The following is a 72089-nucleotide window of genomic DNA, read 5'->3' as shown; positions in this document are numbered from 1 at the left end:
TAATGTCAGCTCAAAAAGAGAAAAAAAATGTAATAAAAGCTGGGAAAAATTCGGAAATGAAGGAGTGCCACTCGGGAATCATGGCACCCTATTATTTGGACCCCAAAACTTGGTAAAAACCTGAGTACTTTGGTATGGTTAGGAGGTATACCTTAATGTCCAGTGTGAAGGGCATTGTTCCTAGAGTTCAGTAACCTGATGGTTAGTGGAAAGAAGCTGTTTCTGAATCTCATGGTTTTGCAGCGTATGTATTAAAAGTGTCTTCCTGATGTTAAATGTGAGAACAGCTTGTAAGCAGGATGAGTGCTATCCCTGGTTATTTTTCTTGCCCTGCTGAGACTTCTGGACATGTGCAGGTCTAGTGAAGATGGGAGGGAGTTCCTAATAATCCTCTCAGCCACTTTCACTACCCTCTGGAGGGACTGGTGCTCAGAAGCAGAGCAGCTTCATTACCATACTGTAAAGCTGTTTCTCAGTATAGAAACAGTACGAGTGGCACTTCAAAACCAAACTAATAAATCCAATAAGAAGAATGCCAAGGACCAACGAATCTTAAAATCCACAAAAGTTTATTCCAAAAAGCCAGGTGCTGCACGAACAAATAAACGCTTTTCTTCACCAAATTACACTAGACGCGTTTTCGTCCTATAACCAAGGACTTCATCAGACAAAATAGAATCAATTTCCCCAAATTTAAATACCATTTCCAAGGTAAATCAATTATCTTAGATCTAATGAAAACACTGCTAAAAAATTTAAATTAACAAATTGCATTACACAGCTAATAAATATTAATGCCTATCTCCTAAAGTGCTTGAGTGCTTTACATTGCAGTTACCCTTATGATTCACTTATTTGATATATAAAAACAAATAAATAAATAAATAGGTGTTTAAAAAATCTATCCTAAAATTCATGCCTAAAATCTTAGATTTGAAATTATATTGTCTACTAATTGTGTTTAGGAAACCAACAAGAATATATGTTTATGTGTATATTACTAATATCCTGTATACAACTATGATAAATAAGGATGTAGTGTATAAACCCCCTCTAGTGTCCAAAATTTTAATTACATTAAATTTTATTAGCTCTCAGTTTGAGCAGTGGAGAGATGGTTAAAAGTTCATTCATTCCTGGTTTAGTACTTGCATCAAGGTTCACCTGCCACCAAAGTTCTTTACTTTCCAAGATTTCTTCCCACAGGCCACCTCTTATGTCAGGTCTTATTTGATCCAACACAAAAAATTCATATTTAAACCCTGTACAACTAATCGAATGCTTGAAAAGTGCATTGGTGTGTTTCCCTCTCGAAATGTCATATGTGTGCTCATATATTCTTCTCTTTAAATACCTTTCGGTTTTGCCCACATAAAAAGCCTGACATTTCTGACAAATAACCAGGTATACCACCCCTTTACTTTCACAGTTATAAAAACCACTACTTCTTAACCATCTTTTTCTACTCTCCACATATATTTCACCTTTATTAATAATGTATGGACATTGCTGGCATCTACCACATTTATATGTTCCCAATTTGTTCCTGTCACTTTTATATTTAATACACATATTCCTTTTCAGTATATTCCTTAAATTTTGAGAATTCTTATATACTATTCTTGGTTGTATATTAGTTATTTCTTCCATATCAGTGAAGGAAGAAAATTTTTTCCATTCTTTATTCAAGATATCCTTCAATTTATGATTGGAAGTATTATATTCCACCACTAAGCTCCTTGTAAATGACTCCTGGTTATTATTATTCATGTTCTTATCAGGTTTTAAAATACTATTATTGACGTGATTTCCCCTACCTATAATGGGTCTGAACCTGTCGTTTCTACCTCTTTCTACTTCTTCCCTGATATTTTTTACAAATACTGTGGGGTATCCACGATCCAAAAACATTTTCTCCAATATCTTACATTCATTATAAAAGTTAATATCACAACAAGTCATTCTCGAACCCCTTACGAATAGTCCCTTGACAATATTTCTTTTGCTATGTGAGGGGTGAGCACTATTATAATGTAAAAAATAATTAACATAAGTTTCTTTTCTGAATACTTTATTTTCAAATTTCCCATTACTTTTATATAATTCTATATCTAAGTATCTGAGAGTTTCAGTACTTATCGTATATGTAAACGTCAGAAAACTTGTGGTTTGACCAATATATTCGATAGAATCCAAAAATCTCGCGTGTCCCCCTACCCAAAAAATAACAATGTCGTCCAAGAACCTATTGTATAATAGCCAATATTTGTTAAACCCAGAATTGATAATAAATTTCTCTTCCCATTTTGACAACATTATATTGGCGTATGTAGGGGCACAAGCTGCCCCCATGGAGACCCCAGATTTTTGTTGGTAATATTCACCTTCAAACATAATGAAATTATACTTTAATACTGTGTCCATAAATGCAACACTAGCTATTTTATCCACTTGACTTAATACTCTGTCTCCAAACACACTCTCCTCAAACATATCCATCCCTTCTGAATGAGGGATACAACTAAATAAATCAATGATGTCGATGGTAATGAAGAGTACATCTTCTTTATACATTTCTGGTTTCAATTTACTCAAAAAATCCCAAGAATCCTTAAGAATAACTTGGTTGTTAACCCATATATGCTTGGTTTTGTAATCTACAAATTTGGCCAAAGGGACAGTTTTAGAACCTTCTGCCGACACTATGGGTCTAAAGGGGGGGGGGGGTCACACATATTTTTATGGATTTTTGGTATTCCAAATATTGTTGCTATTCTAGGTTTACTTACTTTCAAAAATTTTAATATTTTGTTGTCAATTACTTCCTCAACCAAAAAGTCCTGGAGTAAATTATCAATTTGTTTGTAGGCTACATTAACCTCATTTAAAGAGACTACAGAATATGTACTGTCGTCCCTCAAGATGGAATTCATTTTGCCATCATATATTATTTTATCCATTATGACTATTCCACCTCCTTTGTCCGGTTTCATAATTCTAACTAAATGGTTGTTACTCAAGTCACATAGCACTTCTTCCTCTTCCATACTCAAATTGTGATTACACCAGACCTTATCAAGCTTTTTCCTAACTTCATCTACCAACACATTTTCAAAGTTTCTAAGCTGTGGTAGTAAAGGAGGGTTGTATGTCGATTTTCTAGTTAAACCAGGCTCCATACCCATTTCTCTCTTCAGGCCCGCCCTTAAGGCTAATATTTCTAGGTTAATTTTCCTTACAAACAACTTCACATCAAGAATAGTTCGTGTAAAATCCCCCTTAGTCATGGGTATATATTTCAACCCTTTACTGAGGAGGGAGAAGTTTTTCAGTAGTTAAGGTTAAGTTGCTAAAGTTATAAATACTAAAATCCAAATAGGTATATTTCACATTATCAACACCTTTGATGTCATTATTGGAAACATTTATATCAGGTAAGGGGGTATTGACCACTAATATCTCCCCCTTCCTCTCCCCCCCCTCCTCTGAAAATTTCCCCTGTAAGATTGAGCTTCGAAATACATAGGTTTCATACCCTCAAGTGGTGGAAAATCCGTATCATATAATTCCTCTTCCCATTTGTCTTCCTTCCTATTACCATACATCCTTTTATTTTCATGATAATTATTATTCCATTTCCTTTTAAAACCATTTGAGTTATTACCTTGATATACAGGTTTCGGGTAACTCGTATTACTCTCATACTCATTAATGTCCCTATTTAACTTTCCTATCTTATGCTGTATTATTTCCTCACATTTGCCATCTATTTCTCTACTTATTTTGAAGTATTTGTCCCTTTCTTCTTTAATACCAAAATTAAATCAGATTTAATACATTTATCTAGTTCATCAATCTCCCTTCCCAGCTCAAGCTGCTTACTTTCATTTTCTTCAATAATTAATTTCATAACATCCAGACCACAATTATTGAACACTTTAACCAAACATTCGTGTAAATGTGAGCCAATTTGCACATTATTAGGGTATTTATAAACCCTCAAACCCTTAGGGACTATTTCCCTTCTTAAACATTCATTCAGATAGGCATTTTCAATAGTGTATATTCTATATTTCATCATAATATTATTCAATTTATCAAGTTTGACCAAATATGAGTCGCCATCCACATGGCCATTATTGCATTTGTTACTGTTGTTAATATTGTTAAATACAAAGTCTCTCTTAAGCCATTCATCCATAGTTTTGGTATATTCATTATTAGAAACAGTACCTTTCTGTATAACCCCTGAATATTTAGCTCTGGGTTTTGCGCCCATTTCGTAAAAATTATTGTCCCTCCTCGCCTCAGCGTCGCTGGGTCCTGCTTCCAGGATTCTAGGTGTATCCATGGGGTTGAAATCAGTCCTTGAAGGTTCGTCTGGGTCGCCGGTTCCATTACGGTCACCAATAAGCTCCCTTTTTCTTTTCCCTTTAGGTCTGTCAACCTCTTCCATTCCTTCACTCCCTTCAGATGTTCACTTACTTCCTGAGGCGAGGTTTAAACAAAGGGGCATGAGCAAGTCTATTAACTCAGTGAGCTGTCCTATCAGCCTCCTGGTCTGACCGGCTTCCTCTTGCCCGTCGGCGCTCATGCTGAGTCAAACTATATCACCAAAGGAATGGAAAGATTCGACTGGTCCGTCTCCTCACCACAAAACTAGAAACAGTACGAGTGGCAGTTCAAAACCAAACTAATAAATCCAATAAGAAGAATGCCAAAGACCAACGGATCTTAAAATCCACAAAAGTTTATTCCAACAAGCCAGGTGCTGCACAAACAAATAAACGCTTTTTCTCAGTATACTTTCAATGCTGCTCCTGTAGAAAGTTGTAAGAGCCGTTGATGATAGGTCTGCTCTCCTCAACCTTCACAAGAAGAGAAGCCATTGGTGTGCCTTCTAATGATGGCATTTGTGTTGGCTGACCACATCAAGTTTTCTGCAATGTGCACCCCCAGATATTTTGTGCTTTTTTTACTGTTTCTTCATTGATTACGAGTGGACAGTGATCTCTGTTGCGCTTCCTGTATTCCAAAATTATTTCTTTGGTCTTGTTGACATTTAGTGCATGATTATTGTTGTAACACCAACTTCTGAACTGATTCACCTCCTCTCTATAGGCTGTCTCTTCATTCCTAATGAGGCCCACAACTGTCATATCATCTGCAAATTTGATGATATGCTTTGAGCTGTTCTTGGCAGTACAGTCATGGGTTAGCATGGTGAAAATCAGGGAGCTTAGGATACATCCCTGTGGGACTCCAGTGTTCAGGGTGATACGTTCTGATGTATTCTTGCCTATGCACACCTTCTGGGTTCTATCTTTAAGAAAGTCCAGAATCCAGTTGCATAGTGGAGTGCTGATGCCCAGTTGAACCAGCTTTCTGATCAGATTTTGTGGGATGACTGTACTGAAAGCTGAACTGAAAAGTAGCTTCAGATAGCTATTCTTGTTCTATAGGTGTCCCAGCAATAAGTACAGTGCCAAAGAAATAGCATCTTCTGTGGAGTGATTGGGTCTGTATGCAAACTGGAGTGGATCGAAATCTGCAGCTAGTTTGGATGTTATTACATCTCTCAAAGCATTTCATCACAGTGGATGTGAGAGCTATGGGACAATAGTCATTTAGGCTAGCAGGTGGTGACTTCTTTGGCATTGGTATAATGTTTGTGTACTTGAAACATTTGGGCACAATGGCTTGACTCAGTGAGTTGTTGAAGATGTCTGTGAGTACATTTGTTAGTTGGTCTGCATAGCCTCTGAGCACTCTTCCAAGAATGCTATCAGGTCCTGCTGCTTTCCTGAGGTTAACTACTCGTAGGATCCTTCTGACATCAGCAGGGTTGAGGCTCAGCTCTTCCTTGCTCTGGTTGTTGGTGATTTTCTCTGCTGCTGTCTTGTTCCATTCCTCAAACCTACTGAAGTAGATGTTGAGCTTGTTTATGAATTCCATATCATCATCACACTGTGAAGACGGGGACCTGTAATCTGTTATTTACTGGATGCCCTGCCACAGACGCTTGGAGTCCTTTTGTTCGGAGAAGTGGCTCAGGATCTTTTGACCATATTTTTGTTTGGCCTCCCTCACCCCTTTGTTTAATTGAGATCTTGCCAATATGAGAGCCTCTTTATCATCAGACATGAATGTTACATTCCTTGCTTTCAGGAGCTAGTACACTTCACGTGTTAGCCAGGGTTTCTGGTTGGCTCTTGTGATGATGGTTTTGGTGACTGTCACATCGTCAACACATTTTGAGATGTAACCCATCACTGATTCAGTGTACTCCTCCAGCTTGATGTGTTGGTTTACTGTGGCCACCTCCTCGAGGATGTTCCAGACCATACTCTCGAAACAGTCTTGTAATGCTGAGACCGCTCCCTCAGGCCATACTCTCACTTGCTTCACTGATGATTTCCCCCTAATCAGCCATGGTCTGTACAATGGTAGCAATATAATGGCAAGGTGATCTGAATTACCCAAGTGGGGGTGGGGTACTGCCTTAAATGCTAGCTTAATATTTGTGTAGACCTTGTCCAGTGTATTCTCTCCTCTGGTTGCAAAGTCTACATACTGGACGTATTGAGGTAAGACTGTTTTCAGGTTTGCCTGATTGAAGTCACCTGCTATTATATGTATTCTGTCAGGTATTTGACCTGTACATCATTTATAGACTGCTACAGTTTAGCTAATGATTTGTTTGTGTTGGCACTGGGAGGTATGTATACTGCTGTGATATTGACACTGTTAAATTCCCTTGGTAGGTAGAAAGGTCTGCATTCCAGTGACATAAACTCTAACTCCTCAGAATAGTGTGCTTTTACTACCTCACAGCTAGTGTACCAATTGTTATTGATGTAGATGCAGACACCCCCCCCCTTTGCTTTCCCACAGAGAGACTGTATTCTATCTGCACAAAATAATGATAGTCCCTCCACATGAACTGCACTGTCATTTATGCTAGAGCTCAGCCAAGTCTCAGTGAAGATAAATACACAAGAGTTTCTCACCTTGCTCTGGTTAGTTAGTTCTAGCCTTATGTAGTCCATTTTGTTTTCCATGGAGCGAACATTAGCCAGTAGAATGGATGGTAATGCAGGCCTGAAGGGGTTAACGTTTAATTTGTGATGATTCCAGCCCTGGATCCTCATTTATGAGATTTTTCACAACTCTTACTTTAGCTTCTCCTTCCCTGAGCAATAAACACTGATTGCACCTTATCTGAGCAGTTTGGATTGTGCTTCAGTATAATTCCTAGCTCCAGTAACTCATGGAGTGTATTAGGCCTTGCAGGCCCTGCAGCCAGTAGTCCATCAAAATTATTGCACATCGAGCTTTGTAGACAAATTTTCTGAAGTCTCTCCTTGCTGTATGTTAGCTTATCATATGTTTTTGTCCCTGATTTGGTTTTATTTGATTTAGTTGCAGAATTACACAAATAATGCATATTTCTCTAATGATCCAAAGCAGCTGCTGCCACACAGGGTACCTCCATTTTTTTTTAAATGAAGAGTGCGCAGAAATGACACACTGCAAATCAGAATCTCATCATGCAAGTTAGCTGGACTGGCCTGCTACTGTTGAAATCTTTATACTTGTACAGACTTTAAGCTATCTAGATATGTATACACAGTGGATATAAAAAGTTTACACATCCCTAGTAAAATGCCATGTTTTGTGATATAAAAAAATGAGACCACAATAAATCATTTCAAAACTTTTCCCACCTTTAATGTAACCTATAACCTGTACAATTCAATTGAAAAACAAATCTGTTAGGGGAAAAAAATAGAAAAAAATAGAAAAATGTGCAATAAGCTGGTTGCATAAGTGTGCACACCCTTAAACTAATACTTTATTGAAGCAGCTTTTGATTTAATTACAGCATCCAGTCTTCTTGGGTAGGAGTCTGTCAGCATGGCACATCTTGACCTGCCAATATTTGCCCACTCTTCCTTGCAAAAGTGCTCCAAATCTGTCAGATTGCGAGGACATCTCTTGTGCACAGCCCTCTTCAGGTCCCCCCCAACAGATTTTCTTTTGGATTTAGGTCTGGGCTCTGGGCCATTCTAAAACTTTAATTTTCTTCTGGTGAAGCCATAATTTTGTTGATTTGGATGTATGCTTGGGGTCATTGTTGTGTTGAAAGGTGAAATTCCTCTTCATCTTCAGCTTTCTAGCAGATGCCTGAAGGTTTTGGGCCAAAAGTGACTGGTATTTGGAACTGTTCATAATTCCCTCCACCTTGACTAAAGCTCCAGTTCCAGCTAAAGAAAAACAATCCCAAAGCATGATACTGCCACCACCATGTTTCACTATGGGGATGGTGTTATTTTGGTGATGCAAAGTGCTATTTTTGCACCAAAGGAACCTTTTGGAATTGTGTCCAAAAAGTTCAACCTTGGTCTCATCAGACCATAACACATTTTCACACATGCTTTTAGGAGACTTGATGGATTGTTTTGCAAATTTTAGCTGGGCCTGGATGTTTTTCTGTGTAACAAAAGGCTTCTGTCTTGCAACCCTACCCCATAGCCCAGACGTGGAGAATACAGGAGATTGTTGTCACATGCAGTACACAACCAGTACTTCCCAGAAATTCCTGCAGCACCTTCAGTGTTGCTGTAGGTCTCTTTGCAGCCTCTGTGACCAGTTTTCATCTTGTCTTTTCATCAATTTTGGAGGGACGCACAGTTCTTTGCAATGTCACTGTTGTCCCATATTTTCTCCACTTTTTGATGACTGTCTTCACTGTGTTCCATGGTATTTCCAATGTTGTGGAAATTTTTTTGTACCCTTTTCCTGACTGATACCTTTCAAAAATGATATCCCATTGATGCTTTGTAAGCTCTTGAAATATGGCTTTTGCTATAGCGGACAACTGCGTAAATGTCAGGAAAATCCTACTAGGACAGCTGAACTTTATTTGAGGTTAATCGGAGTCTCTTTAATTGATGGCAGGTGTGTACCTAAGAAGACTGAATGCTGTAATTAAATCAAAAGGTGCTTCAACATAGTATTAATTTAAGAGTGTGCACACTTATGCAATCAATGTAGTGTATGTTTTTTATTTTTATATATTTTTCCCCTAACAGATTTGTTTTTCAGTTGAATTGTACAGGTTATAGGTCACATTAAAGGTGGGAAAAGTTTTGAAATGACTTATTGTATTCTCATTTTTTATATCACAAAAACCCTGGCATTTTAACAGGGGTGTGTGAACATTTTATATACACTGTAGAGTTTTAAAAAATTATTATGTAGTTGGAATCCTGAACTGTGTCAAGCACTGTATTATGCCTCCCCATTTGTAAAAAGACAAAGGAAAGATTATGCCGTTAAATAATAGCAATACCATTTTCCCATTTGTTAACTAGATAAGATCACTGAATTGCCCCTTTTATGGGGTGACCTGAGAGCACTGTCTGGTTAAGTGACTTGTTGAAAGTCACACAATATGCAAACCAAGGGAATGGGAATCAGATTGTGTACTTTGGGTACAGCAAGTAGCCCATTAACAGCTTAGAACCTTAGTCCTCTGTGCCGACAACCAGGGTTACCTTCATACAGCAGTAAATAGAAGATTAAACAGGACACACAGCCAAACCACTTATTAAAAAAATTACACGAAAATCCCAGCCAAGCTAGAGTTTTCACTTTGTGATTCCTTAAAATGTCTTGTAAAAGAGGATAATGGGATATATGCAAATGATCCCTTAAGGACCTCAGGTGTTTCAGCTATATGGCAGTTATGAATGCCCATGCCTTTTTTCTTTTTAAGTCTGTTAATGGACAAATTCAGGCCAATAAAGCCAAACCCCATTAGCTGTGGACATGCATGTTTCAGTCTTATTATGACCTCATCAGCACAGCATAAATATGGGTATAATGAACGCATCCTTTCAAAATGTAAAGACTAATGACTGGATCAGGAAAATCTACATAGGAGAAATATGATGTTCTGAAGCTGACTGGTTTATTTTTAAAAGTCTTTTTAAACAATGACTCAATTTATTGTGACTCAGTGTCATAACAAACAATGATGTGGTCATGCAGAAGTATATCAGAGGTATGATAAGATTTCCGTATGTATAGGTGCTGAGTAGTGGATGCAAAAGGTAAGGCTTCCAGGACTGCCTTTCGAAGCCTAATCTTCCCTTATATTTCAACAGCAGTAGTGCATCTGGCTAATTATATGGTCAAGTAGGATGTAAGCAAGTAGGGAATGACTTCCTGAGTTATATATTAATATAACTGGTACACATCTTCTCATATGAAGTTCATTATAGTGAGTCCCCACCTTAAAATCGAGAAACCACACAGAAATGGCTTATGTTATATTTTGACATGTTTTCTGTCTGGTAGTGTAATCAGCTATGCACGCTGATTGGTCATCCCAACCAGAGTACCCACTGTAAATTGAGCATATACCAATAGAAAAAAAAGTCTAGTTACTGAAGTACCAATAAGCGGCTGGATTTATATACATACTACAGATACATATTTTTCAACTGTCCAGTTTTTCACAGAATGCCCAGATTTTTGCCTCATATTTTGGTCTCTTCTTCATAAAATTTGCAGTTTTCCAACAAATCGTTAAGGAGTGAAGTCACTAAATAATGACAAACATTTCAGTTTCAGACTTCATATGGTTCAGCCAATGCATGATAACACTAATCCTGTTATTCAAGCAGCTTTTTTTAAGTTTATAAGAGCAACATTTACAACCAGGCCTTATTTTGGGGCCTTTGTACCCCATTATTTAAGGCTTTGTCCACATATCTTGAGCTAAGAGGTTCAGAATTACATATGGAGGGCATAACAAATACAAAGAAAATGAGTTACATTCTGCAAAACTAAAGAAATGTAACTGATTTTCCTTGTATTTCTCTACTGTCTGTCTCTTACCTCTAAACTGTCTGGATTTCATAGTTAAAAAAAAAAAAAAAATAGAGACATTCCTTTCTCGCCGTCATGATCAAATCAAGCCAACCTTGGGTACATCCTTAATATACAAAGAGAAAAAACAGCTTCACAGCACCAAGTATTAAAAGTGTAGAAGGTTTTAATATGAATATTCCAATTTTCCAAAACAAAGCTTTCGAACAAAGTCCTTCATCAGTGTTTGTCCAAAAGCTTTGTTTTGGAAAATTGGAATATTCATATTAAAACCTTCTACACTTTTAATACTTGGTGCTGTGAAGCTGCTTTTTCTCTTTGGACATTCTGTTGTTTTACAAGCTTCGCTTTATCTCAGTGCTGTTTATTTTACTATTCTGTTACATCCTTAATATAAAACAAAATTAGAGAAGAAACCACACAGTAGCACAAACCGAAATGATTAAGCGCTTTTCGTTTATTCCAATAAACAAACTTCTTCAGATCAAGTAAAACAAGGAGTCACAGTTTAAATACTTTCTGGGCTGGTACTTACAAAGTCAATTAACTACTTAAAGTGAAAGCTCACTTACAAAACACGCCCTGCTAAAGAACACAACTAGACTAAACACTGCTTTTGAAGCGAAAACTAGAAATCCAAATAGTCAGACTAAAAATACAACTAGCGTTATCTATCATTTATTACCAACTATGTTTTTCACACCAGATGTGCCATAACACACACAGTTTAGTATACCAATATAGGTATTAGTATAAATTTAGTTGTACAAATACCAGTGGAGTGTATTATGCATTTGCTATTATCATTTTTTGCCTCGCTAGTATAGTAGTAGGCTAGATATTTTTTTATAGATAACGCTAGTTGTATTTTTAGTCTGTACTCTGTTAAAGGCTTTTGGCCGAGGCGCTAGAGATTTCTAAGCTGGTGTTCTAAATAAATTCCTACTACGGAGTTGCTGGATTGCTGTTTGTGGTTTTTACTAATAATTTCATCTCAATTGATGTGAAACAACTATATACTTATCATCCCTCATCAACAAGGCATTGAATGGGTACTTGAAAATATACGCAATAAAAATGCACAGAAAGATGAGATAGCTCTTGTAGGAGAATTGCTTGATATAATTCTGTCATATAATTTCATTTTATTTGACAAGCAACTCTATAAACAAACAAAAGGAGTAGCGATGGGATCCCCATGTGGATCAAGTTTTCCGAATCTAGTTATGTCCTATTGGGAGAAGAATTTCATCTTTAATAATATGGCATTGAAGGATAAAATAATCTTCTACGCTAGATTCATAGATGATATTTTAATTATTTTTCAAGGAAATGAAAATCAGGCAACAGATATGATAAACTTCTTCAATATGAGTACCAGTTTTTTGCGATTTGCTCACACATTCAATGAAGAATTTATAGCGTATTTGGATGTGAGATTAAGCAAGAACATACTTAATGATAGTTATGAAGCGAAGATCTTTAGGAAATCAACTTACTCCAACAAATTTTTACATTTCTCTAGCCAACATCCCATACACCAGAAAAAATCAGTAGTAAAAGGACAACTTGTTAGGGCAGCACGTATGATCACAACTGATATAGAATTTGACAAAGAATGTTTACTGTTAAAACAGATGTTTACTAACAGACATTATCCTCCCAGCTTAAAAGACAGTTGGGTTACTTCACTCCAATATTAAAATGGAAAGATGCCATCATATTAGATGCAGGAGGTGAAAATATCGTTGAAGTGTATACAACACCAAGAGAAGCACCCAACAAGGAAAATTATAATGCATCATGTATCCTAAGATTTTCCATGGACTTTAACAGCATTAAAGAAATAATAACAAAAAACTGGAATATGTTTAAAGATGACCATGTCTTAATGGTCAAATTAGGATCGATGCCTAAAATTATATGCAGGAAAGGATCCAATTTGAAAAATATTCTGCAAAAAGATCACAACAATAGATCAATAATAATGAATAGAGGGATGGGACAATGTGGAAATTGCCCTTATTGTTGTTACATGTCTTCAGGTATTTCATCAGTTATTAATGGTTACAAAATCTTTATAAAGGGGAAATTTAATTGTAACTCTAAAGGAATAGTGTATCTGGCTTCTTGTCAATGCTGTCCCTGTTTCTATATTGGTAAGACGGAGCGGAGGTTAAGAGACAGGGTGTACGAGCATACAAGAAGTATTAATCTACAAAAAGAAGACAATGCATTGTCAAGGCATGTAATGGAATATCCCAATCATAAATTTTGCTTCAAAGTCATATTTCAACAGAAGCAAGATATGAGAGGAGGTCCATTTAACTTACTGTTAGAGAAAAGTGAATTGTTATGGCAAATCAAATTGAACGCATTCACTTACCCTGGTTTAAATGAAAATGTTCAATAAGCAGTTTGTTAAAATTAAGAAGTTTGGAAAGATAGTTAAATGTATAAGTATAAGCATATTCAGCATTTGTGTATATATGCAGAAAATGCCCAATAGCAACCAGAATACCTTTGCAAACACAGTAAAGGCAAACAAAAATCCAGAAAAAATACTGAGGTTAGGCTCCAGTGTACAAGTGTGACAATAAAGAAGACTTCTTATACTTTTATTCTTCGATTCAAGTCTGCTTTTTTACCTTTATTGAAGACTGAAGACTGCTTTTTTACTTTGATTTGGACACTGGAGCCTAACCTCAGCATTTTTTCTGGATTTGTGTATATATGTTTAACATTTCTTATACACGTTTAACAAATTTCATAAAAAACAAATAAAAATAAAAATAAAAATTAAAACTAAAAATAAAAATCGAATTGATTACAACAATTCCCCATATATTTTCCTTCATCTATTTCCTTCATCTATTTACCTAATTACTTAGTTAATTATCCATGGATATAAACATTAATTATATTATATATTTTTTAATAAAATTTTAATATTATTATTTAATGGATGAAGTAATAAAGTGCCGAAAAGCAGCAAAGTGCCGAGTTTCAGGTTGCTGTGTGCATAAGCGGATCTTTCGGATTTCAACAGTTTGGAGTTTTATTTATTCGTGTTGGTCTGTACTACAGAAACTAAAGCTCACAACCTTAACTTCTATGCCAACTACCAGGCAAACATCTAATGAGTAAGGGTACTTGTCCCAAAATGTACACAAAGGGATCTAGTAATCATTGCTAAATGAGATTAAATGTTACCATTTACAGTCAGACTGAGTGGTTACTGCCAACTATAAAAGGATGAAAATAGCATCAGTATATACACTGGGATCTATTAACCAGACGTAATGGAACTGAATGGTGATCACTTGTGAAATCTTCAGACATGATAGAGGAACCACTAAAAGCAGAATAATCTAGTAGGATCACAGCAAAATTATGAACAGCAAACAGTTATCTCAGAGTCTGTCACAGCTGCTCACCAGCCTGAAGGTACTGAAATCTGATTGTCATTTATATATCAGTGTCATTATCTGATTGTCATTTATATATCAGTGTTATTATCTACTATTAGTTTGTTTGACTTAGATGTTAATCTGCTGGAGGACCAGATTTTGTCTTAAAATCCTCTTACTACCAAGTACTAAGACACTGATGAAACTATTTAGACATAGTATTACACAGAACACATGTTCTCTGAAATGGTCTGTATATTTGTTTCTGTGCATCTGTGTATGTAAATATTTTACTCATACTTATTAGTGGAACATAGTCATGTTGAGTATTGTGAATAACTGCTCTGATCTTTTGAACTGTCTTAAGTTTTTTTTTTATATATTGCTCAGAAGGGCATAATTCAAGATGACCTTGGTAAATGAAACCTTCATGCCATAATCCTTTATAACTCTGACAGAGATTTAAAAATTTAGGAGGTTACATTGTTAACTTTCAGAGGATATTCCACACCTCACTACAGAATTATGCTGCAGGTTATATAGTGCTGCTTGTAGGGTTACCTCTCATACAGCTGGGATCCTGTGTCTTGTCACTGTGAGAATAAAGTAGTCCCATGCAACACTATGCTAAATAGATACCAGATATAGCTGTTCATGGGCATGCTCTCATCATGCATCAGCATGCAAAAAAGGAGTATTATTTTTCATGTAAGCATATAGCAACTAGTATTATTCCTCCATATTTGTTTTTCTTTTTTTGACTAGTTACATGAGATCCCCTGAATTTTCCATAGCTCCTTTACTGCCCAGGGTCAGATATATCCCTTCACAATGTGAAGGTCATTCATAAAGGCAGTAAGACCTCTCACTTTTCAGGCTGTGGGCAGCACCATGACCAGGTAGAGGAGAAGAGATGCTGGAGACATCATACTATGGCCAGATAATTTTGTTTTATTATAAAGCACTAACGCTCAGATGCACTGACTTAGCATTCCCACTTCTGAGGTGACATATCCCTGTACCTGTGGTCCTCCTTGCATGCTTTCTGGTCATAATCTATTCTTTATGACCTCTGCTGCTGTCACTGGCAACATGACATTGATGTGCATCATCAGAATATCCCCTCCCCAGTTTTAGGTGAGGTGTACTGGCACACACCTTTCACTCCTCCCATAGGTGTGTTGGTTTCTTAAGTACTGGGGTAATTGCTTAAACCCTGGTTGCCTGCTTCACAGTCAGGAATCTTAAATTCATGCCACCAAGCTAACCATCTTTTCTACAATTGTGATGAATGTGTTCTTATTATTATTTTAGCCATACAAATTAATAGTTGGTGCCAGATGATTAGTAAACTGCCCATGAATCACTGCAGTAGATACTGAGTAAAACAGTAGCTCTGAAAGCATAAAAGTAAATGGAGACAACCCTCAGTAAAATAGTTCTGAGTGGAGTACCACAAGAGTCCTGGACTCAGTCCTTCAAATGCAGTTTTAAGAAAATGCAGAAGGTTTAAAAGGAAAATAAAGGGTTATACAAATGATGCTAATGAGAGGACCAGGAAGGATGGAAAGGTTCTCTGAAAATATGACAGATCAATTTCAGTGTAAATAACAGCAAAGTAATGCATCTAGGAAACAAAAAATCAAAAGAACTAGAGAGGAATGGTAGTAGCATTAGAAAGGAACATGACCTAGGGGTTGCTAATATCACATAACATAAATGTGAAAAAACAATGTAAAAGCAGAAAGGGGGAGTGCCGAGTTAATGGGCAGCACAGAAAGAGGTATCCTGATGGAAGTTGTTCTACCTCTGTGTAGACAGTTGTACATTAAAAGATGCCTAAGCTACGTTGTATACAGTGTGGTATTATTCCATTATTTATTACTCATGACTACTGCATGTAGTATGGTATCATGTTTTTGTTTATTATTCATGTTTTCCATATACTGTACTTTTGTAGAAATTATAGTCCCTGTAAGCAATATTTGAGCATAAATTAAGCCTTTTTCTGATGTATTTTCAGATAACCATATATTGTACTTTTGTTGTGATGAAATTATCTGTAATCAATGTAAATTTCCTAATTGTGCTTCTGGAGCTTTTCTGCCCAGTCCTCCACTGAAAATGGGTACATACCCCGTCAGACTTTCCTGGTAAACAAATGTCAAATAAATGTTAAATAAATAATCCATTGTGCCTATATCTAATAATTGAATCTCTACAAACAAATAAGTGGTTTGGAGGCATTTAAGAGGTGGACAATAACATGGCATATTGTCTGCACTGATATAAAGACTGACTTGAACCTAGTAGAGGAGGGTATGAAATTTAATTACCTATAGTGAATGTGGAGTCTCAGAGGACAACATGTTTTAGTATGTGAAGAAAAGGAAAACACTGTCATCTGTGTATGTCTGGCAGGAGATTTGTGTATATTGCCAGATTAACTTGTATTGTATGGCAGCATGTCTAATTGTGAAAATGTAAATACGCTTTTAAAATGTTGAGTATTTCCCTGTTTATACAAAATGTTTAAAGAATCTGTCAGTGTTTTGATACATTTCTAATTGCACATGTTTGCGAGGGAGATTCTAAAGTGCAAACTTTCTGTGTAGAATCAGCTGATCAGTAGGTGATATCATTAGAATGTTCCTGGTTGCTATGTGATTATTTGAACAGATGATTGACAGGAAAAATAACTTTTTCAACACCTGATTGTTATTTTTAAAATAAGATAGCTGAGCTTGTTACCTGGACTATAAAAGACAATGCTGAAGTCAGTTGAGGGGCAGTTATTTAAGAGTTGCAGTCAGTTACAGTGCTGTGCAGTGGATACCCAAAAAAGGACTCATCAAAAACTGTAGGCCTGCCTTTGCCTTGTTGTTGTGCATTAGATTAGATCAGGGACAGTAGTTTCTAGTTAGATTAGGAAAATTTAGTTATTTAGAAAAGGATGATGGACTTCTACCCTACAGTCTACTTCTACCCTATTCCCTAAATATCCAAAGCCTCACTTACAAAATTACTGAGCTTCATACCTGGATAACCCATACCTCCCATCACATCTTAACCTTGTCCAAAACTTGGCTAAAACCACACATGACAAACAATGAAATACTCCCACCTGATTTCAATATATAAAGCTCTGATAGAATCTCTAAAAAGGGAGGTGGTGTCACCATCCTTTACTCTGATACTCTAAACCTCTCACCTATTACCATCCCTATCCCACATTTCCACCCAGCTGAATTAATCATCCAAATTGCCATCTTAACCCTCACAAGAAGTTTGCCATTGCCTCCATATACACCCCCCCGGTAAAAATATTTCAACCCTGGAAGCTATCCTATCCTGGTTCTCCCACAATATGCCATATGAAGCCCTCATCCTGGGTAATGTCAATATTGACTGGTCCAAAATTACATGTAACTGTCCACAACTTAGTATCAACCTACAGGGTTTCCACCAACTGATAACTTCCCCCACTCGCTTGCACAATGTTTCTTCCTCCAACTCTACTATCAAATGGATACTCACTAACTCACCAAACCTTTACCATAGTCCAACTACCTTACCAAACTCCTTAAGTGACCATCTTCTTATCTCCAGCCTATGACACTCTACCCAACTACACAAACCACACTCATATAGAGACTGTCATAAACTATCAAACTTCAGTACCACCCAATTTAATTCAAATCTGTCTAGTATTGACTGGTCCATCCTCAAACATATCCCTATCAATGAAGCAATTCTAAAATGCAATCATATTTTTCTAGACACCCTAAACTCCCTTGCCCCACCCAGAAAAATTAGAATCAAATCTAACTTTGCCCCCTGGCTAACTAAAAACACAAGATCACTAATGCATAAAAGTGATAGAGGTTGGAAAGCCTGGACTAAAACCAAACAACCTCCCCCCCTTACAAAATTACAAAGAACTTCGGAACCTCATCAAAAATGTATTAATAAGGACAAGAAATACTACTATAACTCTCCCAAAATTATTAGTAGAACCAATCCACATACATTCTGGACTACCCTAAATAAAATTCTACATCCTAGTTGCCCTTCAAACCCCTCCCCCTACCCAAACAACACTCCTCTACTAAATGTTACCCTCCTCAATAGACAGTTAATTGACACAGTCAATGAACTAACCCTCTAACTCAAAAGCAAAGAACCCTTCTACCCCTCCCAATCATCTTAAAAACAGCCTTTTCACATTTCAAACCATTCCTACTTCCTACATTAAATCACTTCTTCTGTAGCTTAAACTATGTTCACCCTCCTCTGACAATCTTCCACCTACCTTCCTCAAAATAGCTGCTGAATCCATAGCATATCCAGTAACCCTGTTAATCAATAGGTCTGTTCAGGAAGCAAATGTGCCAGTCATTTGGAAATTCTTCTTCACTATCCCACTGCACAAAGGTGGGAACTCAACTGACCCATCTAACTTCTGACCAATTGCTATCCTCTCCCCTCTCTCAAAAATGCTTGAAAAATGTATGCATACACAGCTTCTTAACTATCTCCTCCAGGAAAACCATGTCACTCCCACTCAACATGGCTTCCGGCCTAACCACAGCACAGCTACTGCCCTCATAGCATTTACACATACTGTCACTGAGGCCTGTAATAACCAACTCATATTCTGTCTTTTCTTTGACCTGTCCAAAGCTTTTGACACTGTCTCTCACACTATTCTTCTATCTAAACTCACCAACCTCAGTCTATCTGCTACCACCCTAACCTTTTTCTTCAGCTACCTCCCCCATAGGCAACAAGCTGTCCGATGGCTCTCCTCCTGCTCTCTCTACCTTCCAGTCACATCTGGCGTACCCCAAGGCTTCATCTTGGGTCTACTCCTATTTAACATCTTCATAAATGAGCTTTTTACATCCTGCAAACAATCTTCACTAATTGAATATGCTGACAACTCCAATCTCATCTCCACTTCCACCAATATCTCTGGCCTCCATACTCTTACCCAAGAATCCTTTCAATCTGTAGAAAAGTGGCTATCTGATAATCAACTCATCCTTAACCCTCAAAAAAAAACAAACTCTTGCTTTTCCTCCTTCATTCTCTTTCCCACCATAAATCCACCTTTGTCATCACATCCTCCAACAATACCAGCATAAAACCAGATTCCCACACAAAGCTCCTTGGTGCCATCATAGATGATGAACTTAAATTTAACTTACACATCCTCCAAAGTATAAAAAAAAAACATGAGAAACTGGGCATGCTTTATCACAACAAAAAAAAGCCTAACCTCTTCTCCCTTTCCTGCTCTACGCTGCCCCAGTCCTAACAAACATTCAGTCCACATCCCTGGCCAAACTCCAACAAACCTACAACAAAATAGCAAGATTTGTCACTAACTCTCCTTATAACTCACACCATTGTCTTGTACTCAACTCTTTTCAATGGCTAGAACTGCCACTACAACTTCTACTATCATAATTTCAAATCATACACTCCACACTATACAAGCCATCATCCTGCCCTGCTCTCTCCTGCCTAGTATCCACATATACACCCACTTGTACCCTCTGCACCTCAAATCAGCAACTCATAGAGATTTACCATCCTAAGAAAACTATTGGTAAACTACTAAATAAATCCTCTGTTGCCCAAGCTGGGATTAAGCTTCCAACAACCAAATGCACCATTACCCACCATATACACTTTAAAAAAGAACTGAGATTTCACCTTCTAAACACCAAGGCTTGCACCTGTCATGACCCTACCTAACTCTCCGACACTTCCACACCTTACTCTTTCCTACTGTCCTTTTCATTTAACATCCTACACCTTTCCCACCTCACACATGTAGTTTTCCTAAAATACTACATCACACATGTTTCTCCACCATTTCATTAGCTGTATATATGGCTTTGAAAGAAAAATAAATTGTTTTGTTTTTTTTACTATTATGTATATATCTCCAATCTGATGTACTGTAATTATTTCTGTATCATGGACTTAGAACTGTATATATTGTTTAATTGTCTGTAACTGGAGCTTTTCTCCATGGCTCTCCACTGAAAATGGGTTTCTTGCCCAGCTGGACTAACCCGGTTAACAAATGTCAATAAATAAATAATAAATAAAATATTTCTGGTGATTGAATTCTGGTGTTTATTGAAAATTATTGATTTACAGTCTTGCAATCATTTTCTTTTATTATTAAATGTTTTCCATTACTTTACATTGCGGCTGGACAATCAATGTGTTCTTTAGAGATTAGAGAGTGTTTATACCCATTTGATACTCCCCAGGTCACCTTGAATGCCAGGCTGCTTCTGGTCATAGCTATCATTTAATTTGATATTTAATTTTTAATGCTTGATTACCCTTTGCAAGGCAATAAAGACCTGCCTGACTCTCGTGGCAGCATTTACCATTTGTATTTGGGGACAGGACACAGCTGGATATCTGTGTCAAGCTTCCCATAAGTGTTAGAGTGTATTAGATTTAAATTTATTTTGAGTGTGAGTGAATCAGAGGTCTTAAACTGTATCACATTGTTCTGACGTGCATAATAAGGGATTACATTTAGGGTGGACAGAGGTATATAGCCCAGTCCCAGGAAATACAGCATGCTCCCGTTGTGCTTTTAAGGGAAATTGTGGAATTTTACTCTTGTGTGCTCTGTGCTCTGGTGTTTCTGTGATGTTCCCACACTGGAGTCGGTGGTGAGGATTGAGGCTCCTTAATTACTGACCCATGTTTTTAGTGGGGGATGTTACATTATTTGTGGCAGTCTGGTGGGATGTTAACCAGACATCGCATTATTGTTGGCAGCTTATTGGGATTTTTATTTGGATTTCAGTAGCCTGTGGCTAGTTGTCATTAGGGTGTGCATTCTTGATAGCCACAAGATAAACATTCAGAATTTCAATTCACCACAGTTGTATTTATTTATTTTTTTGTAGTTAGATAGTCAGGGATAGTAAACAAGGATGTCAGCAGAAGATTTTAGCAAGCTAACAAAGATCCAGTTGGCTAAGGAGTGTGAAGCCAGAGGACTAGTGCATCCCAGCCTAACCAAAGAAGCAATGATTTCAGCCTTTGTTGCAGCCATAGGTCACATCAGCCATTCTGAGGATATCCAGTTTGGTGTTGGTGATGTGCAGCCTGCCAAAACAGAACAGTCCACCTTTTCTTCAGAGTACCTGAGAATCCATCTGGAGTTAGAGAGACTGTGCCTGGAAGCCAAATGACTGGAGATTGAGGAAAAACTGTGCCTGAAGACCCAAAGTCTGGAGGGTGAGGAGAAACAGCATCAACATGAATTGGAAACCAAATGTCTTGAACTGGAATCAGCAGGGAGGCTGAGGTGTTTTGAAGCTGAGAAAAACAAAAGACAGCATGAAATGGATCTTCAAACCCTTCCAGAGGAACATGGAGGTAATGGGGAAGGGAATAAAAGGACACCAGAAGCTATAAAGGTCAGTCAACCTTTTTCTCAGTACAGGGATGGGGATGGCTTTAATAGTTTTATTCATATTTTTGAGAGGGTATGTAGACAATATGATGTTGATCATAAGCTCTGGGTTTAGCTCCTGTCTCCATTACTCCATGGTAAAGCTGTTCAGGCTGTAGCAAAGTTAAATGATGTAGATTGTTTGAATTATGACAAAATGAAATGATGCTTGCTTGACTGTTTCAAACTTACACCTGAGCCATATAGAAAAAACGTTTTGTGAACATAGACGCAAGACAGATGAAAGTATACATGATTATATTTATGACTTAAGTACTTACTTTCATAGATGGGTGAGTGGGTATCAGGTCACCACCTTTAAGGGACTGGCAGACCTTTTTTGTGAGGAAACAAGGCCTCAGTACTTTGCCTAATGACATGAGAGTCTGGTTAGCAGATCGTGAGTGCAACTCTGCAGAGGAACTGAGGAGAAAAAGGGATCTCTACTTGTCAAGCAGAGCATCACTACATAAGAAAGGGATACCCAGTGCTGGAAATGGACATAAGGAAATCCATGGGGGGGCAGTCTAAACCACTCCAACAGTGTACACCAGTAATGGGGGAAACTACTAATCCAAGTGCATGCTTAGGGATTAGATGCTTCAAGTGTAACCAGAGGTGACACATAGCAGCCAAATGTCCATCGAGGCAAGGTGAAAAACAGAAGGTGAGGGAGCCAGTAAGTATGGATGACAAACTGACAGTGGGAAATTGTTTAGAAACAACTGGGATGCCAAATTATCACCAAAATGTATATCCTATCTTAGTAGATGTTAAACAGGTAAATGCTAAGAGGGACACAGCTTCTGATATAACCATTGTGAGGCCCGCAGTGGTTAGAGAAGAGCAGGACTTCCTTGGGCAGCCCACTCCAATCAGAGCAGTGGGAGGGACTCCATTCCAAATTCCTTTGTCTATGGTTCATCTTGACAGGGAGGGTGGAAGAGGAAGCAAGCAAGTAGGTGTTTTTGAGGATATTCCTGCAGATGTCCTGATAGGGAATGACTTTGATAATGCAGCACCTTGTGTACATGCATTTACATGCAGTCAGGCTTGGAGAAAGGCATGTAGGCCCAGTAGTCTGGGAGAGACCCAAAGATATCATACCCGAAGCTGGGACTGGCTTGGTGGCTATTTCAGAGAAGGTGCTATCTGGTAGCAGTAAGTCTGAATGTGAGCCACAGCTGCTGGTGAGTGCTGATGTGCCCTTGGACACAGTGATTGTGAGGTTGGTGGTGAGTGGTGGTACCCAGAGTGACTGCAAGGCACAGCTGTCAGAAATGACTGATCTTCCTGCAGAAGGGGAGCTGGGTAAGGTCACAAAGGTAGAGTTGAGACTGTCTCAACTTACAGATTCTATGTTACAAAGCTTGAGGGAGATGGCTAAGGAGGCACCTGAGACTCAAGGAAGAGGGGAGTCTGTACACTGAAACAAAGGATTGTTGTATAGAGAGTGAACTCCTGCAGGTGAGTCAGTGGTGAGGATTGAGGCTCCTTAGTTATTGACCCAGGTTTTAAGTGAAGGAAGTCACATTATTGGTGGCAGTCTGGTGGGATATTAACCGGACGTCACATAGTAAATGATGAAAGATAGTAAAAGAACACAGTCTGAATGCAGTGGATGATCAACTTACAGACAGCATGAGGATTTTTTTTTCAGAAAGAAGAAGAAGAGAGTGGAAGATTGCATGCAATCATTTGTCTTTTATGGTTAACATAATGAGTGCATGACATAACTAATGCAGTCTTTGTGTGACTTAGGAAAATTAAGTTTGTTAAGAAGCTGCAGTTTATCTGATTGATAGACAAATATGATGAATATTAAGGCCAAAATATCCTTAAGTGCTGTCAGAATCTATGTTTCAGCATTTCTTTGCAAAACTGCAAACACTCTCTTGAGAACACGTTTCATGGAAGATTTTAATTAAATGCTAGGATGTAACATTAGTTCTAAAATGTTTCTTTGTTTACGTACAAATAAAAACATTTTGGACATTATATTATTAAATATCTTTCTTTCCTTACCTCTTTACCATTGTAGTGGTGTTTGTGCTTTCATGTCAAATATTAAGGATACGGTTTTGAAACTTAATATTAACTACTGCAAATTTAAAGTTAAACACTGTGGTTTCTGAAAGACTTTACTTATAAAGAAAATTAATTTTGTAATACAGCAAATATTTTTTCATATAGTTTAAAGATTTGCTTTTGCACGTTAACCTAAAATTTTAGTGGCAGGTTCGTAGAATAAAGAAGCACAGCAAGACAGCAGCAATCATATCAACAAATGGTACACCTTTTGCTTCAGTTTCACAGCTGTGACAGCAGAGGGCAACATTGGTCTGCTATTGTAATAGTACTTTGCTTCCTCTATTTAATACCACTTGAATTTCTAATTTTGACAGACTAGGGCAGCCTAAGCTATTTAACAGCTTTGGACTAAGAGAAAAAACAGAATAACTTGCCATGGAATCAGTATTACTGAGACATTCTTTTTCTTATTTTTATTGCTTTTACACTTAAAGCACTGCTGTCCCACACTGTATAGTCACTGTGCGTCAGATCACTTTGTAAGCTCCTTTTTTATAGAAAAATTTCCCTGTTTCACATTCTACTTTATGTTTTTTCCACACCACCTTGAGTTTTTTAGTGCCTATACTATTTTATTCAGAAAATGAAGGAAGAATGGAAGTAAAATGCTAGGATTTATGAGCAGAGGTTTGCTGAGTGTGTGCTGGATTCATGTTCTGATACACACCACCTGGAGGATGGTAGGTTTAAATCTAAGCAGAGGGGAGATGGACTGTTGTAAGGGCTGCAAAATAGAGAGATCATGTGTGGTACTGTGTCACAGCTACCCTTGACTATGTCAAAAAAACATTCACTGACATATCAGTGAGGCAGATTAAGTGCCCAGCAAAGTGTATTAGCTGAAGCAGAAAGTACTGTGTGTAGTCAAAGCTAGTAGAAAGGCCACAGAGCACACCATCATGAGGGATTATAAAAAACATCATGCTACTATGAGACATATTTTCACCATTCACCACTAGGATAATTGTTACGATACCAGCTTCCATTGCTTACCGAAAAAGAACACTGGGGAAGATATATAAACTCCACTCAATGAGAGTCGGATGTCATGACAAACACTAAATGTCAATGACCAGCAGGGGAGAGCAGGCAGGATGATGGAAACACTGAACGTATGCAGGTAGGCTATGAATGAGACTGGAATAACACTGGCTGAGACTCTAACCATGACAGGTGGGAGACGAATGTAAGCAGGAGTCTCTGATCCGTAAATGAGGTAGAGGTAATGGCCAGATACTCTGATCAGTGGCAAATGGTTGTGCACACAACTGATGATCTCTGATAGGTAGGGGTAAGTATGTGGAATATCACCAGTCACCACAGGAACATAGAATGGATCTGTGCTCACTTTGAAAGACTGTGCTGTAATATTAGTAGGTGCAAGCTGCATACCCTGGGTCCTATGGCATCAGTAGATATGTTCAAGAAATGCATACCTCCAGCCACTGCATATACCTAAGGGTGTTTTTGTTATATTCTCATAGGTTGGTATATTCACATAGGTCAAGCTTTCATTGGGAGATTTTACAAATGGCTGAACTCCAGGCACCTTATATTAAACTCTACCATAGCTAAAGCAATGCACTTTAGAACAGTGCAAAAGCTTTCCAGAGTGCATCCAGATTGGCACATTCTTAACTAAAAACTACACTCCCTAGAAACTACTCATTCTTTCAAATACCTAAACCTTTAGATAGACAGGAATCTCATCTTCTAGCTGAACATTGAACACACTAAATCTAAAATCCTAAAATAACTACTTTTCAATTCCCACAAGACTTCATGCTTCCTCTCATTTACCACCAGAGAAGCCACTGTTAAAGGTATTTTTCAGGCTCTGTTGGAATAATGTTATTGTGCACCTTAAAATGCTTAATTCTTTATATTCAGTCTCAAACAAAATATGTTGTTCAATAATCCTTGTCCCTTGCACTGTTTTACAAAGGGCTAAATACTTCCCTATCCAGCAAATGCCTAACCTTGTACTAGGTTCTTTCTTATCAATAACTCCTAATAATAATATAATAATACTAATAAGCTCCTTCCCAACCTTGCTGAAAGGTTTGCAGTAAGAGTAAGATGTTAATGTATTGTGCTGTCACCCTCCGGTGCTTTCTTACTTCAACTCCCTTTACTAAACTTCATAACAGTAATAGTTCTTTTTTCTATTTTAATCACAGAGCTGTGAGAGACAGTTTCTTCCTTTATAAGAAATGGAAATCATTGCTTAAAATTAAAAAAAAATTAAAAGCACACCATCTTAGAGAAGTAAAATGTCAGGATTTTGAACTAAATTCATTCTGTACTTCAGTATTTAATGCTGGCAATGTTCTCTTGTCTAGTCATTATACTATGTTAATTGTATAAATATTGTAAGTACTGTTTTCTCCACTTTTTACTGCTGTTACCCAAGTCTAAAATTGCATTTTGTCTTGCTACTTGTGATTTGTACCTCTGGAGTGAGTCTGAAGCAGATCCAGATGGATCAGTCTTCTGCCCTGGTCAACAAATTTAAACTAATAAATAAATAACGACATCAATATTTTTCTTTCTCTTTGCTCAAGTCTGAAATTGGGACTTGCACTGATGTAAGAGATGCAGGAATCCTATATAAAGAAGCTATTATATTCAAACTGTTTTAACCTAGCTAAATAGTCAGGGCTGTGATTTATGAAAAATTACAAATCTCTCTTCACAGGCATGTACTAAGTGACACAAATCCATTATTTGTCTCCAGTATTCAGAACAGCATAAATACTAAAAAAATACTCTGCCCATTCCATCGTAACATCCTGTGACATAATGAAACACCCATACACATACCACACTGAATTATGATGTTCTCGTTGTGTGATTCACAACAAGGATCACTGCAAATGTCATTCACATGCCACCTGATTTGCTTGATGCCGTAGCCTTTGTGCAGTCCACTGATATTCAAAGCATGTTGGGAAGGACAACAGTAGGACTTTGCAGACCAGGAACAAAACAATCAGATGGAGGTGTGGCCAGTCCCCTGGCCACCAATAAAGAAATGCATTTGATATGAATCAGGACAGAGGTTGCACATCCATTGGGGTCATCCTCTCTAGTGTTATGACATGCATTCAGCCCCTGCACTGCACATCCCTTAGGTGTTAGAGTTGTGTGTCAGTCTAACATAGCATATAAATGCTCTGTTGCATTCTGCTAGGCTATGATGTTGCATATTCTAAAATACTTCCCTTGCACAAACTTTAATTATATAATATAGCTGGTGATGTGACTTCACAATTGTATCCTTGCACCTCAAACAGTAGTGCACAACACAAATCGGTGGAAGTCACTCACTAAATTCTCCTGTGCAACAACCATGTATACATTTAACCACAAGTTATTGACCTTTCATTCAGAATTGACATATGTTTCCACTCAGTCAAGCAGAAATATGAGAGTTGGTTGTAGGCCTCAATAAGATCATCAAGGCCAGTGGCATTACAATGATGTATATGTTCCAGCAGAGCAGGGGTAAAAAGCTTAATGGATGCTTAGCTAATACTTCTGTACTGCACACGGCCCAGCCTGGTAGCTCTGCATGAGGTTGGTTAATGATCCATGGTTACAGGACCAAGTGGTCAGATCAAGTGACAAGTTCAACTACCAAGCCAATCAGTATCACATCCAGATGGAAGACGAAGTTCAGATTATGACCAAATATGTGAGTAGTAGTGAAAGTAGCCTGCATTAATCTGAATCTCTTCATAGTGCAAAGGAATTCCTTGCCAAAAGCCACTTACACCTTATCAGTTCTGAGGATGAAGTCCACCAGGACCAACAACAGGGGGCCACCGACACGGAGGAGCCAATAAAGTCTGTAAACATCTGCAGGACTGTCCGTACACTAGCAGGTGGGTGGCAGATAAGTGAGGTGTTTTTAGTTTGTTTCTGTGCCCATGACCTACTCAGATGGGTTAGTGCAGCCAGCCTTAGTCTGTTTCATATTCAATGTCTGAAAACACAAAAATGGCAAGTCAACCACTAATTTCATTAAACCTCATGGGCTTGATAACAACAAAACCTAGAGGCTCAATGTCATTAGATGTTCTCATCTAGGTAGGTTTACAGCTGTAGCATTATAGTGCAGCACTCAAGTATAGTCTCCGGGAAAGTGTAGCGTTATGACTAGCAAAACGAAAGGGTACCAAATGTAGTCTATGTGGCCTATGAAGGTCATATGAATTATCCCCATTGTGTCATCCAAAATGAAATGGTATACATCTAAAAGCAAAAACCTGGTGCCCCCAGCTCTTAGCAGCTACAAAATCCACTCTGTTTTGAAGATGCTCATCCTTAAGCAAGCTTAAAAAATATGATTTAATTGAGTGAAGGGTCACAACCAGCAGAATAAAATGATACTGACATTATGTACAAAGAATAAAAAAATATTCTTTTTCTACCCTAAATGCTCACATTTAACAGTGACAGGGGTAAATCTATACTTTTCATTAATTTCCTGCAGTATACATACATATCTTGGTGTTAACACTTAGCATTTACTTTAGCATTATATAAATTGCTCAAGTCCTACCTTCACTTAGCTTTCAGTCTTCTTCCTGTGCATTGTTCTAATGTATTGTTACCAAAAATTACATTTACTTGTTCCTTCCATTTTTTAAATATTACACCTACAGATATTTTATCTCCTTTACAAAATGCAATCCTTCAATTATGGTTGGTTTAGATCTCGATTTCCGTTTTCTTGAAACAACTTTTTCTTCAGCAGCTGATAGCACTAAACTTAGTTATTCTTTACTATGTCTAGGCAGTTCAGATCCTGTATCACAGTACTAAATAATAATTTTCTTTGTTAGTCATTTGTTCACCCAGCATTTCTGACAAAGTACTTTGTAGGGAATTATTTTAAATCTGCCAACTCATTATATTACCAAAAAATGTTCATGATTACCTCTCTCTTTGCCATCACACCTCCATCAATTGCTATCTACATGAGAAAAAAAATTCTCTGAAGTCTGCTTTAGGATATAACAATGCCTATGAAAAATCTTCTATGTACAAAATCTGAAACCTTTTATACTTTGTTGCATACTTGGGTGCCATACAGATATCTTTCCATTGTCCCTTTGTGTACTGCCTTTCTATTTAGTCTTGGTAATCGGGCTTCCTGTTGAAAATGTCAGTACTCAAAATGCTAACTGCTGAAAAGCTGAAAAAAGACCGAAAACCTGTAGAAATGTGAATCATGAAAATCGCTCTTCTTCTTAAGACATGTTTTTGCAGGATAGCAGGTCCCTCCCTGCAATCCCCTCCCCCTGAAGTTATATACCAACTCTGAGATCACCATACTTTACAGAAAGGGAATATTCAGAAAAATGGCATCTTGGACTTAGCATAGCTAAGTCTGATCTTTTGGCTATTCAGTCTTTGCATTTCGGGACTTGTTCTGGTAGGTTCTGACATTTCAAATGGTTACTCTTAATGTTTTCTAACTGCTCTTCTGCTTGCACTCATCCCAGCTTATTGTTATTTTGTTCATAATACCTTGGTTCCTTCCCTATCTTTCTACAATAACGTCCTGCCTTTTCTTGCTTATTTACTATGCTCCCTGCAAAACAGTGTCCCCTGCAAATAAAACAACTTCTCTTGATTACTATACCCAGTATATCCTTGAAGTTGTGAGTCCTTTATTTTCTTTCCCAGTTACTCTAACTAAAAACATACTATCCTAATTGTATTACCTATTCCATACTTCTCCATAACATTCGACAAAGTCTCATGTCCTACTGTATCAAATGCCTTGCTGATATCACCTACCATAAGTTTCACATTCTCCTTTTGACTTATATCATCCACAATTTCTCTTATAACCAATAGCAATTCTTGACACCCCTCCCCTTTTATACCACATATACTTTCTTCCATAATATCCCTCAACCTTCCTTCCATTCTCTATTGTTCTCATGAAAATAAAATCTGTGTTATTTAATGGGATGGGTCTCCAATTTTTATTTCATTCTTTTCATTTTTTCTCCATATAAATTTGAAAATCCCACTGCATAACTCTTTATAAACAAACCCTTCATTCAACCATTCATTTCGTATATTTACAAAATGCTATGTTTACTAGTCCATCAAATTCTTGTACATTCCATACCCTATACCATCTCATCCTGATACTGAATCCACATTTACTTTCCAAGTATTTCATGTAATTTAATAATACCTTTTACTTTGCATTCTCTCTTATTTTCCTTCATTTTACACTTATACATATTTTCCACATGCTATATTGCAATACTCAAATTTTACTCCTGAGTTCTTTTTACCTCTCCTTTTACATTTTTAATTTCCCTCATGATACTAATATCCTCCTTTACTATTTTACCCAAATATACAGATACCTCCTCCCTTCCCCATTGTAAATAATATCTCTGTCTAAATAGTAATGTCTTAATTTTTTCTCAGTTTATTTTATATATTTCTTTTTCCATATCATATACTTTCTTGTATTATTCTCTAAATTCTATAATACATTGCTGTACATTTTTCCATACTTCACTTTCTCTTCCTTTCTTACATCATCCTACCATTGAAAAAAAAAACATGTTTCATACTTCTTTTTTAACTAGTTTTTATAGAGGACCTCCATGGTTTTATGATCCTTCCATAACTATAAGACTTTCCACTCTCCAATTTTATTTCATGATTTTTCATTTATTGTTTTTATTCCTATTCCTATTTTAATATTCTCCCTTTTTTCCATCACTGCCATCCATGTTGCTAAATGGTCTGAAAAACGCATCACAACTGTATCACCATTTTATACCCCCAAAACCTTCTGATAATACAAAATGCTCAATTTCTGAGCCAAGTGCCCATCTTCTATAATTCCAATGACTGTTGTTCCACACAGCTAATTTATCACATTTTTTATCATTTTCTGTTTTTTATATCTTTCCTTTTCTTTTTACATTTTCCACTTAAATCATAATTAAAGTCTCCGGTAATTATAATTTCATGTTAACGCTATGTTCATAGGTTCATAGGTTCATAGGTTCATACTAGGCTATCTGCCCGAGGGCATTTACAAGCCTAGCCCATAGTTTTGTGGCTTACGCCACCCCTTTAGTATGGGGAACTATACCCATTATTTTGCTGTGCCTCTGTTGAGCAGTGACACTGAGGTAATCCCTGGGGTATATCTGCGATCTCCCATCCATTGGTCAAGATTTCTCTTGAACAAGGCCAGCGAGGTGCTCTGCCTCACATATACCGGGATTTTATTCCACAGCATAGGGAGTCTTTGGGTGATGAATCTATCCCTCCAGCACGTCCTATTAATAGCCGTGTCGAGGTTTAAGTCTCCGCCCTTGTGGCTCTGACGGATCTAGATTTTTTGAGGTGAAGCATATTCATCAAATCTGGGTTTGACATGGCCTTGTATGTTAGGCAAAGGTCACCTCTGAGCAAGCGGTAAGCGACTGAATAGAGCTGGAGTTCTTTCAGTCGGGCAGCATAGGACAGATGTTTGAGACCCTTTATCCTTTTGGTGAGGAACTTTTGTGGCCTCTCGAGCTGCTGCAAGTGTCGGGTGAGATACATTCGGAATGGGGCATTGTACTCAATCATTGGTCTGATGAGTGATGAGTATAGGGAGACTATGACCTCCCTTGATCTAGATGAGAATCCCTTCATGATAAGGTGGGCAATGTAGAAGGTCTTCCTAACTACTTTAGCTACATGGGTGTCGAATAACAGACTACTATCAACCTGGGTCCCCAGGTCCCTGATAACTTCTTCTGTGCTCAGTGGATTGCCACCTATTTGGTAGCTAGGGGTAACCTTGTTTTTCCCGAAGGGTATGACTATGCATTTTTTGGCATTTAACTTTAGGCCATGGCTCTGGCACCAGTTATCCGTTTCTGTGAGACCCTTCTGAAGGATATCTGTGTCAGATGTGTTTTCTACTATGGCGCCCAGTTTGCAGTCATCTGCAAACTTTGTCAGCCATAACCCTCCTGTGTTTGCTTGTACTTCGGAAAAGTAGATGTAGTCTAATATTTGCTGAAACAGATTCTTTCTTCCCTTGCTAGTTATATATGCATATAACACTATATTTCTGTTAACATATTCTCTTTACCTCACATGCACAGCAGTTAACCTCACCATCCTTTCCAGTGCTACATCTAATATATTCACTGTTTTTTGCACAACACAGCCAGTCCAGAACAACATTCACTTCCTAAAGTTCCATATTATATTTCCACTCCACAATGTTTCTGTTTATATTCTTTCTTCACTTGTCAGGAATATTATTTCTTCTAACAGTACAACATCCACATCACATTTAGCATATCATTCCAATATATCTATCCTTCTTACAATAGTGATAATGCTGTTCACATTTACTGAAAGTTCTCTAAAATTTTTGATTTTCTCTCATTCTAAGTTTAAGGTAAAATATTGATAAATGTTCATTTTCTTATATTTTGCTATTTCCCGAGCTGAATGTTTTTTTCCTGGGGTTATGCACAAATGATCCTTGACCCTCAGAATCAGATTTTTCACTGGCTAGAGCTTCAAAAATGTATTCGTGTCAGTCTCTTATCCTGACCACTCTTCCTGCATGTACTGTTTAATAATTTTTCTCCTCCATATTTTTATCTGCAGTTTCTTCTTCTCCTAGTTCAGCCTTTCCCCAGCATCTTGTTGCCCTTTCTCCTGCATTCTTTCTTCCATTTCTTCTTCTTTTTCATTATTTACTGTTTGCTATTGACAATGCATTCAAAAGTGTCCTTTTTTATTTACCTGCATTCAGACCAACACCTTCACTTTGTAGATCCTTTCTCCCCACACTAGTTACATTATACCTTGTAACAATCACTAATTAAAAGAAAAGTCTGCACAAAAGAAACATGATTTTTACTGGCTAGCATATCTTAATGTGCCTCTATGACCATCTACAAAAAGAACAAACGGCGAGTGTTTCACCATGTTTTTTTCACATTTCAAACTAGTTCCAAACTCCATCCTCCATTCCATAAGTTTATCTCATCTCTAACTTTCACAATATCATCAACTGTTTCACACAGACCTTGCATGCATTTTTAACATCATCTTCCAGTTCATCAGATTACTGGTTTTCTTTCTAGAGTGAGGATCTATGATGTTATGAAGGCTATCAAGTCCCTCATTCTAGGCAAGTAGGACTACCACTTAATCGTAGCCCATGTCATTGCGAAGGACTTGCAATGCTCAACCCTGAGAGACATGCAGAGAGACATGCATAGAGACATACAGAGAGACATGTATAGAGACATGCATAGAGACAGCATAGAGACATGCAGAGAGACATGCATAGAGACATGCAGAGGGACATGCAGAGAGACATGCTGGATCTCATCATACATGTAAGACTCTGGTCTTCATTGGAATCCTTCCTTCACCCAGAGCAAAGCCCAAATACAAAAATAATTGGCTTCAACAATTGGCTGAAGAGATGGTGTCATTTGGCAGAGAAACTATGTGTCAGCATGGGGTGAGACCGTAGATAGGCCTCCTTGTTTTGTAAGGGATAGCATGCACCTTTCATTCCATGGATTCTGCCTACTGTCTTCTTAGGCAAAATTTGCCTACTGGACATCCAAATATCGAGTTAAAATTAATATGAACCCTATCTCAGCCTATATTACTGTTGCTGATCTCAGTACAGGAAGTCCTAATCGTAAACTGCCTGATCTTGAGGCCCTTCTGCACCATTAATGTATAACATAGGTATGTCATAACTGGCATTTGATTTCATTATACTGGCTGCACTCTCTTCCTAACAAGGTTTACTGTTTGTTATATATTCAGACCAGAGCATGAGGGGGTTTATATATTTTTCAGAAGCCATATCATCTGCAGGCAGATCACATGAGATTCACAAATCAAACTTTTTGAACTCTAACTTACCCTAAACAAAATCAATTATCAGTTTATATCCTGCCTCAGAGCTCTCACAGTTTTTCTCAAATAAGCACAAGATGTTTCTAACTGCACTCACTAAACTCCCCAAAACAAAGAAAAAAATACTTTTTGATGTAAGATTTATCCATCAATTAACTGACAAAAACTATACTTTCAAAGCTGAGTGCACCCAACAATTCATAGAAATAATCAATGTTACTTCTCTAGAACAAATAGAAAATATCTGACTAGGGATTAGAACATTAATGACCTCATTTTTATCATCACAACCCTCCATGCACCATCCCTTGAGTATCTATATCTCTATCTCTGGTTAAATCAGACCACAAATTAGTGGCATTCTCTCTTAAATATTTCAAACTCTACTCCAGCGAACAATTTCATTTTTTTCTGACTTCAGCACATGCTTAATTAAACTGTATTATATTTCAAATTTGCTTGCAGTATCACAAAACTCCTGTTAGTTTCAGATATTGTTTATACAGTTCAGTTCTACTACTCACCTATGCAAGTGTTGAGAGCTAACAGTCTGTATTAGAACTAAATATAATAGAAGATATAAAAACAAACCTTGGTAAGCCCATATTATAAATAAACCATACAAAGGAAAAATAAATAATACAGTTTATTTATTTTTATTTATTTATACATTTGTTAACCAGGTAGGTGCATTGGTCCAATGACCTTTTAAGGCACAACTCATGCCAGATGGCACATCAGATAGCATTGTACAAGGAAAATATAATGCAAGCAGCAATAATGATATTGTACAATGCAAACAAACCGCAAACAGGGTACAAAGATACCAAATAAAATACAAATGCTGCACTGATGTCACAAACAGAACTTTAATTGTCCAAAGGTAAGTGCTTTTGTTCCAAAACAAAGAAGGGTACTTTTCCATTATCGGGGCAACACTTTTAATGAGCGCTTTCCATTCCATTCATTGGGACAGTGTTGTCATGGAGACAATTACTTTCTCGGTAGTAACAGCTATAATCCTGAAATGTGAGTACTATAACTAGCCCCAATTTTCAAGCATCCTGTTTCTAGGTCAAAAAGTTTAACTTCGTTCGCCTAATTTTTTTTCAGGATGGATTAGCGATTTACAGTCAACAAACAGTGCCCGCTGTTTACAGTCAACAAACAGTGCCCAGTCCCAGCTTTAGTCACTTTAACTTCAGAAACTCCATGTTAATTAAACTCCTGTAATCTTATACAGTTTTAAAAGCCATCACTACCGAAATATACAACACGTCTGTGGTTTGAAAACATTATTCCTATTATTTATGTATTTATTTTTCTTTTTTGAAGGGGATCCGAGTCTGTCTCAGCTGTAGAAGTAAGAAACTGAGAGATACATTGTTTAGCAGATAATTGGACAGAGCAAAATAGTGTCAGTATGAGGCGTCACAGTCAGAGAAAGTGTTGCCTCAATGTGAGATAGAGTCTTTCAATGTGGAAGTTTGAGGAACATGTACTTTTTAAGACCAGTCTTGCTAATGAGGAACACTTCAGAGCTATGACAATATGTACACATATGAAATTAAATGCAAGGTAACTAAGACTGCTACCTTTTCAAATGTGCAAAGTGGGACATTTTTTGTATGAACGCGAGATTTTGCAGGACAAATCATACCCGCACCTATTGCAAATGTCTGAATGTTTTTGGCAAAATAAAAGCTTATCCTTATAGGACTTGATTTGCTTATATTCCTTCAGATAACATTTATGTGTTTCAGATAACAAAAAAATATTCTGTTCATTTTTACAAATTGGAAAAGGGGGTCATTTACATAGTCATGGCAACACTTTCTAAGTAGCAGCTGCATTCATAGCCGCATTCATAGATAAAACGTAGGCGCATCACGTGTTGCCCCGATAACTTCATCATAAAATTACTGCACTACATCACTTTTTTATATTGTAAAAATGCACCATAAAATTTCAAACCAGTTAAAGGGCCATAGTATGTAAAAAACACAGATTAGAACTAGGTGTGACATTAAATGAAATTGAAATAAAATGAAACAAAATCAATACTGAAGTGAAATATTAAGGCAAAAATGCTCATGTATACAACAATAAAAACATACACAACAATCTTCCACATACATAAAAATCTACTGTATGCTTAGAAAGCTGTTCATAACTAAAGAAACATAAAAACATGATGACATTATAACATAGTAATTTTAATTATAGTACATCAACTTTCAATTTCAAAATAGGCTTAATGGATATATAGTCATTATGACCTGGGGGGACAGTGGCATTCAACACAATGTACAATAAAAAGAGAATCCAAGTAGCAGCAACAATACATGTACATGTTACAATGATAACAGTCAAAAGACACTCCCCAGGATTCAATAAACTTCTTGTAGTTTTGTGCAGAGCCTACATCGAGTGTTTTCACATACACAATGTTGTTTATCATGTGTCATTGTGGCATGCATATTAATGAGGCACTGCTTTTGAAGCAAGGTTTCACAGTTCACACCAGTATTGCTGGGTGTGAAACCTCTAATATGAATGTGGATCATACCTCTCAACCTTTGAGTGCAAGAAATCTAGACAAAGACTAAAATAATGGGGGAATAAAGGCCCAAACATAGGGACATATTTTAAATATTTTGTTTTTATACACTTAGAAAGTAGCTAGAATAATAGGATTTGTGTTAGCATGTATTTTCTGAAGGATATGAATCACGAAACTCAAATGTATATCATTGTTTATTGTCTTCAATCTTCAGTGATTTTCCAGAACACCACAAATTTTACAACGAACAGGCCAAAAATATGAGACAGAAATCTGGACAGTTGAGAGGTATGATGTGGATAGCATTTCCATGTAAGGTTGCTGGCCATGAAAGTGGATTGTATGACTGCATGACAATTGCTTTTTCATTTCTTGTGTTTTCTTCATTAAAATTTGTTTGGGGCACTGCCATAGATTGTTTTTCCTCATTTTAACTGTTTCTCCATTTTTTGGGGGGCCATTGTTTGCATGATGCATGGCTTAGCACAAACATGTTTGGCCATGCTCATCTGGTTTGCATGAAGCGCAGCAGTTCACAGACTGGATGAATGGACCACCCAGGTTGTAGACAGGACCCAGATAACCACAAACATAAACTGGATGCATTCAATTAATACTATTGGCCATTATGCAAACATGGTAAGCGACATTGCCCTATGGTTAACAGTAAGAACTTTACAATGAATACTAAGATAGGGAATGTCATGTAAGTAATCCTGTGACAGCAGGTATTAAATGTAGGTTTGGAGTGCAGATAGTTCTAGGTTCTAGTACAGACTGTGCAAACTTTGTTTTCTTATTGTGACATTGCAGATTATAGCAATGAAGTGCAACATGCACAACTATTTTCTTAATCTTCTTGTGGCAACAGCTGTATGTGTAGGACTACCGAACATATGGTCCAAGGTTTGAATACAGCATATCCCATACACTTTAAATGTTGTTCCACTTCACAATATAGTTACTCTCACTTATAACACTTGACATAGTGTAGCTGATATTAATATTTATATGTGTGAGGGCTGAGACACTAATATTGCATCAGTTATTTATATATTTATCTATGTATTGTCCATTTATTATCAAAATTATGACTGTGTGTATACTGCATGCTATGTTCATGCAAGTATATTTCTGATATCTGAATTGCCATGGCCTCCCTATTTGACTACACAGTTATACAAGTGCCTATATATCAAATAACCTTGATATTATATTTCTTGCCACTGTTGCGCATCACTTACTATTGCACAAACATGTTACCCAGCAGTGTGTACCCTCGACTACCATGTTTGTGTGATGGTAAGAGATGTGCAACCTTTTCAAATGTTACAAAACCAAAAAGTGCACACTCTCAGTAAGTGCAATATGTGCAATTGGTGGAAAAACATCAGGATACAAAATGCAATTGGACTGAAATGCTCATTCTACATTGGGCTTGATCTATGGTAGTCATGTCTGGTATTTCTGGTGAAGGAGTGCATTTCAGAGCACAAAGGTGGGGTGTTCAGGAGTCCAAAGTCTTTACTAGACTCCTAGTTAAGGTGCATGGGCCCTGATTGCTGCAGCAAGACTATTCAGGCTTAGAATTCAAGTCTGAATTCTAGAGTAGTATTGCCAGGGCTTTGACCAGTGCTACAGGTATCCCCTGCACTAGTGAACAATGCCAACATCATGTTGATGACCTCCAGAGGAGGAAGCGGATACCCCTGACCATTGGATCAGGGAATTTAGTAAAGGGGACACCCCACTGATGTGTAAGTATCAATTACAGCGACTAATTGTAAGAGTTAAAATCTGAATGTAGTAAAGACTGGTATTCATAATGGTGTTCTATTCTGCTCTGTTTTTTCTAAAGCTACCACAGAGCATCGAATGTGAGATCCCATGCCATGCAATTACCATGGATTCTAGAAGCATGTGGTATGTATGCATCAGAACAGTACTGTTATTGTAACATTAAAAGCTCAGCATGCATATCTCAACTGTAAAATAAAGTATGCATGTCTGTAGCACAAAGCAACAGTTCCAGATTCTCAAATAACAGTGACCATGCATCTATAAACTTTAAAAGGAAAGTATGTGTGCAGTAGTCTGTAGGACAAAAGAACAGAACAGTATTAGAGAGTAGTCAGAGGTTGTGGGTTCAAAAACCACACATCCCAAATATACAATGCTGTTAGATTTTCATCATTATTGCAATGTAACTTTAGACCTCTATACCAATGGAACACATGGTCTGCTGTAAGCTGTAATCAGGATGATTGGAACACCCATATATACAATATATGCACACATCAAGGATTGCTGGCTGCAATCTGTACTATAGTGTGCATCTGTTATGAACTGGGTAGTCTTAAAAGTAATAAAAATATTTGTTAGGAGTTTGTAATGTTTAAAGTAAAGGTAACAAAGCAGAGCCAAATAGTTGTATCAATGCTTTGTATGTCACATATGAAGTTACTAATGTTCTCCATTTTTTCTCTCACCCTAACCCTTATCTTCTCTCTTTTTTTTGTTGCTGTTTTTTTTTCCCACAGCACAGCAGGGTAGGCGTGTTCCATGGGATCCTCCTACACAAACTCCATCAGCTACAGCACTGCTGTCCAGCACATCTGGTGTGAGACCTGGCAGCACCCGCTCTGCTGCCCCTGCACTACCTGGCCCCTCAGGTAGTTCTGCCCCAGAGGATAGGCCTGTGGCTACCTCCAGGATCAGTGGGAGAGGTGGTGACTTTAACAGCTGAGAAGAACTGCCAGGGATGGTGCATAAGATTGTGCCCCACACTGTGGGTACACGCTTTTGGCAGACAGAGACACATCTGTGTGTTGCGCCAGTCCTAAATTCCTCTATCCAATGTTTGACAGTATCCCTCTTCCTCATCTGGATGTCTCAGTAGTGATCCCTATGTTGCTTACCAGTGCAAGAGGATACCAGTAGAATCTCAAAACCTCTCCACAAATGCCTGCTATGCCTACCACAGGTCAAGACCAATGTAGAATGATGTTTTCCCACCAACTGAAGGTTTTGCGCTTACCGAGAGTGCGCACTTCCTGGTTTTCCAATGTTTGAAAATGTTGCACATTGCTTACCATCACTCAAACATAGTACTCGATGGGGAGCACTGGTGGGCAATGTGTTTGTGTGATGGCCAATAGTATTAATTGAATGAATCCAGTTTATGTCTGTGGCTGTCTGTGTCCTGTCTACTACTTGGGTGGTCAATTCAGCCAGTTTGTGCACTGCCGCTCTACACACAAACCAGATGAGCATAGTCAAACACGTTTGTGCTAAGCAGGGCATCTCTAAAACAGTGTTCTCCCAAAAAAATAAAAATAAAACTGCGAAATAGTTGAAATGAGGAAAATCAATCTATGACATACACAGAAGAAAATGGTAGTAGGCATGTGACATGTCTACATAGGTCTGGATTACGACTCTCACTCCAATGCACCATCAGAAATCAGGATGGGTGCCCTATCCATCATTGCCACACAAACAGCTTTGCAGCAAGGAAATTAAGTAATTCCTCACACAACCAAGTGCAGCTGAATTTATACTGATATCAAGGCATAAACTGTTGTTTGTAGATTCATTATATTTAATATATTTGGATGTAGTGCACTTAGTGATCACACAACCTGTTATGATTATTGTTTGCAAATATACAGCTCGGTCTCATCTTTATGTGTTTCTTGGTCATTCATCAGTTATCTGACCAGCACTCAGAGGCATGCAGTGTAACCCAGCCACTGGGGATGCACAAGCCAGTGCATTTCTTTGTGCCGGTCCCAAGCCCGGATAATGGGGAGGGTTGCATCAGGAAGGGCATCTGGCGTAAAATGTTGCCACATCATATATGCAGAAAACTGTACAGAAATTCATACCGGATCGGTTGAGGCCTGGGTTAACAATGACCGCCACCAGTACTGTTGGCCAACAGGGTGCTGGCAGAAAATGGGCTACTGTTAGCCGAAGAGGAGAAGAGGTGGAAGGCATGCCAGAAGGCAGGTAAAGGCTAGAACTGTGATAGTGAGGGTCAGAACTTTGAATGTTGGCAGTATGACTGGTATAGGGAGGGAGCTAGCTGATATGAAGAACCAAAGGATGGTTGGTATACTGTGTGTGCAAGAGACCATATGGAAGGGGAGCAAGGCTAGGTGTATCGGAGGTGGTTTCAAATTGTTTTATCATGGTGTGGATGGGAGGAGAAATGGCATAGGCATTATCCTGAAGGAACAGTATGCTAAGAGTGTTTTGGAGATGAAAAGAGTGTCAGATAGCATGATGTTTATGAAGCTGAAAACTGATGGTGTAATGATGAATGTTGTTATGGCATATGCTCCACAAGTTGGGTGTGCGATAGATGAGAAAGAAAAATTTTGGAGTGAGTTGGATGAAGTGGTGATGATTGTACCCAAGGGTGAAAGACTGGTGATTGGAGCAGATTTCAAAGGGCATGTTGGTGAAGGGAACATAGAGGATGAGGAAGTGATGGGTAGGTATGGTGTTAAGCAAAGGAATGCAGAAGGTCAGATGGTAGTGGATTTTGCGAAAAGGATGGACATGGCTGTGATGAATACGTATTTTAACAAGAGGGAGGAGCATAGGGTGACATACAAGAGTGGAGGAAGATGCACACAGGTGGATTATATCTTATGTAGAAGGGCCAATCTGAAGGAGATTGGAGACTGTAAAGTGGTGGCAGGGGAAAGTGCAGTTAAGCAGCATAAGATGGTGGTTTGTAGGATGACACTGGTGATCAAGAAGAGGAGGATGAGTGTGAGGGCAGCACCAAGGATCAAATGGTGGAAACTGAAAAAGGGTAATTGTGAGGTGATGTTCAGGGAAGAGTTAAGACAGGCACTGGGTGGCAGTGAAGAGTTACCGAATAGCTGGGTAGCTACAGCAGAGCTAGTAAGAGAGATGGCTAGAAGGGTGCTTGGTGTGACATCTGGAAAGAGGAAGGAAGACAAGGAGACCTGGTGGTGGAATGAAGAAGTACAGGAGAGTATACAGAGAAAGAGGTTGGCGAAGAAGTGGGATTGTCAAAGCGATGAAGAAAGTAGACAAGAGTATAAGGAGATGAGGTGCATGGCAAAGAGAGAGGTGGCGAAGGCTAAGGATAAGGCGTATGAAGAGTTGTATAAAAGGTTGGACACTAAGGAGAGAGAAAAGGACTTGTACCAATTGGCTAGACAGAGAGACTGAGCTAGTAAAGATGTGCAGCAGGTAAGGGTGATAAAGGATAATGAGGGAAACGTACTCACAAGCGAGGAGAGTGTGTTGAGCAGATGGAAAGAGTACTTTGAGAGGTTAATGAATGAAAAGAATGAGAGGGAGAGAAGGTTGGATGATGTGGGGATAGTGAATCATGAAGTGCAGTGGATTAGCAAGGAGGAAGTAAGGATAGCTATGAAGAGGATGAAGAACGGAAAGGCTGTTGGTCCAGATGACATACCTGTGGAAGCATGGAGGTGTTTAGGTGAAATGGCAGTGGAGTTTTTAACTAGATTGTTTAATGAAATCTTGGAAAGTGAGAGGATGCCTGAGGAATGGAGAAAAAGTGTTTTGGTACTGATTTTTAAGAATAAGGGTGATGTGCAGAGGTGTAGTAACTACAGAGGGATTTAACTGATCAGTCACAGCATGAAGTTATGGGAAAGAGTAGTGGAAGCTAGGTTAAGAAGGGAGGTGATGATTAGTGATCAGCAGTATGGTTTCATGCCAGGAAAGAGCACTACAGATGCGATATTTGCTCTGAGAGTGTTGATGGAGAAGTATACAGAGAAGGTCAGAAGGAGTTGCATTGTGTCTTTGTGGATTTAGAGAAAGCATATGACAGGGTGCCTAGAGAGGAGTTGTGGTATTGTATGAGGAAGTCGGGAGTCTCAGAGAAGTATGTAAGAGTGGTACAGGATATGTACGAGGGTAGTATGACAGCAGTGAAGTCTGCAGTGGGAGTGATGGATGCGTTTAAGGTGGAGGTGGGATTACATCAAGGATCAGCTCTGAGCCCTTTCTTATTTGCAATGGTGACGGACAGATGAGATCAGACAGGAGTCCCCATGGACTGTGATGTTTGCAGATGACATTGTGATCTGTAGTGAGAGTAGGAACAGGTGGAGGAGACCCTGGAGAGGTGGAGATATGCTCTAGAGAGAAGAGGAATGAAGGTCAGCAGGACTAAGACAGAATATTTGTGTGTGAATGAGAGAGAGGACAGAGGAATGGTGAGGATGCAGGGCGTAGAGGTGGCGAAGGTGAATGAGTTTAAGTACTTGGGATCAACAGTTCAGAGTAATGGTGAGTGTGGAAGAGAGGTGAAGAAGAGAGTACAGGCAGGATGGAGTGGGTGGAGAAGAGTGTCAGGAGTGATTTGTGACAGACGAGTACCAGTAAGAGTGAAAGGGAAGGTCTACAAGAGGGTAGTGAGACCAGCTATGTTATACAGGTTGGAGACAATGGCATTGACAAAAAGGCAGGAGTCACAGCTTGACGTGGCAGACTTGAAGATGTTAAGATTTGCACTGGGTGTGACGAGGATGGACAGGATTAGGAATAAGTATATTAGAGAATCAGCCCAGGTTGGAAGGTTTGGAGACAAAGCCAGAGAGGCAAGATCATGTTGGTTTCGACATGTGCTGAGGAGGGATGCAGAGTATATTGGGAAAAAGATGCTAAGGATGAAGCTGCCAGGTAACAGGAAAAGAGGAAGGCCTAAGATAAGGTTTATGGATGTGGTGAGAGAGGACATGCAGGCGGTTGGTGTGACAGAGCAAGATGCAGAGGACAGGAAGAAATGGAAACAGTTAATCTGCTGTGGCGACCCCTGACGGGAGCAGCCAAAGGAAGAAGAAGAAGAACTCAGAGGTATGCAGTGTGTAACCCATTCTGTATTATTTATCTTAAAATGTGTGACAATATTAACTGGAAATGGTATGATATGCAGTTGCTGTCAAATGAAGGGAAGGTTGGATAGCACAAACAAGCCTGGAGTTCTCTTTTTGTGGGGGGGGGTGAGTTCCTGTTATGGCACATGCAAGGGTACACTGTTCTTTCAAGGGGGGGGACAAGCTGAGCTATTGTTATGGCAAAAATAAGGATATTTTGCTCTTTTTACTCTCCTTGTTTTGCATTCTGCCTGTCTGATCTTTTGAGGGATGTGAAGTCAGAAACTGCAATTGTCTCATTACTTTCTAACTTCTCTCTGTATTGATTTGCCATTACAAATATATGTTGCTGAACTGAGGGCATGTAAGATCATCAATACTTTGCAGAAGTATGAACGTGTGAATTTTTTATGCCTGAGGCCTACTACCTACTAATGGACACATACAAGTCAAATAACTCTCTGCTATCACATGTTACATTAATTTATGTACAAATTTCCCACCTTTTACTTGCTTACTGTACCAAGTGATGAAATACAAGGACATGGCATAGTAGTATTATACAATACAATAAATGTGGAGGACTTACCTTGTAAATGCAGCAGTTGCTGCAGTGTTAGTTCAGGGATGACTGTGATGCATGCAGTACACAGCAAGTGCATGGGGAAATAAAGACTGTCTCTGAGTTGAGACTGGCAGAGGTCACAGAGTTGCTATAGTGTGTCCCTGACCCCAATGTAGCACTCTACAATGACCAATGCTTTGTATGTCACATATGAAGTTACTAATGTTCTCCATTTTTTCTCTCACCCTAACCCTTATCTTCTCTTTTTGTTGTTGTTGTTGTTTTCTCCACAGCTGTTGTGTATGTTGTGATAAGTTAAATGTGGCATGAAAACTCTTCTCTTTCTTGGCCTAGACCTATTGACAACAGCAGCATTGCCTGCAGCCTCTAGCACATACAAATGGAGTTTATCAGCAGCTTCCAACATTCTGTCTGTGTAGACTTTCTGTGTCTGTACTCCACTACTTTTAATATCCACAGGAAAAACCAGCAAGTCTACTTGGATGCTTTATAATTTGTTGAATAGCTCTGCCAGATTGGTTGATTAGCATACAATTCAGCTGCTTGTGCTTTAATTAGCATCTCTGAAACATAGGCTAAGACAGATGTAATCCATTAATAATCTGCTCCATTATAAAAATGCAAATGTGTAGCTAGCTAAAATGATGATGAGGATACTTGCTACATGTTCGCATGACTTCACAGAAGCGTATTTCTTCACAAGATAGCTTTACAGAGGAGTATTGAACTCCAGGAGGTATGCTCCCATTTTGTTACCTACTACATAAACCATATGCAGGAATGTATTTATACATAATGTGAAGCAAAGGCTTTTACACTTTTATCTGTATGTATTAGTTAGAAGTGTACAAATGACATGGCCATATTTGTGAAGCCACTTCAGAGGTACACATGATTGACAATACATGAAAAGAGAATGCTGTTCTTTTTGTGGGTGAGGGGGCAAAGAAGAGTTACTGTTATGTCACAAACTAGAATGGACTGTTCGTTTTGGGGGGGGGGTACAGTTGAGTTACTGTTGTGACACATACAAGGATAAGTTGCTCTTGCTAATCTCCATGTTTTGAATCCTGCTTGTTGTTAATATTTCACATCTGTACACTGTTTTATGTTTTTAAAGTGGGTAAAACAGTGACTTTGTAGTTATGTGATACTTATGTGTATTATCATTCTGTTTTTTAGGACACAAATAATGTCACTGAGATGGAGAGACCCAGTCAGTGATGTGTAAAACAATATCATTGTTGACGCTCTTTGTTAACATGATCATTTTTGCTGGGAAGGGGTCGGCCCAATATGGTACACAGGCTACAGTTATGGCCGCACATCAATTCTGTGGGCAGCCACAGCCAGATTATGAACAGGTATGACACAGAGCCACTGCCATGTTTACCACTGCATGGAGGTAAGCAGCTGCAGTTGCCCGAGACCAAAGAGTAACCAGGGGGAGGGATGCTGCAGAACCAACTCTTACCCTCAATGAATGGTTCCTGCTAAATATCCTCCAACATGAGAACTCACAGCATAGTGGACCACGCATGTCCTTGACATGGACGCCACTCCTTCTGAGTTCCAAGATGAGCTTCCAGGTAGGCTTTTTTATATGACCAGTTGAATACTGTTGTACAGTTGTTAGAAAAATATATATATTCACATATGTGCTGCCTAGAAAATATATATTTACATACATGCTGCCTAGAAAAATATATTTACATATATGCTGCTTAGGAAAATGTGTATTCAAACATTCAAACATATATAAGTTGTGTGGTCAGATATATAGAGAAATGTGTGCTTTAGACAGGAATAAATGTGCTCAAATCTATATAGGGAACAAAGGTTGAAAAATAGTATGATATGTAATGCATTTAATTCTGTTTTACTAGAATAATAGTAGAAATAAACTCGCATATTATTGCTTGAAGCATAAGCTGCAGTGTAACTAGAAATTTGGCCTTGGCAGCGTTCAGCGTGGCCTGGCTCATGTCTGTCAGTAAAGATTATTTTGCAAAGTTAGAAAATAATAAATCTGTCTGCATGTGTATCTTTTCCTGCTTCCACCAGAAGAATAGCCTTGTGCGCACTATCAGAGATAGTGTCCAGCTGGTAAACAAGAGAGGGACAAAGAGAAGCATTAAAGAAGACATGCACCCATTGTATTCGAACTAATCTAAGAGCCTTGAATTGGCTACATCCTCGGAAGGACATTGTGACTGACCAGGTGCTTGCAAGGCTGTAATATTCTCATGGGAAAAAGATTTTTGAAAAACACCATCTCAGCACTTTTCATAAGTTACTATGATGTAAAGACCCTGTCACTGACCACGTCAGTGAGGTGGGCAAAAGCTGATAGTAAAGTGTATAAAATACCATATGTCTCACCAATAAAATCAGACAAAATTCTGTACAAGTTTCTGTATGGTTTTTTGCCTCCTAATGTACATTAGAGTATTAGTAAATAAGATACTTGAGTTCTCCTGCATTACTGTTTGTTATTGACTGACATTGTTTTTGAATGCCAGATGATTTTTACAGTCTGACTTTAACAAATTTATTTAACATTTTGGTCCTAATCGTGCGGAATTCCTTGGTAAGCTGCAGGTCAGAGTATATAGGTGGCACCAAAACCTGCGCAGGAGAAGGAAAGACCTCCGACTGAATTGTCGTATCTAAAGAGGCTGTCCACTTGTCTGATCTGTGGCCGAAAAGCGGAAAACTGGATCCTAAAAGAAGTTTCGAACAGTAAGCGGGAGGCTCGGGTAAGCAGAATTCCTCTCTTTGTTTTGTTTTAGATCAGGGACCAGGTTACACTGTGCTATTGCTAAGGTTTGTGATAGCAGGAGAGAGGTAGTCAGTATTGTATCTTGAGTCATAGATCAGGAAGTAAACAAAGCAAAGTAAAACAGTTATTTTAGACACTACTGTGGATACGGGGAATAAGATACCACGTGGTACAAGAGAAAGGGTTACGTAACAGTTCTTTTTTCTTTCAGAGACATGGGAAATGAATGCACTAAAGGGTCACGTGACCCGCCCCTAACAGAAGATGCAAAGTATATGCAATTGCAAAGAGCAGATAATGTGAGATATTTTTCAAAATGGGTTAATAAGTATGACTTTGATGGTAAATTAGATAAAATATCATTAGTAAAACTTTTGAAACAGTTAAAATCTGACGCAGAAGGTCAGGCAAAAAAACAACAGTTGGGCGTTCCTCAAGCACATAGGTGGATTGAGGAAGTGAACCGAAGGGAACAGAAAAATAAAAATGCAAAAGCATTGTTTTTAGACAAAGAGGATAATAATACAATAGTAGCATCGGTCCCTCCCCTACCACCTCCTCCGATGCCTTACTTAGAATATGAAGCGGGAGGGCGGGCTGGACCCCCCCCACGTTATCCGGAGACAACAGGGATATTAAGACAACCATTTGTAAGAGAACCTATCGGAACTAGATCCCGAACACGTCAAACATTTATAGATGTTCAACCAAGCGGAAATTCATTAGATGAGAGTGAGGAAATCTGTCCATTAATTGAAGTACCAAACCCACAGGCAGGACAGGAGGGCCAGGCCTCAACTCTCTTAGTGTATAGACCGTGGACACCGGAAGACATCCGGAAAGCTACAGAGGGAATTCCCCATCCAAAAATTAACTTTGAGAAATTTTTACAAGATTTACAGGGTATGAGATTGAGTTATCACCTGAATGGGGAAGAGGTAGAAAGAGTAGTTAGACAAATTTTGGGTCCGGACTGGCATATGATTTGTGGTGCCTGGAATGCCCGTGGCGCAACTCAGGCCACTCCCACATAGTGACGCAGAACTAGATACTAGATTGAAGGGTCTTACAGACCGCATTACTGAAAAGTGGAAACCTAGGGCAGACTGGACTTGTATTAACCAATGCGTACAACAAGATAATGAAACAGTAGACGCATACTATGGTAGATTATTAGAATGTTTTAATAACCATAGTGGTATGACTATTCCTGAAAATCAAAAGAATGATAGCTCATATGAACAGCAGTTGAAGAATGCATTTTTAAAAGGTTGTATTGCCCCTATCAATAGCTTCGTTATGAAGCATATGATAGATCACCGAGCAGTAGGCTTCAAGCCTTGTTAGAATATGCTAGACATGCCGAAAACATTTTAACAGTAAAAGAAAAAAACGCAAGTCTTCACAGCTGAAGGCGGTGCGGAAGTTTTTGTAGTACAAACAGCCAAAAAGGGTAAGCGAAATGCTCAGGGTAACAAACGTTCTGACAGAAACTCAGAATTTTATGAGGACAGGAAAAAAAGAGGTGAGTGCTTCAATTGCGGTAAGAAGGGACATTTGGCAAGGGATTGCAGGAGCAAGGCACCTGTGGAAAAAAAGGATAAGGATGATGAGGATTGACTAGATGGCAGTTATACTGCTCGGCAGTCATTAGGAGAGACTAATGAGCAGGGGAATAATGTAAATACCTTAGAAGAAACAAATGACATGCAACCGGATGTAGAAGTTGGGGAAAGTGAAGTTTTGGACTTGGCACTACTGAGCTTGGAGCTCTGTTTAGCAGACACTAAACCGGAAGTTACACTTCTGGTGGAAGGGAGAGAAGTCAAATTTTTGTGTGATTCAGGAGCATCACGAACTTTGATACATCCTTCAAAGTTACCGGAACATTCTGAATCACCCGATTACATATTAGTGAAAGCAGCAAACGGACAGCTGTACAGGGAACCACTTTCCCATGATATAGCAATAACTGACCCCATCTCGGGTATAACCCAGAGAAGTAAAATAGTACTTTCTGCCAAATGCCCCATGAACTTATTGGGAAGAGATCTTATGCAACTCTTTGGCATAGCAGTAGTCCCTACCATGAATGGTATGGAGGCACAGAGACAAACTGATGCTTTTGTGGTACGATCGGAGGGTGAGGCCTATTATTGGTACAGCCAGGATCTGGTTACAACCGGTCCAGGGGCAGTGACCAAGGAACTGATGAATATAGCCACCAGCAAGGTGCTTCCCCTCGATGTTGATCAGCAACATTTGTTACATTGTACCCTATATTATTGTAGCACATCAGGACCTGATAAAGAATATGAACAAAAATTGTTCAGGAATCCAAATAGATTAATACTACGGACTTTATACTGGGACACTGAGGGCAATAGTGTAGTGAGTTGCTCATTACCTCAGGAGTTCTTGGAATTGTACAAATCCAATAAACTACCGCATGTTAGCCTAACCAAAAACAGGAATGTTAGGTGGGTAGACTTGGGTGACAAAGTGACAAAATGGGAGAAACTAACTGACTTAGAGTTATCGGACTTAGGAGTACAGAAACAAAAACTAAATTGGTTAGCATAAGCACGCCCAGCTGTGCACTTACAACAGAGTGAAGACAGCTGACTGGCGTTCTTGATAGAAGAAGAAGAAAAAGCTTTGAGTAAAATACCAAATGTTCTTTGGTCAACAGCCAAATCGGATGTAGGACTTATTGAACAGCAGGGCCAGTAGTTATTACACCAAAATCGGCCTTTAGACCAAGGAAAAGACAATATCCTTTGAGCAAGGATGCAGAACAAGGAATCAAACCTATCATAATGGCATTACTTAAGAAAGGGATACTGGTAGAATCCTTGGATTCACCATGTAATACTCCTCTATTTCCTGTTAAAAAAGCAAACGGGGAATGGCGGATGGTACAAGATTTACAGGCTGTGAATGATGCGGTAATACCAAGGGCACCTACGATTGCCAGACCCATATACCTTGTTAAATGATTTGAAGCCGCAACAAAAATATTTCACCGTGGTAGATATTAGCAATGCGTTTTTTTCAATACCTATCCACCCTGACAGCCAGCATTGGTTTGCATTCACATTTCAGGGCAAAAGGTATCGTACACCCGACTACCACAGGGATATAGTGAAAGTCCAACAATATTCGCACAAGAGATGGCTAGCAACCTGGTGGGGTTTTCTCCACCAGGGGCAATAAAATACTACTATGTAGATGACATCTTGCTTGCAGCTCCTACCCAGCAGCAATGTAGGGAAGACACAGTAGCATTGTTGAAATTCTTAGTGTATAGACCGTGGACACCGGAAGACATCCGAAAGCTACAGAGGGAATTCCCCATCCAAAAATTAACTTTGAGAAATTTTACAAGATTTACAGGGTATGAGATTGAGTTATCACCTGAATGGGGAAGAGGTAGAAAGAGTAGTTAGACAAATTTTGGGTCCGGACTGGCATATGATTTGTGGTGCCTGGAATGCCCGTGACGCGCAACTCAGGCCACTCCCACATAGTGACGCAGAACTAGATACTAGATTGAAGGGTCTTACAGACCGCATTACTGAAAAGTGGAAACCTAGGGCAGACTGGACTTGTATTAACCAATGCGTACAACAAGATAATGAAACAGTAGACCGATACTATGGTAGATTATTAGAATGTTTTAATAACCATAGTGGTATGACTATTCCTGAAAATCAAAAGAATGATAGCTCATATGAACAGCAGTTGAAGAATGCATTTTTAAAAGGTTGTATTGCCCCTATCAATAGCTTCGTTACGAAGCATATGATAGATCACCGAACGAGTAGGCTTCAAGCCTTGTTAGAATATGCTAGACATGCCGAAAAACATTTTAACAGTAAAAAGAAAAAAAAAAACGCAGGTCTTCACAGCTGAAGACGGTGCGGAAGTTTTTGTAGTACAAACAGCCAAAAAGGGTAAGCGAAATGCTCAGGGTAACAAACGTTCTGACAGAAACTCAGAATTTTATGAGGACAGGAAAAAAAGAGGTGAGTGCTTCAATTGCGGTAAGAAGGGACATTTGGCAAGGGATTGCAGGAGCAAGGCACCTGTGGAAAAAAAGGATAAGGATGATGAGGATTGACTAGATGGCAGTTATACTGCTCGGCAGTCATTAGGAGAGACTAATGAGCAGGGGAATAATGTAAATACCTTAGAAGAAACAAATGACATGCAACCGGATGTAGAAGTTGGGGAAAGTGAAGTTTTGGACTTGGCACTACTGAGCTTGGAGCTCTATTTAGCAGACACTAAACCGGAAGTTACACTTCTGGTGGAAGGGAGAGAAGTCAAATTTTTGTGTGATTCAGGAGCATCACGAACTTTGATACATCCTTCAAAGTTACCGGAACATTCTGAATCACCCGATTACATATTAGTGAAAGCAGCAAACGGACAGCTGTACAGGGAACCACTTTCCCATGATATAGCAATAACTGACCCCATCTCGGTATAACCCAGAGAAGTAAAATAGTACTTTCTGCCAAATGCCCCATGAACTTATTGGGAAGAGATCTTATGCAACTCTTTGGCATAGCAGTAGTCCCTACCATGAATGGTATGGAGGCACAGAGACAAACTGATGCTTTTGTGGTACGATCGGAGGGTGAGGCCTATTATTGGTACAGCCAGGATCTGGTTACAACCGGTCCAGGGGCAGTGACCAAGGAACTGATGAATATAGCCACCAGCAAGGTGCTTCCCCTCGATGTTGATCAGCAACATTTGTTACATTGTACCCTATATTATTGTAGCACATCAGGACCTGATAAAGAATATGAACAAAAATTGTTCAGGAATCCCGCAAATAGATTAATACTACGGACTTTATACTGGGACACTGAGGGCAATAGTGTAGTGAGTTGCTCATTACCTCAGGAGTTCTTGGAATTGTACAAATCCAATAAACTACCGCATGTTAGCCTAACCAAAAACAGGAATGTTAGGTGGGTAGACTTGGGTGACAAAGTGACAAAATGGGAGAAACTAACTGACTTAGAGTTATCGGACTTAGGAGTACAGAAACAAAAACTAAATTGGTTAACGCAAGCACGCCCAGCTGTGCACTTACAACAGAGTGAAGACAGCTGACTGGCGTTCTTGATAGAAGAAGAAGAAAAAGCTTTGAGTAAAATACCAAATGTTCTTTGGTCAACAGGAAATCGGATGTAGGACTTATTCAACAGCAGGGCCAGTAGTTATTACACCAAAATCGGCCTTTAGACCAAGGAAAAGACAATATCCTTTGAGCAAGGATGCAGAACAAGGAATCAAACCTATCATAATGGCATTACTTAAGAAAGGGATACTGGTAGAATCCTGGATTCACCATGTAATACTCCTCTATTTCCTGTTAAAAAAGCAAACGGGGAATGGCGGATGGTACAAGATTTACAGGCTGTGAATGATGCGGTAATACCAAGGGCACCTACGGTGCCAGACCCGCATACCTTGTTAAATGATTTGAAGCCGCAACAAAAATATTTCACCGTGGTAGATATTAGCAATGCGTTTTTTTCAATACCTATCCACCCTGACAGCCAGCATTGGTTTGCATTCACATTTCAGGGCAAAAGGTATACGTACACCCGACTACCACAGGGATATAGTGAAAGTCCAACAATATTCGCACAAGAGATGGCTAGCAACCTGGCGGGGTTTTCTCCACCAGGGGGCAGCCAAGTACTACTTTATGTAGATGACATCTTGCTTGCAGCTCCTACCCAGCAGCAATGTAGGGAAGACACAGTAGCATTGTTGAAATTCTTAGCTGAGCAAGGGCATAAAGTGAATAAACATAAATTGCAACTTTGGAAAGAACAGGTTAAATACCTGGGATATGTGATATCCAAAGAAGGTAGAACATTAGATGAAGATAGGAAAACAGCAATCTTACAAGCACCTAGACCAACTACCAAAAGGAAATGATGTCCTTCTTGGGAACGACTAATTTTGTCGGGTTGGATACCGAATTATGCTTTAGAAACGGCTCCATTGGCTGATTTAATATTTAAAACACCAATGGCAGCACAAGAAACACTACATTGGACACGGAAGCAGAAGCAGCTTTTGCAGACTAAAACAACTGATAGTCTCATCGTTAGTTTTAGGGCTTCAATTACCATAAGAGATTTTTCCAGACTGTAGATTGTAGGCGGGGATATATGACGTCAGTACTGACGCAACAACATGGCGGCAAGCAACGCCCCATAGCTTACTATTCATCACAGTTAGATCCGGTGGCACGATCATTACCACCCTGCGTACAAGCAGTTGTCGCAGCAGCTATGGCAGTGCAAGCTTCGGCCTCAGTGGTATTGTTTCATCCTCTCACGTTGAGAGTACCTCATGCAGTTGCGATAATTTTACTGCAAGAAAAAATAGCATTTTTATCCCCTGCCAGACATCTTTCTTGTATGACCATACTATTGAGTCAACCCCATATGACAATTGAACGATGCGACATTAAATCCATCGACATTACTTCCGATTCCTGTAGATGGCACACCACACAGTTGCCTACAGGAAATGGAACAAATAACCACACCTAGACAAGATCTTACTGATGTGCCTTTAGCCGATGCAGAGGTGACATTTTATGTGGATGGGTCCTGTAGACGAGGTCCTACAGGAAAGAACCTAGTGGGTTATGCAGTAGTGACTGATAACGAAATCATAGAAGCACAACCCCTGCAACATAACCTGTCAGCTCAAGCAGCAGAATTGATAGCTTTGACACGTGCTTGCACTCTAGCGAAAGACAAATGTGTTAACATATATACTGACAGTCAGTATGCTTTCTCTACAGTGCATGTCTTTGCACAACAGTGGAAAACAGGGAATGATAACATCTACTGGCAAACCGATTAATCATGCACAATTGATTTTGAACCTGTTAGATTCCATTCAGTTACCCACTAGAATAGCTATTTGTAAATGTGCAGCCCATACCAAGCAACAAGATAGAATTTCAAAAGGGAATGCTCGGGCTGATGCAGCTGCAAAGCAAGCTGCCTCAGACCTAGAAACTGTGTTTTTAAATGAAGAACTACAACCTTCTGAGACTCTAGATTTAGAAATGTTAAAAACAATGCAGACATTAGCTACAAAAGCAGAAAAGCAGAAGTGGATAAACGAGGAGCAATCCTTGAAGAGGGACTGTACATCTCCAAAGAGAAAAAAACAATATTGCCATCTAATTTATTTAGATATGCAGCTTTGTTGAGTCATGGGCAGAGCCATGTCTCAACAGGGGGGATGGTACAGTTAGTTAACAAAACATTCCAAACATAATGGATTCTGAATTATACACAAAAATTTTGTGCAACATGTCATATTTGTAGCAAACATCATGCACAGGGAGCATTTAAACCGAAGCGAGGGAGCTTTCCAACACCACCCTATCCGTTCCATACTATTTGTATGGATTTCATAGAACTGAATAAATGTGAAGGGAAAAAATACTGTTTAGTGATCATAGATATGTTTTCAAAATGGGTAGAAGCTTTTCCAACCAGGAAGGCGGATGCAGCAACAGTAGCAAAAGCCTTAGTGAAAGAAATCATTCCTAGATTTGGCATACCGGAAAGAATCTATAGTGACAATGGAACACATTTCGTAAACCAGACAATACATCAGCTTGGGAGATTTTTTGGGATTTCCTTGAAAAACCATTGTGCTTATCACCCTCAGTCAGCAGGACTAGTGGAGAGGTACAATGGAATTTTGAAAAACAAGTTGAGAAAATTGATGAGTGAGACTCAAAAGACTTGGATTTGCTGTCTGCCTTTAGCACTGCTGAGCATGAGAACTGTTCCAAATGTAAGGGGCTTGACCCCTTTTGAGGTAGTGTTTGGAAGAGCATATTGTGTGCCACAATGGAAGGCCCTCATGCCTACAGAGCTGGAGGCCGATGGCTCATTAGCTAGTTATATGAAGAAATTGTTAACAAATAAGACTGTTTTGCAGTTGAACTCTTTTTCAGATAAACGAGAAGCAAAACCGGAGGCCGTGCTGACCCCGGGGTCCTGGATCTGGCTGAAAGTCATCAAAAGAAAGAACTGGGCGAGTCCAAAGTGGGAAGGTCCGTACCAGGTACTAGTGGCAACACCTACTGCAGTAAAAATTGCTGAGAGATCATCTTGGGTTCATTTGACACACTGTAAACCACTCAAAGAATTTAAATTGGACAAACATTTTTTAACTGACATTCCACAGATACAGGATGGCCAGAGGCAGAGTGAATAAAAATGTGAAGCAACCCCAAAGACATTGGTTCACTGGCCTGCTGATCATACATTTATTAACCATGTTTGTAGTGACCTTTTTGTTGTTATGGTTTTTCTTGCATATAACTACAGAAGTGAAATTGATAAAACGTGATGATGGACTGGCTATAGACTGGCACCCGAACTTCAACACATACCTGGCTATGAAACGAGTCTATGTAGAGACTATGAATGTTTCAAATTGCTGGGTTTGTACTGCAATACCCACAGCATATGGAGGACTTTTAATGTCTGCTGTCCCCTTGGGGATAAATGAAACTTGGGAAAACCTATTATTTGACACAGGTACTGTGAGATCACAAGACAAAGTGGCATTATATTTACCCGTTACTCAGAAAGGAATTGTTTGTTTCGTTAAAAATGACACACTCCAGGTTGGTTGGAGTAACTGTAACATAACTGTGTCTTACAAATGTTATATAAAACCTGTAGACCAAGGTACTAGTTGTATACGAACTATGGTTCGTATTTAAGCTTGATGAAAACAACATTGAGAGATGTGCAAAAAACTCCTGAAATATATAGACAATTATCTGTTATAGATAAAAAAATGTTTCATTCAGGGTTAACCCGCATCAGTACTAAAGTAGAAAACTGTTATTTTGTTTGTGGGAAAAAGGCCTATAAATGGTTACCTGAGAATTGGTCCGGCAGTTGCTTTTTGGGTTATCTGGTTCCAGCCATAAGACATACTGCAGAATTGCCCCTGGGTAAAATACGCAATGTGAGAAATATAGCTCAGCAAGCCGAGAATACAGTCAGAAAACCTGCTAATCCAGTGGGTAAGATTGAAGCAAGCTGGAAGGATCACTCGGCTGTGAAGGACAAAGAAAAATTGACTCATATGGACTTGAGTGACAGTGTTATATCCTGGGCTGGGATATTCCCAGCCTACGGAGCAGTCAAATCGATTTGGGAACTGAGGAAATTGTCAAAACTCCTCGAAGTAATGAGCAATGCGACTTTTTCCGCTCTTGAACTTGTGACTGATGAAATGAATGCAATGAGAACAGTCGTATTACAGAACCGAATGGCTCTCGACTTCACCCTAGCGGCGAGAGGTGCTTGCGTCTTGCTTATCAAAGAAGAATGCTGTGCGTACATTCCAGACAACCAAAATGAAATCAATGATCACCTGGAGGTAATACAGCAGGTGTCAGCGATGGCAGAACCAGGCCCAAACCCACTGACTAACTTTTTCCAGAATCTATTTGGGGGGTGGGGGTCGGTCCTTATGAATATTCTGATAGCAATTTGTGTAGTACTGCTCATAATTGGAGCATGTGTCTGCTGCGGCATACCCTGTGTGAAAAAATTAGTTAAAGACTTAGTTGACATATCAGTAACTGAAACTATGTACCAAGACATGGAATTGAATTTGTTGATACCAAGCGAAAGCCTATCTGAAATATAAAGCAAATGACTTACTTAGCTAAAAGCCCTTGAAAGGAAAAGGCTAAGAAATGAAATGATACTGTTTATGTTTCAAATAGAATGAAATGCATTAACAGGAGGGAGAATGTTAGAAAAATATATATATTCACATATGTGCTGCCTAGAAAATATATATTTACATACATGCTGCCTAGAAAAATATATTTACATATATGCTGCTTAGGAAAATGTGTATTCAAACATTCAAACATATATAAGTTGTGTGGTCAGATATATAGAGAAATGTGTGCTTTAGACAGGAATAAATGTGCTCAAATCTATATAGGGAACAAAGGTTGAAAAATAGTATGATATGTAATGCATTTAATTCTGTTTTACTAGAATAATAGTAGAAATAAACTCGCATATTATTGCTTGAAGCATAAGCTGCAGTGTAACTAGAAATTTGGCCTTGGCAGCGTTCAGCGCGGCCTGGCTCATGTCTGTCAGTAAAGATTATTTTGCAAAGTTAGAAAATAATAAATCTGTCTGCATGTGTATCTTTTCCTGCTTCCACCAGAAGAATAGCCTTGTGCACTATCAGAGATAGTGTCCAGCTGGTAAACAAGAGAGGGACAAAGAGAAGCATTAAAGAAGACATGCACCCATTGTATTCGAACTAATCTAAGAGCCTTGAATTGGCTACATCCTCGGAAGGACATTGTGACTGACCAGGTGCTTGCAAGGCTGTAATATTCTCATGGGAAAAAGATTTTTGAAAAACACCATCTCAGCACTTTTTCATAAGTTACTATGATGTAAAGACCCTGTCACTGACCACGTCAGTGAGGTGGGCAAAAGCTGATAGTAAAGTGTATAAAATACCATATGTCTCACCAATAAAATCAGACAAAATTCTGTACAAGTTTCTGTATGGTTTTTTGCCTCCTAATGTACATTAGAGTATTAGTAAATAAGATACTTGAGTTCTCCTGCATTACTGTTTGTTATTGACTGACATTGTTTTTGAATGCCAGATGATTTTTACAGTCTGACTTTAACAAATTTATTTAACAACAGTAAAACAATTGAAATAAATGTTATATACTTCTCAACCTGGAGGTATCAAAAATCTGGACAAAGGCCCAAGAAAAGTAAATACAACTGGCCAAAAATCGGGGGACTAATTAACATAACATTTGCATGCACAATAATGTAACTCCACCCACTCCAATGAAATTGTGGGATATCAGCATTAAAATAATTGTGAAAATGTTCCCCAGTTTTAACATTAACTCTGAGAATACACATTCCGTTGCCAGAAACACCACCAGTTAAAGTCCTTACAACATTTCCAAAAAATATTAAACACATGTAAACAACACTTTGCATTCAACTTTCTAAGGTCCCCATTTGACCTTGACCCGACTCTGGTCCCTGGACTATGACTCCATGCAACAGAGACCAATTGAGCACAGATCCACCCAACCAAGGAGTGTTCTCATATAAGGAAAGCAGTGCATGTGTGATGAATCACACACCCACCTCAAGCTCAAGACAGAAGAGGAGAGTACTGCACAGTGCACTATGCTTGGCAGCCGATAGGGTAGGCACACGAATATAAATCATAATTCCTGACCTAAGTGAAGATCTCACACATGTGTTGGTACTTAAATAAGATCCTGAGAAGTAAATGCCCCAAGAAGAGAAGAAACCCCTACCTTCAGCCTCCACTGGTTGACTAGCCCGTGAAGCCTGGACAGTCACAGGACCACTAAATAGACTGAACTATAAATAGCTGAATAATGAATGGTGATAGTTACCGATACTTAATAAAGGGGCAGAATAATAGATAAAGAAAGGATTAAAATTTATGAAAAAGAACCAGGCATCAACAAATACAATGTTACATTACAAGTAGGCTGGGTATACAGAGAAATTCTTAACTTCAATGCATATCCGTAACTTGGCTTGATTGGTTCTTCTGCTTGAACTGGCTAAACAAATACATAGCATGAGAAATCACTGCCTCTTCGTTTATTGTCATTTGTTAATCGGGGTAGCTTATTAGTCTACCACACACTCTAAGGTTGTGATTCCCTACTGATATACTTTCCCATTCCCATGGAGCAAGAAAAGTCAAAGTGGGAGGAGTGAGACAGCAATTCGAGCAGGAGGGGTCACCCCGTCACAATCAAACACCCTTAAAGCTGGTCCCTGCCCCCTTTTCTGTTCACTTATAACAAACCACCTTTAGAAGTTTAGGGATTTGATCAACCACTCTTAAGACACATAACAAACCACCTTCAAAATTTTAGGCAGCCAACCAACCACTCTTAAGAGACCCCCCCCCCACCATTCCTACATGCAAGCATTTATGCACTGTTAAGTTTAGTATTCACATAAAAAAGGACAACTACTCTATACCCACACCACCTCCCAAGTTATTCCTTTCATTTTTACCTGACTTATCTCTGGGACATCCTTCTTGAAATAGCAATTCCCATTCACCTGGAGTGATCTAATGGCTCCAACAGAAAGCTTACTCTTGCATGAGTGGATGGACTGCATCGGGTGTCAATTCAGTAATGGCCTGTGGTTACATACAGTTACAGGACTACTGCCATGCCACACAAGGATCTTTTCAGGAGCTGCCAAGGTATTTCTACAGAAGGAGCATTAGCATTTATGGGTCTTACTCTTGGAGATGCCACTATCTACCATCAGCTGGCAGTTCAGCTGTTTGTATTGCTTTTCTTGTGGAGTTAACAGCTCATGGACCAACTTGCTCATTTCCCCCTCCTCCTCCTGGTGCACCCACCTCCCATGATATCCCATCTCAATGTTGAATTGTTACTTTCTTATACTAACACTGTCCATTTCATGTCATGTAATTTTTAAGGTATCCATCATCCTCTTACTTAGTAAACTGCAAAAACTATCATTGTGTAAAGGGCAGGTGTGCGGTGTGCATGTCTCTGTCTCACTCTGCAGTCTTCAGAAGTTTGCTAGCTGCTGCTCTGCTACACCTCTACCTGCTGCTATTTTCTTCTATTCCCATCTCATCCTAGTGTATATCACCTATCCAGTAGTCCTCCTGGTGACTTCAATCACTAATGTCTCACAGACAAGAGGTCGACTCAAAACATCATCTCCAGTTTGCGAGTTGTGGGTGGGCTGCAGTGGCATTCAACAATTGTTTCTTTTTGTTTGTTTGTTTGTTTGTTTGATTTTAGTTTAAGCCCATGCCATAATATCAATCGGGAAAAAACATAGCCAGACATATTCCAGCCACCCAAATATATATGGGTGGCCTAATGGTTAAGGTATTTGCCTTACAAACACAAGGTGCAGGGTTTGAGTATCACAAGGGATAACTGGCTAGGCTTAAAATGGCTTGCAAGGGCAGTTAGCCTAGTACTAATCTATGAACCTATGAACCCACCCCTATTCAGCCATTGACTTTAGACATATAACAGTCTGGCCAGCCTTAAGGATAATATTAGAAATCGCATTAAAGATATCATACCACAGCAACAGAAAGCAGCCAAAGTCAAACTGTTTGCAAAACCCCTCATCCTGACTTCACTCAATGACTTTAGATGCACATCAATCCACCAAGCCCTGGGGAAAAACTAGTCTTCTACCAATTCACACAATACCCATTCTGACTTTTCTACAGGAAAACAGTTTTCAGTACTTAATAAATAAGCACCTATCCAGGCATGTCTAAGGGTCAGCTTCCAGTGTTTTCTCCTGTCTACTGGATGAATCTGGACATCTTGGGGCAATGCAGAAATTGCCTCATGTACACAGACAACCCTCTCCTCCTACCACCCAACACTACAACCTGTGAGAGATGCACTTATATAGCCAAACTGGAAGCAAAGCTCTCTTCACCCAAGACTGGACTAGACAGTCAAGAGGAGAAGGTAAACACTTGCACCACACCACGCTCATCACATAGTACCTCAAAACCTACACCATCATAACAGACACATAGAAACACAAAACACACACGTACATTCACGGAGGCTCTAAATAAAAATCTGCTCAAGCAACAGAGACCTCAAAAGCAGAAAAACAAGCAACCTCCACCCCCAATACAACATAAATGACACATAGCCCACAAACTCAGTGTGCCATTCAACCACAGCCCATAAGGCATAACAACATAACCAACACTCTAGCCATAGGTGACTCTATAGTCAGGCACACTGAAGTTCCAGTCACCAGGCTAAACAAGGAGAAAGTTACTGTCAGCTGCCTGTCAGGTGCCAGGATCCGCCACATAATGCATGCACTCAGGTCACTCCACAACAAGTACAAATATGACTCTGTGATTGTCCATGTTGGTGTGAATGAAATGAGACGTACCTCCCTGGACTACATGAAAAGAAACATGGAGGAGCTCTCCAATCTTGTAGCCTAGGCAGGTATAACCCTAGCCCTGAGTAGCATCCTGCCATCACCCAGAATGATGCCACAGTACAAGGACAAAATGATTGACTTCAACAATTGGCTAAGCTTCTGGTGTCATTCTAAGGGGAAACAGTATCTGTCTGCCTAGGATGACATGATCAACAGACCATGATGCTTTGCCAGAGATGGCCTGCACCTGTCACTCTTGGGATTCTGGATACTGGCTAATGCTCTTGCCACCACTATAGTGCCTTTTTTAGGAAAGGTTCAAATGACAAATTCACCAGCGTAACAGTTACAAGTAAGCAAAATCTGAGGGTAATGCTACTCAATGCTATAAGTCTAAACCTCAAAATGCATTAAATCAAGGCACTCCTTAAAATGGAGAACATCAACATCTGTGCAGTGACAGAAACCTGGTTCAAGGCTCCAGAGAGCACTCCTGCATTATGTGGTTATAATTCATACCATACCTATCGACCCTAACCTGGGCCAAAACACTAAAGGTGGAGGCCTGTCCATATTCATTAAGGATATCGACACCTCCAGGCTAGTTGCTCAGCATAATGTATCCGAGATTATCCAAATGCAACTAACTCTGGGTAAGACTGCAATCCAAATTGTAACTTGCTACAGATCCCCCACCATGCCCCAGAATTCCCACTGCTCATTTCTTGATACACTGGAAAATATTAGGGTACAACCATACACCCTCATAATGGGTGATTTCAACTACCCCACCATTAACTGCAAAAATTACTCATGTACCAATTCCAATGCCTTGGATCAACTTATCCACACCCCCACCATGGGCAGCAATATCCTAGACCTGGTCATTACCAACATGGGAGACTAGTGCTCCACACCAAAGGTCAATTCCTTATTGGTCATATCTGACCACAAGCTAATCACCCTAGAAATCCACATCCAGCCCCCTACCCCCATTAGGAAAACCACCATAAAAAATGTCTCTAAAGCCAACTTTACGCTTCTTAAGAAAGAAGTGGCAAACTTCATGACACCCGTGCAGATGGACAATAGAGGTACGACTGCTGAATCCTACACAAATGCACTTTATAAGCACTTACACAAGTGCATGGATCATGCTATCCCTAACAGAACCACGATGCTATCCACCAAAAATGGAAGCCAATCTGGTGGCCCCCTACCATAAACAAACTCTGCAACAGAAGAAAGAAACTGTTGCAAAAAAGAGTAAAATCCCATGATTGGAGGAATTCCCTGGTTAGCCTCAGTAAGAACCTGAGATCCCTCATAAAATCCTCCAAAGCTAGTTACAAAAACAAAATCACCACTGATTCTAAAGACAACCACAAAGCATTCTATAGCTATGTCAAGAATCTCACTGAGAACACTCAGATCTGCTCTGAGTTACAGCACAATGGCACTAAATATACAGAACCAACTGATATTGCCAACATCCTGGCAGATAGGTTCAGTGCTAACTTTACCCCTCTCTCACCCCATAAAGGGCCTATCTCTATACTGTTAGAATGCAAAGTTCCTGTAATCACGGTTGCACGGGTAAAACCCACACTCTCCAAAGCCAAGAACATATTATCCATGGAACCTGACAACATCCCAGGCTGCGTTCTACATGTGCTACAGAATGAACTGGCACCCCACCTAAGCACTGTGTTCAATCATAGCCTCACCTCAGGCTTTATGCCCACTGAATGGCGCATAGTGACAGTTATCCCACTCCACAAAGGGGGAGCCACCACAGACCCCGGGAACTACCACCCCATTAGCCTGACGAGCCTGGTCTGCAAGGCCAAGGAACGTATCATCATGGAACTTATAAACAAAGACATTGGTAATCTCCAAACTCTAGACCCCACCCAATTCTGGTTTGTAAAAGGCAGATCATGTCTCCTAAACCTGATAGACATCTTTGAAGCAGTCACCAAAGTCATAGATGAGGGTAAGGTGGTTCACACAGCCTATCTAGATCTCGACAAGGCTTTTGACACCATCCCTCACTCTGGAATTATAGATAAACTCACTAAACTAGGTATAATTCCCTATGTCACAAGATGGGTTGCCAACTGGCTCACTGACAGAACCCACACTGTGAAAGTAGCAGACTCCAAATCCAAATTCAGACCAGTGAAAAGCGGAGTACCACAGGGTTTTGTCCTAGGCTGTCTCCTGTTTGGTATCTACTTTTCTGAAGTACAGGCTAACATAGGAAGTCTTTGGCTAATGAAGTTCACAGATGACTGCAAACTAGGAGCCATAATCGAAACTCCTAAAAATGTGGACAGCCTACAAAAGGGCTTCACTGAGACAGATGCCTGGTGTCAAAGTCATGGCCTCAAGCTCAATGCAAAAAAGTGCATTGTCATCCCCTTTGGTAAAAACTCTGCACCCATGAACTACCATATAGGCAGTAGTCTACTTAACACCGAAAGTGTGATAAGAGACCTTGGGACACAGGTGGACAGCAGTCTCTTCTTTGATAATCACATCGCCACAGTAGTCAGGAAATCCTTCTACGTGGGACAGTTCATCACAAAAGGTTTCTCATCCAGTTAAAATGAGATAATTGTTCCTCTCTATTCATCACTCATTAGACCCATTATAGAGTACAACGCCCCTTTTGGTATGTACCTCACAAGACATCTACAACAAATGGAAAGGCCACAGAAATAGCTCACAAAGAGGTTTACTGGCCTCAAACAGATGCCTACGCAAACTGTCTCAAAAAACTCCAGCTTTATTATCACCTGCTCAGAGGCGATCTCTGCCTAACATACAAAGCTATGCCAAACCCAGAGCTGTTGGACATGCTCTACTTAAAGAAATCCCAGTCCCTCCCAGCTACACCCTCTAGGGACCTAAACCTTGTCACCACAATAAACAGAACATGCTAGAGGGATAGATTCCTGTCCCAGAGATTTCACATACTCTGGAACAAGCTACCTATCTATATCAAACAAAGCTCTATATTAGCACTGTTCAAGAAAAATCTTGATGATTGGATGGGAAATAGGAAATTCACCCTGGGGATCACCTCTGGGGCTCTGCTCAACAGGGGCACAGGAAAATAATTTTCTTGGGTTGCGAAAGCCAGGGTACCTTTTTGGCTAGGCCTATATTGGCCCTAGGGCCAATAGGCTAGTACCTACCTATGAGCCTATGAACCCTCAGACATATAAACTGTGGCATTAAACATCTGTTTTTTTTTTTTTCTATGTCACTCTGGCACAAGCAATGTATAATGACATCAGCGTGTTAATAAAACAAAAAAACAAAATCAGGATTTGGGAGAAGTAACTCAGGAATTCATGGCACCCTATTATTTTACCCCCAAAAATGTGAAATACCAAAGAATTTGTTATGATTAAGAGGGATGGACATTGCCAATATCCTTGTGAACAACTTTAGTGCCAATTTTACTCCCAAGATTTCTATTCAAAGCCCCAAATTATCTGAATTGCATACCTATCTTTAAAGATCATTAACTGAAAGTGCTAACAAAGACCAAAACATCTACCTCCATTGGACCTGACAATGTTCCTGGTTGCTTAATTAATAGTGTCAAATATGCCCTTGCAGACATCCTCCTTAAAATGTTTAGCGTAAGTTTTCCTATTGGTTTTGTCCCGATAAGTGGTGCACTGCAGTGGTGATGCCCCTTCATAATGGTATTCTTACAAATGACCTGGGTAATTACAGTCCTGTCAGCCTTATAAGCCACATCAAATTGTTTCATAAACTGTGATATCAGGAATCTTATTAGACTTGACCTCCAACAGTTTGGCTTTGTGAAGGGTAGATCATATCTATTTAATCTGGTAAACGTCTTTGAAAGAGAAATAGAGGATGTAGATGGTGACCATGCAATGCATGAGGTGTATCTTGATTTGTCAATGGCTTTTGATACCATTATTCGTGATGACATACAACAACTAAATGTTCTAAATATCAACCCGTATGTGGTAAGAAGGATAGCATACTGGTTGAAAGACAGAACTCTCACAGTGCGACTTGAAGGTGACTCATAAAAAAGCATGAAAGTGACTAGCAGTGGCCCTATGGACTTGGTGCTGGGACATCTCCTCTTTGGTATTAACTTATCAGATTTCTAAGCAGAGTGCCAAGACCTCTGGCTAACAAAATTTGCAGACAACAACAAACTGCAGATTGTTAAGACACCCTTTGACACTCAAACCATCCTTAATGAACTCCCTCTTGTTGTACTGAGAATGTGCTCAAACTACATGCCAAAATTATTATTATCACCACTTCTGATAGACACCCCCTCCCTTCATCAAACTATAAAGACAACAGACCACTACAAAATGAAAATGTTGTCAGCAACCTAGGTACTCAGGGTAAATAGCGCCAGCTCATTTGAAAATCATGCAACAATGGGTGTCAGAAAATCCTTTTATTTAGCCTAACCAGTTACAAAACAAATATAATCAAGGTCTAAAGACATAATCACTTCTTTATACTCAGCATCGATCGGGTAATTTATGAAGTACACTTCCCCCTTGCAATGTATCTCACAAAACATATTAATCAGGTAAAAAAACACCAAGGGTTCTGACCAAAATGACAACAGGTTTAAAGTCCATGAGTTACCAAGAGACACTGAAAGCGCTATAGCTTTATTCAGTGTCTTAAACACTTTTGAGTTGAGATCTTTGTCTTTCTTTCCATGCCATTAGAGACCAGATTGTTGCAGAATTCCTGTATTTATGCAAGTCCAATAACTCTACCAGTACAAGAATGAAGGGTCTAAACCTTCACCAACATATACATAAAACATGGTAGGGGGCAGGTTTATAACACAACATCTCCTTCCATATTCTAGAATAAACTGCATGTTAAGCACTGTGACTCACTATCTTCCTTTAAAAATAACCTAGATGACTGAATAGGTAACTGCATATTTGTTCCAGAAATGACTGATAAGGTCCCCCTGGAGAAAAGAAGTGTGGCCTAAGTAAGGGTACTCACAAGGCATAAATGGCCATAAAACTCAGCAGCTTTGGAATATCTAGAAATCTATGAATTTATTACTTGTGTTATTTTATTTATGATGCTAGAGTGGGGAATAGTATCAAATACTTTGGCATATTCCAGAAAGGTGACGTGGATAAAAAGTCCTTCATCTAGTAACAACTTTTTTCTAATAAGGTAATAAGATTAGGTGGGGGAAAGCCACCCTTGATCTAGCAGAACTGAGAAAAGTCTGGAGTCTGCAGATGGTCAATCCCCTTATTGATTTGTTCTATTTTTTTTCTTTTGTGAGGGTGGTTGAGACCTAGTCAATAATGGTGATGAGGTTTTTGGCCTGAGCTGATATGGGAGAACTGAGGTTATAGTAGCTGAGGCAAAAGAAGAACAGAATTTATTAGCCAAGATGGTACTGATGTGTGAGAGTATAACTTACAATGAACTTAGTAAATAGCAAGTTATTGTGTATGTGACAGTCCCTTCTCTGGGCCAGTAATCAAGGATTCTCAGTTCTTACCACTGACACCAGTGAGGGATAGCCACTAAGAACAAAATGGATTCACACATTTTCAGATGCAGCTTTCTGTACCAAGCACAATTTCCCCTAAGAGCACACAGGGAACACCCTTCAGATCTGGGGTTGGACTCACTTTCTCTCTCTTTCCAGGATGCAAACATGACTCCACACTGACCACTTTGAAGCTCTGTGTCCCTGTTTCAGGTAGCTCACTCACACATTTGGATATTTGATTTTTACACACACACACACACACACGCACATGCGCGCACACACACACACACACACACACACACACACACACACACACACACACACACACATACACATACACATACACATACACACACACACACACACACACACACACACACACACCTGGGAAAGGCTGGCACAGATTTACCAGCTGTGCCCCCTCTGCCCAAGCTATGAGGTAATTACGCTGCCACCAGTCAGCTACACTAATGCTCTAAAAAGGGCACCCAATTATACTGAGTGAAATTAATACTAATACAAATGATATAGCTTGACCAATGTAGGAAGGCTTTCAGGAGTGGCCACAGTGCCACCAAAATAAACATAAGTACTCTCAAGATGATAAAAGTCTTCTTTATAGGACCATCACAATGAAAGATATACAAATATTCAATAATAAGTAATAAAATAGAAAACATGAAAATGCTGAATATCTCGTTACAATAAACACCAGAGTTTCAATTACAGGAGATATAAAACATAATATAGTTGGATAAATTCACACAGATGCAGAAAAAACAATACTTAAATAATCTCACTATATTTACCTGACTGATCTAAAGAATTACTGTTCCCTATTTGTTACTTACTACAACAAGGCAAGATGATGAGTACTGAGTTGCTTACTACAGCAAGGCAAGATAAGGTTAGATAAATAATAATAAAAGAACAAGAAAATACTCCGTATATATTCACAGTGATATCAGAGTTCAAAATTATAGGAAATATTTAAAACAGGATTGCATGACAGTCTGAAATAAATAAAGAAAAAAAATCTAAACTAAGTGTTGCTATATTCCTGATTATATCCAAGAGAACTGTACTATTTCCTAGAAACTTACTTCATCAGAGCAAGGCAGATGTGGTGAATGGTTCCTGTTAGGCCCAAGACAGAATACAGAATGCTCTTTCTCTCTAAGAGAGTTCTCAAATTAATCTCTCAAATATTACTGCTGGGATGGCTTGCAGAATGACATCATTTCTTGCCATCTGACTCTATCAGAGGTGAAACCCCCACTACTGGAAGCTAGCAGCATTTAGCATCTACCTGTAAAAATACATAGATCTTGGATCATTGGCAGATGCTGGAAGTAAAAAAACAATTACATTCCTTTACATTTCAAGACTAGAAATTATTTCATCCTAGAGACAGTACAGAAAGCTTCCTAGTTTTAGATACCATGTCTCCTTGCTGCATTGAAACTGAAAGATAAAATCTTTTATGGTGTAGCCATAAAGTCATTTAATTTCAGTTATTTTTCTGAAGTTAACCTCCTGTATTCCAGTTTTCATTGTTAAAATATATACATTTAAACAGTTACAATAGTGCATATACATGTCTGCTCTCTTCCAGCAGGGTACACTGTGGTTACATTTTAAACAGCACTTTTCAAAAACCTTTTCAATATACACTTTTGTATCAGCAGTTTGATGTACGCATGACATGCAGTTATAATACATTTGTAACACAAGCATCTTACACAAATCATTTTGATATTCACCAATGACATAATTATTTACAAAATTTCAGCTAGCTGGACTGGCAGTATCTCCCTTTGTCACACTGCTTGCTTCCTTTTCTACCCACCCAGTCAAGGTGAACCCTGGCCAAAGGTATTTGGAATGGGGCCCTCCTAAAATTCTAACTGGAGTGGACTGTCCAAGCAAGTACTGCTCCTGTTTAACAACTGCAAGCTTCATAATGGTTATGTCAGAAGATGTGTCTCTCTTAACAGTGGCCTGTCTCTCTTAGCAGTGGCCTGTCTTCCATCCACTAAGATAGGATACAAACTCCGGTGATAGTTTGGTACCCCTGTTGTCTAAAAACAACATACCACTGGCATGCTGTTATTCCCACTTGCTAGCTCCCTCACCTTTTGTTCCCCACCTTGCTGCAATAGACATTTGTATGGTACATGGCCCCTCTGGTTACATTTAAAACAACTAACCTTTGATCTTGTCCATGTACCTGAACTAGTGGTTCCCCTCTTACTGTGGACTCTATTGGGGTGGTTTATGCTGCCCACCATGGGTTCCCTTGTATCCATGTGCAGCACTGGGTACCCCCTACTTGTGCAGTGGTGCCCTGCTTGCTAAGAAGAGATCTCCTTTTCTCCCAAGCTCATCTTCAGAGCTACACTCCTGGTCTACCAACCAGGTTCTCATGTCCTCAGACAAAGTGCTAAGGGCTTGTTCCTCACCAAAAGGTCTGCCAGCCTTTCAAAAGTGGTGACCTGATACCCACTCACTCACCTATGAAATAAGTGCTTAACTAAGCAATATAATCACATGCACTTTCATCTGCCCTGCATCTATGCTGATGATTTTTTTTTCTACAAGCTTCAGGTGTTAACATAAAACATTCCAATAAACATTGTTTAACTTCATCACAGTTTAAACAATCAGTATCAAACAATTTAGAAACAGCAGTTAAAGCTTTAACATGGAGTAAGGGGGTCAGGAACCTTACCCAGAGCTCTTGGTCAACATTATACTGTTTACATACTCTTTAAAATATATGACTAAAACTATCAAAATTATCACCCTTTGTAAACTGTGGAAGAAATGTACTGACCTTTACTGTTTCTGGGATTTGGATATTACTTTCCCCATTACCTCCATGACCCCGATGAAGAGTCAGCATCTCCCTCTCATGTTGGTGCTGTTTCTCATTTTCTTCGACCTCCAAACTCTGCAATCTCTCTTCAACCTCCATATGCTGCAGTCACTCTGCTGATTTCAATTCCATCTGTTTTTCCTTTTCTTTGGCCTCAAAATGCTGCAGTCTCTCCTATGATTCTAATTCCAAATGTTTGGCCCCCACTTTAAGTCTCTTTAACTCCAGATGGGTTTCAAGTCCTCTGAGGAAAAGGTGAACTGTCCTGGTTTTGAAGTCTGCACATCCCCATCACCAGGCTGGTTGTCTTCCTGGTTGCTGGTCATGCTGCAGCTGCAATTAAGAATTAAATAATTTTCTCTTTAGTCAGGTTGGCATGCACCAGTCCTTTAGCTTCACACAGCTTGGCCAGTTGGTTCTTTTCCAGCTTGTCATATTCCCCTGCTCACGTCTGTGCCTGCTTTTCCTGACTAAACAAAACTAACAAAAATAAATAAAACTGTTGTGAAAATGAAACTCTGTATGCTTATCTTGTGGCTGCTGAGAGTACACACTTTCAGTGACAATTGCCCACAGGCTACTGAAGTTCAATTAATATCCCACCGCTGCCACTAATATGCCACAATCCCTACTCTGGGTCAATAATCAAGGATCCTCAATCCTCACCACTGATACTGGTGAGGGCTAGCCACTAGGAACAAAAATGGATTCATACAGTATTTTCAGATGCAGCTGTCTGTACTAAACACAGTTTCCCTTAAGATTATACAGGAAGCACTCTCTTTTATCTCTCTAGGCCACAAATAAGACTCCACACTGACCACTTTGGAGCTCTGTGCCCCTGTTCCCAGTAGCTGACACACTTGGATATTTGATTTTCATACACATACACACACACACACACACACACACACACACACACACACACACACACACACACACACGGGAAAGGTTGGCACAGATTTACCAGCTGTGCCCCCTCTGCCCAGGTTATGCAGTAATTTTGCTACCACCAGTCAGCTACTCTAAGGCTCTTACAAGGGTACCCAGTTATACTGTGTAAAATGAATAGTGATACAAATGGTAGATTTTGACCAATGCACTAAGGCTTTCAGGAGTGGCCACAGTGTCACTAAAATAAGCATAAGTACTCTCTAGATGTTAAAAGTATTCTCTAATGGACAAGTCACAATGAAATGTATAGAAATATATAATAATAAATAAAATAGAAAACGTGAGAAAACTGAATATCTGATTACAATAAACACCAGAGTTTCAATTACAGGAGATATAAAAAATAACACAGATAGATTCACACAGATGTAGAGAAACAACACTTAACTAATCTCATTATATTTTCCTGACTGATCTAAATTATTTCTGTTCCCTAGTTATGTTGCTTACTACAGCAAAGAAAGATGATGAGCGTTGAGATGGTTACTACAGCAAGCCAAGATGAGGTGTGAGGTTGTGAGAGATATGTGTGAGAGATCCTTCCTGTCAGGTTCCAAAAAACAAAGTGCTGCTGTGAGAGTTCTGGAATATCTCTCACTAATATCTAAAAAAAAATCATCTCAGTACTGGTCATAGAATGATATCACATCCGGTCACCTGACTTTTGTACAATACACACCCAGAGATTTGCTAAGATCTGTTGCAGCATCTGAAAGAATAGAAGATAGATAGAAGAATAGAAGATAGAAGGGCACATCATGATGTGGTTGAATATGATGAATTCAACACTCAGGGTTTTCAGAAATACCCAAGAACCAAGAATCCACCATATCACAGGAGGTACTAAAAGTAAATATTGAAAGTACACATGATTATGAGATTATACCCAATTCAGATAGTTGTGTTAGTATCAATAGAGATGATATACAATCGGATTACGCGGATGGTGGTAATAGCTTAGACAATAATGAAATGAATATTGTAGATAATACATACACTTATCGGAATTTTCACATTTTTAATTATTCCAAATTAAGTGTTGATAAGGTATACTTTTCATTATTTGAAAAAGGCATGAAATTCATTCCCAATCCTGGTTTTAAACTTACTGATGTTTTAATTGATTTTAAGAAATATATTAGAAAAATAAATTTAGAAGTTTTTTATAAAGATAGTATTCCATTAAGAGAAAATGAAGATAAGAGTGATATTTCTAAATCTTTAGTTTTAAAGAGTAAATTTACTCCACCTAACCATCCTACCATCGATATATTTGATAAGGTAGTGACTAGAGAAATTTATCATGAATATAAATATTTAAAAGGTATGAAGGAAAATCTAAATTTAACCAAGGAAGAGAACAAGTTATTACAAACATTAAAGGGGGACACATCTATTCGCATTATGAAGCCTGACAAAGGGGGTGGTATTGCCATCTATGATAATTTGAACTATATACAAAAGATTTATAATATCTTACACTTTTCAGGTAATTACGAATTACATATTGCTTATCAAAGAATTGATTCGTATATCGAAGAATACTTGGTAGAGGCACGTATTACAGATGTAATATATAAGTTCATTAGAGTTAATAATCCAACCCTAGCCACCATGGTGGGAATTCCAAAAACACATAAGAATACAAAGGACCCACCCCTAAGACCAATTGTCTCAGGCAGCTATTCGAAAACTTTTAATATAGGCAAATTCATTGACAGCATTCTGAAAAATGTTTACACCTTTATACCACACATGGTTAAAGACTCGTGGTGTTTCTTATCCCAATTTCCAGTTAAAGATTTAGATTTCACCAAACCATATATTATAGTCACTATAGATGTAGTGGACCTTTTTTCGTGTATACCCAAGGAAGAGGGTCTACAAGCTTTCTCGGGTAGCCTGACCAAACATACTGACCTGGAATGGGATACTATATGTTTGATTACAGAATTAATGGCCAT

This window comes from Protopterus annectens, chromosome 4.part0 (assembly GCF_019279795.1).
Source record: "Protopterus annectens isolate FY-2018-M chromosome 4.part0, PAN1.0, whole genome shotgun sequence".
Lineage (NCBI taxonomy): Eukaryota > Metazoa > Chordata > Ceratodontiformes > Protopteridae > Protopterus > Protopterus annectens.
Note: the sequence above shows the minus strand (reverse complement) of the source record.